Source organism: Rhipicephalus microplus, chromosome 3, assembly GCF_043290135.1.
Source record: "Rhipicephalus microplus isolate Deutch F79 chromosome 3, USDA_Rmic, whole genome shotgun sequence".
Taxonomy (NCBI): domain Eukaryota; kingdom Metazoa; phylum Arthropoda; class Arachnida; order Ixodida; family Ixodidae; genus Rhipicephalus; species Rhipicephalus microplus.
This window is the reverse complement of record NC_134702.1, coordinates 75832040-75904128: the sequence shown is the minus strand read 5'-3', so window position 1 is coordinate 75904128 and position 72089 is coordinate 75832040. Positions and strand designations below refer to the sequence as shown.

The window sequence follows — 72089 nt, the reverse complement described above, 5'->3', positions numbered from 1 at the left end:
CCCACGAAGTTTACGTTTAGTGGTAGTCACAGACCATCCAGAATCTTGAAGATCATTGGGAGTGATATCCTCTCCATCGACAGAGACTTGCATAGACATTCCGTGCGTATAGCGCTGAAACACCCTTCCGAGAATGGCCGGCAGCCGCTCCGCCGTAGCCTCAGTCTAGTGCACTCAGCTGAGCAAATGGGCAACCAGAAGTCTCAAAAAAAGGTCAAAAAGCTCACCCACAGTGAAATACTTGGTATCTATGTAGTCCGTGCAAATTTATGCGTCGACTGCCACCAAAAGACGCTTACAAATGCACAAAAAACTGTCCAAAACATTTTCAAACGCGGAGCCGATGTGTTCACATCCACATGAGACAGCGTCCCCGTACGGCAAGACACTCTCGAAAATACGGAAGATATATCATTCTCGGTCTTCTCGTTAGTTGTAGCACGTTTACCAGCGGCAGCACCAGGCCCTAATGGTATCACTGCAAAGATGCTGAAAATATTCTTGAATGTTGCTCCGAATCCGTTATTTTATACCGTAGATTATTTTATAAAACAATCTTGGATTCCTCCTTTGTGGAAGGTAGCTAAATAGATACCCTTGCTTAACAAGAGATTTACTCTAGACAACATTCGACAGATTTCGTTAAGATTCAATTTTGTAAAATTGATTGAGAGACTAATACATTCTCAGGTAAAAATTTGTTGCTGTTAATAAAATATTATGCCCCTGTCCAATGGATTTTATAGCAGGATTGTCTATCTGGTGTGCTTACGTTTATTTGGAGAGCAGACTCCAGCTAGCACGGCGACACAAACAGTATCAAGCATTAGTTAAACTAGATATCTCTAACGCCTATGATAGCGTCGTAAACCCAATTTTACTAAGTTGAATGAGCGAGATTGACTTGCCTGATTTTTTGATTGCGTGGATGACTGATGTTTTGATGAACAGAGAGTTTTACTGTGTACAGGTGGGATATCAACCGACAAATTAAGACAAACACGAGGTGTTCCCCAAAGAGCGTTTTTGTCCCCGCTACTATTTATTATCTTGCTTAGCTCCATTCCTTGTCATCAAAGAATGAACATGTACATTTATGCAGATGAAATAGCATTCTTTGCATCTACGGATGGAAATAGATCAATTTATACCTATGAGAAGGATACTTATCGACCTTAGAAGCTTGGCTAAACAGCATTCGTTTGACACTTATCGTACATAAGTGTGCAGTTGTAGTGTTCTCCCCGCAAGACAATATAAATATGTCACTCTCGTTCCACCAAGCAGATATTCCCCAAGTGCAAACACTCAAGTACCTTGGAGTCATCTGTGATAGAAAGCTCCACTGGAGGATGCATATTGAACACACAGTGACCAAAGCGTCGTGTGTGTTAGGCCTACTCTGAAGGATTAGTAACAGTCGATAGGGCATGCAGACTGTGGGGTCTCGATATGGCGAGCGAGCACCACCCCATGCTCTTGGAGGGAACGGACACAGAAGACGCGGTCGGTACAAACCAATTAACATACATACATTTATTTAACTAATTTATAACGACGATATCGTCCGCCGAATTGATACATAACTCGGTATATATTACGCTACGACATCGTTACACAATAACACGACAAACACACTAACACACCCAAGGCGGCGTCGCCAACGCTTGACTTACCACGCGGGCCCCCGGCGTCACAGCCCGCTGTGCCACGCACCGAGGACCCACGCTAGAGACAACCGTTCGCGGCAACCGCCATGCGCAGAAGAGGCTCGCTCAACTCTTGCCCGCCACCAAGGCCTGCCTTCCGCCAGGGGTCACCGCCGGTGCTACCACTCTACGAAAAGTGGTACTCAAAGCGAACACAGCGTCATCTATCGCCCGGTGGTTGTCACCCCCGAATAACGGCTTTTGTGCGAGACATGTGCGCCACACAAAGCAAACAACTTTACAAGGGGTGTCATCACCCCCACATCTTCGCAACCTTATTTAAAACCAAATTCGAAAAAACAAAGAGATTAGATACAGAAGCTTTAACAAAAAATGACATCACATGTTTATTCCTTAGGACCTTGCACCACGACATCGCCGCCGGTCGACACTGGTGCACTGTCCAGCTCGACTTCACCTCAGTACCGGTCCCGCAACAGCAACGTTGCCATCGGTGCGATGATCCGTCACTCGTGCCGACACGTCTTCCGATTGCGACCAGCACTCACGAGGACGCTGGACTGCAGGCAGTTGCGCAGGTCCCAGGCATCTCGTTCGCCCCACCTTACGACCACATTCCTTGTCAGCGGCGCTGACGATGCGCAGAACACAGCCAGCCGCGGGCCACACCCCCCTCTGTACATTCCAAACAGTCGACAGAAACAATAAAGCAAGTTCGAGCCTTTCGCCCACGTGGTACGATGGTCAGTACTGCTAGCTAAACATCGGTGGCGGCCAAGACGCTCACTAAAATAAAACAAGTCACTTTCCTTAACTCGCGCATAGCAAGATAGAAAAAAGTGTGGGAAGCAGAACGCAACACTTCAACGCCACAATCCACCTAGTTGTGCCACGTGCGACAGGCGGCTGCGCAAAGCCTTAGGCCTAATGAGTCGCTCAATACCTACCGGCATCCACCCAGCATCCAGCCTAGGTGCAGAAGAGGCAGCCGCGAGGAGACATCCACTCTTTGAGGTGCCCCTATCGCTCGCCGCGCACAGCAGCTTACCGAGCGATCGGCGTCCACCGCCCAGGGTGGTGTCACGACGCCCCGGCGTCGAGCCGCAATACTAGTCAGCAATGATGCCCGGCTTCCGGAGCCCAAAAATATAGCAGGGGCTATTTACAGAAAATCGTAACTACCACGAGGCTTCCGTACTCACTAACTTCAGGCCTGGCCTACAAACCACGTGCTCTAGGCCTTGCTCAGCTCAGGATGCAGACTGCATGGCTCTCGTGCCAATTCAACAACGGTTTTGAAAACTAACACAAACGAGAAAAAAACCACTGGCGAGCAGAAAAAAATAAAAAGTCAACCTGCCGACAAGTTCAAACACGTTACAAAACCAATCGGCTCGCTTCTCAACAAAGCACTCCGCCGACGCTAGCAATGAGAAGTCCCCCCTAGGCCTACTCCACCCCGGCTCTAACAAAAGGTTGTACCGAAACGCAAAAACTGTCGTCCGATACCCTAAGAGCTCCACGTTGGGCAGCCAGTATGGGGTCTCGACAAGGCGAGCGAGGGCGCCAGTGTAGGGTCTCGAATTTGGCGAGCCACACCACACGCAGAAGAGGCTAGCTCAACTCTCGCCCGCCACCAAGGCCTGCCTTCGGCCAGGGGTCACCGCCGGCGCTACTACTCTACCAACATTGGTACTCAAAGCGAACACAACGTCATCTATCACGCGGCGGTTGTCACCACGGAAGTATTGCTTCTTTGCGAGACACGTGCTCCACGCGAAGCAAACAACTTTACAGGAGGTGTCAGCACCCCCCCCAAGACATATGATTTACCGGATGTACATCCACCCCACACAGGAATTTGGGTGTGCCTTATTTTCTGGCGGAGCAGCATGGAACATACGTCCGTTAGTTCTAATTGAGCGCCAAGCACTTCGCTGGTGCCTGGAGTTACCTAAATTTGTAGCAAACTCTGTTCTATATAAGGAATCACGAATTACTTTTTTTTACTTGTTAGAGCCAAATATTAACAATTCAAGTATTCTGAAGAGTCTATGACTCGCCGATAAGACGAGAAGAATATATATTTATCACTGATCCAGCTCTGTCTTTTCATATATCATAGCCTCGCTTTCATACCCTTCAGGTAATCGTTACCAAAAGCTGTTGGACCCATTGCCGATAAGGCTTAATCATATAGTGCCTATGAGTGGCAGGTTCAGTGAACTAGCCATATCTTATGACGATATATTACCTGAAAATGTGAAATTACTACCTAGTAATCTTCTGAAAGGCATTATTAAGAGCACCTAAATCAAATTGATTGTACGGTTGTGATAGCGACTGATGCTTCGTAGTGCGAAGAAAAGGCCAGGGTGAGAATATTTCTACACAACTAGACTGGTCGTTTTCGTTTAGGCTTTCTGATTACACCGAAATATTTTTACCAGGTTCTTAGCCGTTAGATTAGCCACACGTAAAATTTCTTTAACTATAACTTCTGTGGCTGTAGTTACAGATACATTGTCATTGTGTTCGGCACTAACTGCTTCAACAGATTCAGATATTATAATCTTATTGCGATTCTTTTTCCCCATTTATACGAAACCTGTGATTAATTTGGATGCCTGGACACAAAGGAACTGTACTCAATGAAGTAGCGCACTCTCAGGCGAAAGCTTCTCTGACGGTCCATTTATGTCTCTCCTTCCTGTTGCGGCGCTTGTTGCTGAGGCAAGGTTCAGAAGGCATGCATTATTTGTGTAGACTCCAAGTCTCAATTTATCCCCAGACTTTCTGCACCTGCAGGAGCAGGAAATGGTGTTAAGCAAGATGAGCTGAAGTTGTAATTACCAGATGGCGTTGTGGAATTCCAAATGTAAATTTTTACATACACAAAGCGGGTTTGGCTATCTCACCTTCTTGCTTCTATTGCAACGAACTCAAAACTATCGAACACTTCTTGTTGAGCTTCCGACGTTTGCCCTTACACAGAAAGCGTAGCGTCGAGATTAATCATATTGCGGCAATGTGGTCTACCGGTTAAGTCGACCGTTCTGTTAAAATTTGGGGCCTTCACGCTGGGACATTCGAACAGGAATATCTTCAAAGCTGTTGAAAAGTTTATATGAAACTCCAATAGATTGGGTAGGTGTATCAACTACTAACAATTATTTATTCAGCCTTACTTTCCAGCATGCGGGTAACGTGCCTTCGTACTTTAGAGAGCCTTCAGACACGAGCACTGAAAATATGCCTTGGTCTGCCACGGTGCACGTGAACCTCTGACACTATAGAGGAGTCCCGCACCTAACCTATACAGGTTTACACGTCCTGTGAGCCTCTTGGAGTGCACCTTCGTCTGGTGACCCGACATGCACAACACTCGTTGTATTCGCCACAAGTGGACCGACCAGGCTGTACCTATTCACGACGCCTCGATACGCATAGACACATGATCCTTTCTGGTTTTGCACCTGCTGTAATCCCTGCAGTGCCTCCATGGATATTGACTAAACCACTGGTGTGTCTTCACATACGTGGAATTTCGTATAAGTCGCGTGCTTCTTATATTGCCCTCAAGCAACTCACCTTGGTACATTTGGATGACCGATGCAGTGACTCTGTGCACATTTACACCGATGGATCATCCGCTTCAGCTGCAGCCTTCGTGATCCCTCAACTCGGTATTTCCCGACAGTACAAGTTAGATCACAGGTCATCTTAGACAGCTGCAGAACTTGTTGCTATACAGGAAGCCATAAAATTTGTGAACGACCAAGCACCGCGTAAATGGACGATTCTGTCTGATGCAAAATCAGCGCTTCAAGCTATCCATTCTTGCTCAACAAGAGGCCAAGTTTGCGAGTTAGCGTTAGGAATCGTCCAAGCATTTGACCTAACACACAGGAGTGGTCACTTGATTACACTCCAATCAATTCCTGGACACTGCGGCCTGGTTGGCAACGAAACAGCGGATAGTGAAGCAAGAGCGGTGATATACAACGCTCCTATGTGCGTCAAAGTACCGTATTCGCGAAGTGACGTCAACACATTGTTGAGATCGCTCATGCGCGAATGCGCTGCCACTTACTAGTCGCTACCAGATCACCGGAACAAGCGTCTGTGGGAAACAGACCCCAGTATGACTTTTCGTCTTCCAGATAAAATCAGCCGAAGACATCCTAATTTACTGCACCGGATTCGCCTGGGTGTCGCCTCCACTGGCTACTACACCCACCTAATCGGCCGTGCGGACAGCCCGAGTTGTCAGCGCTGCCAAGAGCGCGAAACTTTCGCTCACACATTTTGTGACTGTGCATAATACGTGGCGCAAAAAATGCTAACTGGAACGTTGGCAAGCATCGGGCGAACGCCATTAAGTGAAAACCACATATGGTCAGCAATGAACGACCAAACAGCGTCAAAAACTGCTACAAGGGCTGTTTTAGACTTTATAAAAAGCACCGGACTAGATACTACTCTGTAGGGTACTATGCTAAGTGGCTACTGTACATACGCACCATCTCTTCTTGGCCCCGTCATCACCCTTAATTCATCTTTCCTTCCCCCTTCCCTTATCCCCTGTGTTGAGTAGCAGGCTAGAGCGAAGTAGCTCAGGGCGACCTCTCTGCCTTCTAATAAATTCTCTCTCTCTCTCTTCCTAGTCAAAAGATCTTCAGTCTCTGGCAGATTACACAAAATAATACAACCTAAATTACAATTTCTCATAATCAACGTTACGTTTCAAAATCATCCGAAACTATTTTAGCTCTTACTAAATATTAATCATAGATCCAGTATGCATGATCCGCCCGACTCATGGCCGATCCCCAAGAGTGGCTAGGCGCCAATGATTCATAGATCAACATCATCATCATCATGATCACCACCACCACCACCATCATCATCATCATCATCATCATCCTTACGTAATGGATTGGGGCACTGGACCACCCACTCGTTACGCTATTCACACTATGCGTTGACTGGTTGTTCTTTCACTGTTTTAAATCGATTTAAAAATCCTATCAACGTGATTGCTTTCTCGACATTAAGCCTGCCTATGGCAAGTTCGCCTACAAGTCCCAATAGCTTACGCAGATGACATTGCCTTCTTCTGCGTAGTTAAACCGTGTGTTCAGGAAGCAGTAAACACTACTACGCTTTTTTGTGAAATTTCGGGAGCTAATAAGAAATTTCCTAAAACCAGAGGATTTCGGCTGGGCACGTGGGCACTAACTCCTTCCGTGGTTGCGAATATTTGTTTAAATGGAGCTCAATTTCATCATCTTGGTGTGCCCCTTTTCCACCATCATAATAGTGGCGCTCATTGGACGTCCACCATGACCAACATTCGTCGAAAGGTGTTAACTTGGCAATGGCCGAATATGTCCATTTTTTTTCGAGAGCTAATGCAAGCAACATTTTTTTTGCATGAAAGCTTGCCTATATTCTACAAGTATTGCATTGCTCTCGCGTACATATCCAGGCGTTTCACCGGTTATTTACCTGCTTCATTTGGAATTCTTTATGGGAAGCCATGCGAAAAGACATTTTTTTTTTTGCTTGAGGAGAGACTTAGTCTTGTGCATTTGCTTGTACGACAACTGGAGATGCGATTTAAAGACGACAGTTTTTCTCGGGCATCTTCGACCCAAAAGTTTTGGTCTGTCTGTCTGTCTGTCTGTCTGTCTGTCTGTCTGCCTGTCTGTCTGTCTGTCCGTCTGTCTGTCTGTCTGTCTGTCTGTCTGTCTGTCTGTCTGTCTGTCTGTCTGTCTGTCTGTCTGTCTGTCTGTCTGTCTGGCTGGCTGTCCATTTGTCTGTTTGTCCACCTCTAACGGTATCGGGCATTTTAAACAGCACCAGTGCATATCCCAAACGGCCGACCCCATCCAAAGCGTCCACCAATGTTGCTCAAGATTCAGCGTTCATACTTGTGCGGTTGTCAATTGAAAAGCAATTAGCGCTCATATCTGAAGCACCACAACAACACGTATATATTATGTATGGTGTCTTTTACTAGAAAAGGCATACATAAGTTATTCTAAGGACCGTAGCGTTTATTACGCGGTGCTGACCATGCAACGCTTGCACGAAAAGGGAAGTGTCTCCAACGCTTTGCCAAGACGTCTACAACTTATCACCTCTAAGACGGGCACGCACGCCCGTCTGAGGGCCACGCGCTTTCTTTTCAAAAAAAAAAAACTGCTAGATAGCGCTCATGTCTCTCGTGTGACGTGCCTTGATGTACTTGTTCGCTTCCGCTGCACGCTCGAGGCACTCTAACGCAGCCCCTCTCGAATACCTTTCACCAATTTTCTTGCGCAGAACATCAAACAAATGTTTTGTTCACTCTCCCCACACGAAAAGCTATCGTCTTTCGACGACATTTGCAGACTACATGCAAATACGGAGCCAATTTTTTTTACCTTAATTATGTGTGCCACTCGTTTCTTTCAGCTGTTATCAGGAATCGACTTGGTTACCACCTCCCTGTTCTTTTTGTCACGACAAGAGTGGCTGAAAACACAGTTGCGGGGTTTCTTGAAAGAGTTTGTAGAGGCCATGCAGTTTTTGACTGCCAGGTTCACTTCAGAATATTTAAACAGTGTAGAGAGACCAACACTAACTGCTGCACTTGTCAGTACCATTCTCCTGAACCTTTGCAAACAGCAATATTTATCTCAAACTTGTCACAATTTTTTGCACCGTGTGCATAAAATTAGTATATCACCAGCAGCGAAAACATTTTCCTTTAAGTTACACCTCCACATTTCCTGTAAAGATGTGGCTTCATTAAAAAGGGATATACGTGCTATGGTCTTTCAACTGCATACTATACGGTAACTGCAACAGAGTTGCAGTTACATGTTGCAAAACAACTGTATACCATACGGTAACTGCAACAGAGTTGTTCCGGTGAAAACTGCAAAGCCGGCCAAGACGTACGATCCTACCCACCGCAAGATAAAGGCGTGCGAGCGAGCGATTACCCCCTCCTCTCCACGAGGCTAATTATGCGTGGGATATCAAAGCGCGCGCCGCTGCATCAAGACGATGTGGCGACACACACTCATTGCAGCATTTTTCTGGTAACACTGAAACAATGAGTCCCCCCCCCCCCCGAGATGCCCGTCATCGGCGTTAAGTGGCAGAAATAAATAACTTTCAGTTTAACGTTGACCGACATGCCCCTTCGTGGCTCAGTGGTTAACGCCTCGCACTCACGTTTCAGAGGCACTATACTTTATTCTGCGTGCCAGAATATTTTTCTCTATTACTTTCTTCTTGCGTTTTCATATATATAGATACGTACACATATACGATGAGTGACGGCGACGCTCACGTCGACGCCGGTGGCAGAATCCAGCCGAGAGTGTTGATATAATCGCGATCGCAATAAAAGTTAACGATATTCTCTCAAAGCTAACCCTCATTGAATGCTACGCAGCAGCGTTGCGCGTGGCGATTCAGCAGAGGGCACGCGGTGCTTTCGAGATGCTGCCGATGACGTTCCCGACAATGACGACATCGAGGATTCGCCGGTGTTGGCCTCCCGCTGTCGGCGCTACCACTCGGCATTTTCGGCTCGGGTCTCATCAGGGTTGCCGACATGTTGAAGACGCGTGCACTCGTCTTTCTTAACTAGCGTCTCGTCGGTGTTACCCACGCACCATTGCCATTCTCGAACACGATCGGCGTGCTTGACTCGCACCTCGTCAGCGTCGTTGGTCTCCCACTGCCAAAGCCTGTGTTCGGCTTCTCTTGCTCGCGCCTCGTCAGCGTTGCAAGTGGGATGTCGCCATTTGCGAAAACAATCGGTACTGCTAACCCTCGCTACGCGGATGACGGCTGGGTTAGTTCAAATCGCTTCAGCGCATGTTTCGCTGGGCGAATGAGCTTCGCCTTTTGGCGTCATCTCCATCACAGAGAAATGAGCCCTAAAAAGTATTCACTTGATGTGTTCTCGAACGTTGCGAGTGCTGGAGAAAATGAAGAGAGAGAGAGAGGGAGCTGACACGCGGCAGGTTAGAGAGAGAGAGAGCTGACACGCGGCAGGTTAGGGAGAGAGAGAGTGACGTCACCACGCACTGCGAGGGAAGGCACGACCTACTTGGCATGACCCCAACACCTGTGGGGAGGGGAGCACGGAGTGGCGCGTTGGCGCGGAAACACGTCGGATAGCGTTACACAGTCTAGTCAAAGAGCGGCTTTGCATCTAATAGAGAGAATTAAAAAAAGGAAAAAATGTCATGGGCTCTTTTCTAGCTTTCGCAATTTTCCAGGGCAATCTGTTTCGACGGAAGTTGACAGGACGCATGCTGATTTCAAAAGAAGCGTCATTTCCTGAATCGCGTCTTTGGCCCTGACATGACACCACTTCAGAACCGTAAAAAACCACCATATATTGTGACCTGAGGTACAACAAAGGACCAGTGTTGGTAATATTAACAATGTGTTGTGAAACCCATTTTACCGTACGAACCCCACGTTCAAAGATAGTACAAAATGCCACCGTAAAGTCGTCCTGTTATAAAAATCGCAATGACAAAATCGTGCCTTCACAGCCTGGATTATAGTTTGTATAAGCACACATGCAGAATAATGGCAGTGGGCTTTGCGGTTCATGTCCTAACTTTCTTGGCTCAGTCTTAACTAAACATATCAGTTATGAAGCCACCACCAATGATGACAGCTGCTCACTCAGCACACGTAAAGAATTATTTTAGGTAATGCCTGCATTCAGTGAATTGCGTATCGCATAAAGAAAGTCGAGAAAGAGATCCGATGTCAGAGAGGTATTTCTAGAACCAGAGAAATCAGCCAGCGTGCTCGATAGGTGAAGCCGGATGTCAAACAAAAACGAAGCTGTGAGAAACAACACAAAAAAAAGGTTTGCTGCACTGAAGGTATTTACCCTTTACCCTTTCCTGCAGCATAGAAACAGGGCGCTGTGCTAAATGACAGGTCAAATGATCACGACTTACAATGCATGAAAAGTATTCACAGGACACTTTGCTATCCCCAGTAGAGAGTGCAGATGCCAACAAATCTTGTATAACTTCCGCATTGTGAGAAAAAAATATCTAACAACTGACGCGATTTGTGTAGAAGCAGATAAAATCGCGCGCCTGGGTAACTTGAGCTTAAGTATGACGCCACTTCACCCATGTAAAGAAAGATTTTCTCGTATGATGGATAGAAAAAGCGTACCTCCCTTTTCATTCTTCCACTTCACCTCAGGAAAATCTTTGTCGCTGCGTGGTATGGCTTTGTAGAATATCTTGTTGTGTAGTATTGTTTATTTTTTCAAATTTCTGCACTCGATCGTTCTTTCCTAACGCACAATTTTCTAATAATTCTGCTTGAAAGCAGATAAAATATATTGTTGGAATTTACCGCTTAGTGCGTGTGTAATTTTTGTGTCCTGCTGATTTGGTACGCTATCCGGCTCGTACACTGGTACTGCTCGGCTGCACTAGCAACCAGGACGATGAAAAGTGTTTGCCCCATCTCCCAACGCAATTTGCGCTTTCATTGTGCAAAAACTAACTAGCTTCATCTTTCGACTGCTGGTCGCACCGGCCACGCAACGATCCTATTTGCTTCCTCTGCCGTGCGATTCTCCGAATCAGTGTTGCTGAGTTGTCACTCCGGAATTGGAATAATTCCGAAATCAATCCACATTTTTGCGACCCCGGAATCGGATGGGATTGAAATGGGGACTATACTAGGAGGAATGGATCGGAAACGTTGTTAAGCACATTTCGCCCGTAATGGAATGGGAATGAAATGAAGAATTCTTCCGAAAATGGAGTGGAATAATCAAGTGGAGCCGTGCAAGTGTCTGAGACAGGCTGGCCGACGTTTCTATAGAAAGACCTATCTTTCTAAAAGGCGTTGTCTCATCCTTCGCATGTCTTAGTAGTGACGTCATCTCCTGGTAGTAGCACGTGTTCTGCTGATAGTCGCCGTCTTAAAAGAAAAGAAACGATAAAGCGGAGAAGTCTACCAATGTTTTATAGTTTGTTTTTGTAAATGAATACCCGAATAAATAGGTGTAGCATAAAACAGGAGGGGAGGAAGTGCACGCCACAAGAACAAACCCGTGTTCCTCAAATCATTTTCAGTTTTTGTCCTCACTTTCACCACTTCGTTTACATGCCAAGCATCTTTATTATGGGATCTCTTTCATTGAATGCTTCTCACCAGGTGCGCAGTCAGAAATTTTTTCAAGGGGGGGGGGGGGGGCGGATGACCTCCTTGGATTCGGGGAGGGTACTTCTTGATAGGGTAATTTTCTGCTCTCTTTGCCAAGGCAAAAAAAAAAAAAATTCGGGATGGGCAGAATGAGCCTGGTGCGCCCCTCCCTTCCTCTAGCTTTAGTTAACAGCTTCATGAACTTGTCATTAACATTAGTACTATTGCACATAAAGTACAATGAAAAGTCAGTTACAGGGTGGTTTACACAATGTGCCCATCTGCTTGCCGCGGTAGTCTTTTAGATATGGTGCTCGACTGTTGACAAGCTGGTCGCGGAATAAAAAAAAATTGAGGGACCCTTAAGCTTCGCCTTTAAGAGTTGAACGCGATAGTGAAATCCAACCCCTAGTGTGCCCTACAACCACTAAGTGCATTCATAATAATATAATTTGTTAAACACACACACACCTACACACACACACATACACACACACGAGCACGCACGCTAGCGTGACGTATCTATAGGAAGCCAAAGCAACGCATGGTGGTGCTGTGACTTCGCACAAGCAGCGCCATCTTTGGTAGATAAGTAGGAATCGGGGATGTATATGGCGTGTTCTTCCTTCGCTCCAATGCACTGCCGCTCGCTTACGCGGTCGGGCAGAGAGCGCGCGCTGCGTTTTAGTCAGCTGACAATGTACCCAGCTGCAGTGCGGCTTCACAAAGATCTCTAGGCGGGACAAGTACTTCTGAGAATTGAATCAATTGATTGATTGATATGTAGGGTTTAACGTCCCAAAGTCACCATATGATTATAAGGTACGCCATAGTGGAGGGCTCCGGAAATTTCGACCACCTGGGGTTTTATACCGCGCACCCAAATCTGAGCACATGGGCCTACAACAATTCCGCCTCCATCGTAAATGCAGCCGCCGCAGCCGGGATTTGATCCCGCGACCTGCGGGTCAGCAGCCTAGTGCCTTGGCCACTATACCACCGCGGTGGGGCGAGAAGCAAATCGAACCAAAGGAGTAAAGCTTGTTAGTCAAGCTTATGATGTGGAGCAGACGACAGAAGGCGAGGACGCCCGAGCCACTGTGAAATGCATTTCTCGGATCCTCTGTGATAATACCATGTACGACGTATGCCCCGAGGTAAGTCTCAATCTGCCGACATGAAGCTGCCTGCTACATTGATGTGCTGTGTTGACGTTTATGGAAAGCATATAATTGTTGTTTTGATGCGGTATTTAGTAGGAGAAGCCGTGTCATGTGCAAAAGTTTGTGGCGTGCTTCAGAAAAAACAACTAAAGTTATAGGATCTTGGCATCAAAATGACCGAGAAGTTTTAAAGTCATGTCATCCGTTCACGCATGACCCGCTGACGGAGCAAGCTAAGTTTAACCTCAGCGAGTCTGGTTGAAGTGCTCGCCTTTTTTTTCGGCTTTCGTGTCATGCTTGCTCTATCTTTCGCGAACACTGCTTTGTTCGCTGGCTATGGCTAGGTGGGAAACTGATACAGGTTTACACGTGGAGAGCTTCCTTGGTGTTTTATGCATTGTTGTGGCAGCTCACAACACAATACTTTGAACCTAGGCGACGCTTCCGTGGAGCCGCTTTTTCTATCGCAAAAAGGCAACTTTGCACAGCGGGCGTCTCGTTTTAGTGCGCCAAGCTTATGGCACGGCGCCCACGTTTGCCGCACCGACTGCAGAACACGTTGCGCATGTGCTGCACGCGCTCCCGTTTCGGCGAAACACACTCACTCTCCTCCGACCTCTCTCATGACCCTCGTCAAGTATTCCGGAGCTCGCCGCAAGGGCTAGGCGTGGCGTTGTCAGCGCTCCGCAAACTTGAGGTTTGGTTCCCTATAGTGATGCGGTGACTGTGCACCGTGGCCACTTCCCTCTGCTAGAACGGTACTTTGCTGTAGCCGAGACACGTTTTGCACAATATACCACAGATGGTACGCACGCACGCACACACACACACACACACGCACACACACACACACACACACACACACACACACACACACACACACACACACACACACACACACACACACACACACACACACATATATATATACACACTCACAGACATGCACTCGCACGAAGGGTACATACAGGTTATTGATCTGAAGCAAGAGTCGCATGGCGTCCAAAATACACGTCGCGTGCTCGCCATCTCGAAGGACATAAAAAGTCTCACCATGCCTCTCAGATGGCAGCACATTATTTAGCGTTTGCTGTTTGCTTGATCAACGCCTCCGGAAAGACATGGTATGTTTTCAGCTAGATGGGCATAGTTGTTCATTTTTAAAGCTGTTTGAAAGTTTCTGTCTGCGTTTAGCGCAGATGGCTGCACTATCCCGGCTTTTTCGACATAGTTTGGTGGCTTCCCAAATGCGCCTATAATCGCTGAATGGGCTCGTTTTCGTCGTGACACCTGTCGAACGAAATGTGTTATGGAGACTCCTTCCACTACATGGCATTCATGTAGTGAAGTGAAACGAACTTTCTTTGGTCCTGGAGAACTCGTCAGACACTCCCGTAAGAGCGGTCAACCACAGTTGCTGGCCACGTCTACGTCGGGACTGGATGACCGTGGCCCTCCGCCCGATCGCAGGCCTCCTGGACTGCCGAGTATTAGACTGAGAGTTCGGGACTTTTAAAAGCCCTCTCCCAGTCTTCTTCTGTGCTGAACTTTGTGCCATGTAACGCCAGGCATTGCCAGAGCATGTGAGCGAGTGTGCAGTTATGTGCCCCACAACTAGCGCATCCTGGAGTTATGCCACCTGAAAAGTGGCTGAATGTGCTGGGAGATAATAATGAACCTTCCTGTAGCATCCGAAAAACCGAAGACTGCGCCCGAGTGAGTTTAGAATTCGGAGGTGGGTACCTCCGCCTATACAATTGATAATGGGACGTCACTTTGTTAAATGTGCCAAGTGGATCTTTAAAGTTTTTTGGGAACCCACCTCCGTACCCGCCCGGGCCGTTGCGGCACGTGATTTCTCGCGCACGGTTATGGGCAAGTTAATTGGCGTTGGGAAAAGTCGAATGCACCTCTGAGCCCATATGGGCCGCAAACCACGTGATTGTGTGTGTGTACACCCCTAGAATTCGAAATAGCGGCAGCCTTCCTAGAGATTACCCCTGAGGCAAAGGCCCGGGCGGCAGCCCTGGAGTAAGTAAATATCTCTGGAGGCGAAGGGTCCATCATCGCCAAGGCTATCACTACTTGCTCTGCTACGGAGGCAGACGCTTTCCTCACGGAAGCTGAGTTGAGTACGCGACCACGATCATGAACGAACACAGCTGCAAACGATCGGAGCGGCGATACTGCGCCGTATCGACGAAAGCTACACTGCCCGTGGACCTAGCCACACAATCAAGGAGAAACTTCGCCCGTACCTTTCCCCGGCCAACATCGTACTATGGATGAACGTTACACGGAAAGGGTGCCACCTCGTACGTGCCCTTCATTGTTTGTGATAAAATATTTTGTTCCTCCCCTGCCAGATGATGATATCCCAGCGACTGTAGGAGACGCTGCCCAGCTTTGGTGGAGGAGAGTCGCACGACCTGAGCTAGTGTTTATGCCTCGATCACCTCCGTGAAGGTGTTTTGCATGCCAAGACTCGTGAGCCGGTCCGTGCTGGTGCTCATTGAGAGGCCTAGTACCGTTTTGATGCTTTTACGCATTAAAGTGTCGAGTTTATCCTCCTCCCGTTAAGAGGAATTTTGCGCGGATGCCACATAATTATTGTGGCTCATGAGGAATGCATGGAAGAGCCGAAGAAGATTGCTCTTCCTCAGCCCTCCCCTGCAGCCTAAAGCCCTCAATATTATTCTGACCATGTTCTCCATTTTATAGGTGATGCGAGCCAAAACCTGCAAATTTCCGCCATTCATGTAGTGTTTTTTCCCCGATGCAGCACAAGTAGCATCGTGGCTTTGCGGTAGGACAACTGCTTGCCACGCGAACGGCTGTCACACAAGTCCCGTTAATTAGGGAGGCGATTGCCGGGCTAATTCCAAGGGCCGAAGTATTGGCCCTCCGAACCGCACCACGAAAGCGTGGACAATTTAGAAGTGGTCCTTTTTGGCGCGCCAGCGGACGCCGGCTGTGGCCCAAAGAACAAGTCAGAGCCGTGAGTTGATAAACAAAACAAATATTATATTCTCCAAATTGGCAGATCGAAAACAAAACACAAGAATGCACACTCCACAATAGTTGAGTACAATATGTCACCAATCAATAAACACACTACACAGTACAATTAGCCACACTCAAACAACGGACACAGACAACAGTACACACTACAATGCAGTCGCATGCATTGGACAACCAAGATCCTTAAAGACTAAAGAGATAGAAAACCTATTCAGTCCAAAGTCCTTGGAACCAAAGTCTGAATGATACTCTTCCGAGAATCACTCACTCAATATCCAGCGTTGTTGCCGTTCCGCTGTCCCGAAGTTTCTCTTCCAGGAAACCTCGCGTCTTCAATTGGCCACTCTCCAAGCTTCAAACTTCTTCGCCGGAAACACGTCGGCTTCACACACGCAGCTGTTGCCACGCGTCTTCGCTCGATAGCGGTAAACACACGCTCTTGCCTGTAGCTCGAGCCTTCACCCCTCAGGTGGAAATCCTCTTCATCTCCGGCTTCGTTCCTACGGACCAAAACCTTCGCCGACTACACGGCGGAATCCCTACGCGCTCTGGCGCTCACTTCTGTCTTCTCCTGCTCTCTCGTCTCGGCCGCTCGATTAAATACCTTCCGCGGGAGATTCTAGAAGGTTCTCGTCAATTCGTCGGCGCGATATGCAGCGAAGGCTGGGGAGAGGCGAGACGGTTCGACTGCCCTCCGCGTCGGATGACTCAACTCGGCGTGGCCACGCCTCCTTCGTTCTAGAAATATCGCGGGCTTGCTGGGCCGCCGATGTGGGGTGAGGAGGTTCGTCGGCGAAGCCACGCTTCCGAGGGGAGAGCGCGCGCCCGGGGAGCCTTGGATGTTCGTTTTCTTTTTTTTTCTTTTGAACTCGCGGCGTTTCTCCCGCCCGTTATCGCAAGAATTTGGCGGCGCGCCTATTTTTAGCGCTCGTTCTGTGACACTGCCCCCCACTTTAAGAATATTATCTCATAATATTCAAAACCACACAAACGAGCGCGAACCGTCACCACACACTCTGAAAGACTGTAACACAAACCGTCGCTCACGACACTTCACATTCGCAATAGATTGCTCAATACAATCTTACATTGTAGTTCAATTCCACAACACATAAAATATAGCCACAGGTACATGACTACAACACTTCATCACTCATTCCAAACAATACAAACGTACAAAGTTCTCTCATTACAACAATTATACAACACTATACATCACACCACAGCACAGACACTTCGACACTTGTGACACAGGATAACACAACATTAACACAACGTATGGCACTCAGCACTGCCGAACACATTCTTATTCGACTTTAGCTCTTATCCTGTGTATTTCGAGCTGCGCTTGCGTCCTTTCTTGCGGTGCTCGCTCGATTTCTTCTTGTTTTTTCTTGTTCTTTTTCGGCGAGCCTTTTCCAACGACGACATCTGAGGCGGCGTCTCAGCCATCGTTGTCACTTCCGACACCGTTAACGGGTCATAACATTCAACGGGTCCTATCTGTTTATTTACCAGCTCGTTCATGTCATGGCCTTGGGCTTGGCTGGCCAACTCCGTAACCATTACACTGTCGGTCGGTTGGGGTCGTGCCGACGTACGTCCAGCTGCCCAGCACGTGAACTTATTCGACACGATCTTCTTCTCCTTCGCTGTCTCTTGCACCGCGGCTTCGCCTCGGGCTCTAGTGAGATCCGTCACGGGATGCTCCTCCACAGTATCTCGCGGTCGCTGGGTTGGCGAGGGCTCTATCTTAGGGTCTTCTCCCAAACCTTCCGGATCATTCGGTCCTCGCGCCCCGGCGATGTTTCCGATGACAAGGTCGTACAGGGGGGTCGTCATGCATAGAGCAGTAACCTTCCCGCTGAAGTACGGGGTTTCAACCTCAATTTCTGCTTCGGGAAGCATCCGAACTGTACGGTCAATTAAGCAAACCGGTTTCGTTTTGCCTGTTAACTCACTTTCCCGTACCAAATCTCTCCGCACGATAACAGTGGAGCTACCGGTATCTCTTAACACCGTAATCTTTTTGTCCGCAACTTTTCCAGGCAGCGTTGGCATTCCTTTCGTAACACCGGTTGGCTGTTTTGACATTACAGCACCCACAATAGGAATTTTCTCCCCATTTTTCAACTCTACGAATCCATCGGTGACGGCATTATTATCAGATTTCGGTGCCACTTGCACACAGGATACCTGGTGAGTTTGACTTACTCCGTTCCGACAAGCGTCTTTGTGCCCAGTCTGACCACACTTGAAACATTTTACTGCCGTAGGGCTCGTAAAGATCGTTCGACAGTTTTTCGCGCGATGACCCACTCGGTTGCACAGAAAACATCGCGGAATGCTCTCTGGTGCACGCTTCTTTTCTTCGGGAGCCAATTTCTTCGAATCATCGGGACACTCCTTCTTTACCTTGGCCAAATTAGTTCCACCTTGCGCTTCCAAGAATTGATCAGCCAATTCAAGCATTCCTTCAAGTGACTCAGCCTTCCTCTCTTTTAAGTACAGCGACAGGCTCGGGTGGCAACTAGTAAGAAATTGTTCTCTAATTAGGAGCTCTCTAAGCTCATCGTACTCCTGCGCTGTCCCTGAAAGTTCAATCCACCTGTCGAAATAATGGCTAAGTCGGGCGGCATACTGCGTAGCCGTCTCACCATCAGCTGGCTTTCCTGTCCGAAATCTGTCCCGGAATCCTTCTACAGTAAATCTAAATCGCTTCAGCAAAGCAGCTTTCACCTTTGCATAGTTGGCTGCATCGGTCGGCGTCAGCCTACCGTACACACTGAGCGCTTCACCACTCAAGCAAGTACTCAAAGCAGTTGCCCATTGATGTTCCGGCCAATTCTGGCTCCTCGCAATCGTCTCAAATCGGTGAAGGTACGCGTCAAGGTCGTCCTTTCTTTCATCAAACGCTACGAGCAGCTTGCTTGGGTTCAAGCGGAAGCCGTGGTCCTCCCGTTCGCTGCTTTCAACTCTAGCTTGGACGGGAGTTTCACTTCGCTGTTGCAAACGGAGCCGCTCGAGTTCCATCTCGTGCTGTCGCTGCCGTTCCCTTTCCTCTCTTTCTTCTTTCGCCCTCTCAGCTGCCAGTCTTTCTTTCTCCAGCTCCAACTTCAATTGCAGCTCTCTTTCTTCTTTCAGCTGTCGCTCCCTTGCCTCTCTTTCTTCTCTCGCCCTTTCAGCTGCCAACTTTTCCCTCTCCAATTCCAACTTCAATTGTTGCTCTCTTTCTTCCTTCGCCCTTTCAGCTGCCAACCTCTCTCGTTCCAACTCAGCTGCTTTTTATTCCTTGGCTCTCTCAGCTGCCAACCTTTCTCGTTCCAACTCAGCTGCTTTTTCTTCCTTGGCTCTCTCTTTTTCTTCTTTTTCCTTCTGGGTGACCCACTTCCGTAGTTCGGCGCCAGAAAGACCCATCTTCTCACCAACAGCGACTAACTTTTCGAGATCCATTGTGTCTCGCAACTCGCAAATAAAACCTTGCCGCGTGCAAAAAGTATCTGCCTAAATCAGTCTATCGGAACACTCCCCTGCACTCGTTAACGAGAACACTGAACAACACCCAAAATCAGTCCGATAGCAGTATCAACAACTCGGGGCTCTTTCTCACTACTTTGGACACACTGTGCACCAAAATGTCCTGAGTCGCGGACGCCAGATTAATTGTCACACAAGTCCCGTTAATTAGGGAGGCGATCGCCGGGCTAATTCCAAGGGCCGAAGTATTGGCCCTCCGAACCGCACCACGAAAGCGTGGACAATTTAGAAGTGGTCCTTTTTGGCGCGCGAGTGGACGCCGGCTGTGGCCCAAAGAACAAGTCAGAGCCGTGAGTTGATAAACAAAACAAATATTATATTCTCCAAATTGGCAGATCGAAAACAATACACAAGAATGCACACTCCACAATAGTTGAGTACAATATGTCACCAATCAATAAACACACTACACAGTACAATTAGCCACACTCAAACAACGGACACAGACAACAGTACACACTACAATGCAGTCGCATGCATTGAACAACCAAGATCCTTAAAGACTAAAGAGATAGAAAACCTATTCAGTCCAAAGTCCTTGGAACCAAAGTCTGAATGATACTCTTCCGAGAATCACTCACTCAATATCCAGCGTTGTTGCCGTTCCGCTGTCCCGAAGTTTCTCTTCCAGGAAACCTCGCATCTTCAATTGGCCACTCTCCAAGCTTCAAACTTCTTCGCCGGAAACACGTCGGCTTCACACACGCAGCTGTTGCCACGCGTCTTCGCTCGATAGCGGTAAACACACGCTCTTGCCTGTAGCTCGAGCCTTCACACCTCAGGTGGAAATCCTCTTCATCTCCGGCTTCGTCCCTACGGACCAAAACCTTCGCCGACTACACGGCGGAATCCATACGCGCTCTGGCGCTCACTTCTGTCTTCTCCTGCTCTCTCGTCTCGGCCGCTCGATTAAATACCTTCCGCGGGAGATTCCAGAAGGTTCTCGTCATTTCGTCGGCGCGATACGCAGCGAAGGCTGGGGAGAGGCGAGACGGTTCGACTGCCCTCCGCGTCGGATGACTCAACTCGGCGTGGCCACGCCTCCTTCGTTCTAGAAATATCGCGGGCTTGCTGGGCTGCCGATGTGGGGTGAGGAGGTTCGTCGGCGAAGCCACGCTTCCGAGGGGAGAGCGCGCGCCCGGGGAGCCTTGGATGTTCGTTTTCTTTTTTTTTTCTTTTGAACTCGCGGCGTTTCTCCCGCCCGTTATCGCAAGAATTTGGCGGCGCGCCTATTTTTAGCGCTCGTTCTGTGACAACGGCCCCGGTTTGATCCTCGATGGAACTGAAACTTTTAGCCTTTATTTTGTTTGCTTCTGTCTAGTTTTTTTGCTCACGGACAATTTTCGCTCACAACCAACGGTGCCGACGCTGACGGCGGAATTCCTGCGACACGAGCTCTCTAACGCTGTCGCGTTAATACCGGCCAGGGGGGTCACATTTTCAATAGCGGTGAGAATGATCGAGGTCCACGTGCTTAGATTTATGGTGCACGTTAAAGAGCCCGGAGTGATAAAAATTTCCGGAGCCCTCCACCACAGCGTCTTTCAGAACGACATGATGATTTTGGGTCGAAAAATCTCAGATAATGTCTTATTAGAAAAGTGCGTAGTATGTATCTTTAAACAACCAGAAGTTTTCGCTTAATTCGTACGCAAGAGGAAATACGTGTGGATCTCATCGTGTATCTTTCCTGATCAATGTATTTGTTCCAGTGACGTTTTATACCAGGTGCGCTTCTACAGGAGTGACCGCGTTTAGTAAGGAGGGCTGATACGAACGACTGATATGCATGCAGTAAAATGACAAAGAACGTTGCATTGTCTTTGTTCGTCTTTTACATTATCGACGAACTAAAAGCCTTCACCACAAGTCTATAGTTGGATAGTTTAGTCAGATTTCACTGTGTGTATTTTATAAAGCGCACAATTAGTAGATATTTATACGCCAAGGAATATTGGTGATACCTTCTACCTAATGTGCCAACATAGCGTCATTTAAAGGCAGTTAGCGACTATTTTGTTTCCTGGCCAGAACAATGCATGGTTGAAAAAAAACGTATTCCCAACGAAATAAAATGTCATCTATTGTTCAGTTGCAACTGCTATGCAAGCTCTCTCTAGACTGCCAGTTTCACTGTAGCACCTTCTTTATTGTCCGAGCAGAAGGTGATCGCATTCCGCATGCTGAATATAATCCTCGTTGCGGTCATCGCTTTACTAACGTAAGTGCTGTAGACGAGATTGTTAGCATTATAAGGACATGGAGAAAGTAATGCTACCCTTATTTTTTGTTTTACAGTGTACATTTGTCGTGCACATGAATGTTTCTTTGAAATTCATGCAATGTCTATCTCTGCGAGTATTTCTTCATGGTATGGGGTGCACTTGACACGAATTAGCTACCTTCTGAATACAGCGTCTTGGCGTTCGTTACAAGTAGCTGATCGACGGGCCGCTATTAGAAAACGCAGAAATGCAACCAGAGTACCGAAATATTGCCGAAATAAGAATGCAGGTCAGCGTTTTCTGAATGAACTCGATGATCAAGTCGGCGTTCCTTCTGGCTTCCGTATTGTCATTACCAGCCACACTGAAACAGCTGCAGGCATCGATGGTGTCAAAAAAAGCGACCAGTGTTAGCTGCTAGGTTGTGACATTTCCGTCACAAGACGCATCGCTTCATTGCATGAAGGAAAAAGAAGCGTTATTTTAGAGAACTTCAGGCAAGAATACAGACAGTTGCACAGCGAAACAATGATTGCATTCATCGAAGAAATCTTTTCTTTCGGCAATGCACTTTCTTTTTCAGATTCTGACGAAGTCAGAACGACTACCCTAATACCTCAGCGATCATTGAGCGCGAATTCATGTCTTCCCGTTCACCAACAACAGTAGCTCCGGGTCTTTCCACAGCATTACCACAAATTTTTTTAGTCGCGATCGCGTCTCCGACAATTAGTTCGTGCGAAGTACCGTAACATTGCCGAAGAAAGTCCTGGACCCCTACGTTAGAGTCCCTACCGGGCTTCAATGCGAGAGGTAGACGCTATAAAGCAACAAGTCGACGAAATGCTGCAGCGTGACGTAATACAGTCTAGGTGAGGAAGAAGGATGGCACTCGGCGTTTTTCTATTGGCTAGTATCCCTTGAAAAAGATAATGAAGAATGGCGTATATCCTCTACCACGAATACATGAGGCCATGGATCGACTGTGGCACGCTAAATGCTTTCTTTGATGGGCATCACGACGACAAGAGTCTCAGGAGAGACCTCAATAAAAGAGCAACCACGTGGTTAAGATACGAGAAAGCACGAGCACATCGCGTCCAGTAAGTGTACCGCAACCAGAAAACTCCTGTGTGTCGATAGCTCATCTTGTCATGCCAACGTTGTTCATGGCTTTGAAAGCCATACTAGCGCCATACCACAGGCTAACAACCTTCCTGAGGTCAAAGTCATTTTGTCGATGAAACAGGTAGTGTTACAATTAGCCACAACAGTCCCTTCGCAGGCAAGGCATGAATAATTGTTACCAAAATGTCACGATATCCCAATCGAATGCGAATAGTATTCGCCCTAAGTGTGCACACTTAAGAAAATTGGTGGCTCAGAGCTTCTTTCCAGTGTTATATATTGCAGAGGCCGGGGCGGACACTACTTTTCAGTTATTGAACTATATTGTGTATATGTCCTCTAGAATTACAGGACTGACCAGAGCGATGATATATGTGAGAAAAGATGTGCCATCACTACAGTTGAATGCTACATCATCGGATTATCCAGAATATGTAGCATGTGAGATTAGATTTCGTCGAGTAAATATAACAGTAGTCAGCGTTTATCTCCAGGCTTCCACAAATATCTCAATTTCTGCATTGACAGCACTTTTCCAGACGTACACGAAAGCTGTGATATATTGCGGAGATTTCAATGGCCACAATGTCATGTGGGGAAGTGCCTACTGCGATCGTCGTGGAAAGTACACACAAAAAGCAATTCAGGATAGTTCATTGTGCTTGTTAAATGACGGTTCAGTGACATTCTTACGGAGTTTTATTTGCTCGAGTTGCCTAGATCTCAAGTTCTGCTGACATGATATTGCACCTTGGGCTTCATGGCGAACAGTCATTGACACAAGGAGTAGTGATCATTCACCTATCCTAATCTAGCAACCACGAGATTGAAGTAAGTAGAAGAATAAGAATGTGGTGGAGCATATTTGGTAAGCACTCTCAAATTATGTCAGGTAGATTGCCACTATCCCTCAAGAGGAAGGTATATAAGAGCTCTATCTTGCCGGTACTTAGCTACGAAGCAGAAACGTGGAGAATTACAAAGATAGTTCAGCTTAAATTGAGGACGACGCAGTGAGCAATGGAAAGAAAAATGATAGGTGTAACCTTAAGAGAAAAGAAGAGAGCAGAGTGGATTAAAGAACAAACGGGGGTTAAGGATATCATAGTTGAAATCAAGAAGAAGAAATGAACATGGGCCGGGCATGTAGCGCGTAGACAGGATAACCGCTGGTCATTAAGGGTTACTAACTGAATTCCCGGAGAAGGCAAGCGGGTTAGGGGGAGACAGAAGGTTAGCTGGGCAGATGAGATTAAGAAGTTAGTGGGTATAAATTGGCAGGAGCAAGCACAGGACCGAGCTAACTGGCGGAACATGGGAAAGGCCTTTGTCCTGCAGTGGACGTAGTCAGGCTGATGATGATGATACATCATCCAAAACTAAGCTTTTCTAAATATAGGCCCTCAGCAAAGATAACTAACTGGCAAGCATTTCGTTAGCGTATATCACACCACGCTGATACTATTACTGACAATGACAGCTTAGTATCACTCATAGAAAATAAATTAAATCAGTGATCCTAGTTCGTTAAAACTCCTGAAGGTTACGCTGGTGTAGACGCTGAATACGAAAGACTTGGGGCATTCGCCGCAGCGCTGAAAGACAATAGAGACGCATGGGTCTACTTGAAGATTACCGAGACTGTCAAAAAACGCATGACCACATGAGACGACAACCGGATAGACTAGGCACAAAGCGCTGGCGGGAATTCTGCACTTCGCTAATGCCACTTACATCCGAGTCAAAATTATGGAATGTTCTACGCTCTTTAAGTGAGGCAGTAACACATGAACAATTATTTAGAGCCTTAGCTTTAGTGAAGAATGTACCGGAAACAACCGTTGCGGATGAATTTCACACGCCTGAATATATTAAGCCTGTTGGGGATATCAAAGCATTGATTACTTTTTCTCTCAATACATATCACGAAGACCTAGATCATCCGTTTTCATTACAAGAATTAAATAACGCACTTGCAGCGTGCCGACAGAGGACAGCAGCTGGTTCTGATAGGATAACATATGCAGCTATAAAAAAACCGGGGTCTTGTGGCCACATATACTTTGTCGAAGATATTTAATGATGCATGGACAACAGAGTGCCTTCCACCCTCCTGAAAAGTTGCAAGAGTGGTCCCAATTCTCAAAAGCAGAAAAACGCCTCTATCCATACATTATTTCCGCCCAGTCAGTCTGACTAGTTGCCTTTCTAAACTTATGAAAATGATGATAGACGCTAGGCTTCAGTGAGGGATGGAATGTGCGAACGTGCTTCCAGAAAATATGGCAGGCTTTCGTAAACGCCGCTGCACTATGGATGTCATTCTAGACATTGTAACTTATATAGATCATGAGACAAGCTGTGGAAGAAGTGTCGTTGCAGTATTTCTAGATATAAAGTGAGCATTTGACACAAACAGCCACGCTCATATACTACACGGTTTAATTCAGTTGAGAATAGCTGGCAGAACACTAAGATGGATTACAGAATTCTTAAGAGACAGGAGAATATTCATTGACACAGCTGACGGTAAAAGTAAAGAGCATGCAGTTAGCCAAGGAGTTTCACGGTGTGGCGTACTAAGCCCATTTTTATTTATTGCATTATGTCGAAAATACCTCATATCTTTCCTACAAGTTTGAAATATTCTATATATGCAGGCGATCTGTGCATTTGGGCATCAGACACGAACATTCAAGCAGTTCAGCAAAAACTTTCAGATGGGCTGACAATAATCAATGACTTTTTAAGAGCAGAGGCATGCTTCTTTCTCTTGAGAAAATATCTGTACTTCCATTCACAAGGAAATGTCCTAAGAAATTAAAACTTCAGATAGACTCTCAGCGCTTACAACTTGTGCGACAGCACAAATTTTTAGGGGTTATTTTAGACAAACGTCTGTCTTGGCCTTCACAGATAAAATCAATGAAGGACAAAGTCAACTCCCTTATCAATATATTACGTCGACTGACCGGAGGGAGATGGATTAGTTCACGTTCTTTATTATTGCGTGTACATTCAGCAATCATTCGACAAAGAATACCTACTCGGCCCCGATTTTACATGGGATATCACGGAACTTAGAGGAGAGGATTCAAAGATTTTTGGCCAGAAGTGTTCGTATGTGTCTTGGTGTACCGCCAGCGTCTGCCAGTGCTTTGATAATTGCGGAGTCTCGTCACCCGACTTTCCATGCTATGAGATTTACGGAAACTTTCCGGCATTATCTTTGGTTGGCTATTCAACACGCTGATCATCCCCTCTACCGAGCTATTCAGGAGAGATCAACTGAAAGAATACATAAAACTATATAGAATGCAAGAGTTTACTGCCTACGCACAAATGATTGCCTCAATGTGCATCACACCCACCATGGCGACTCTCTATCCCTGATATTACATCTTCAATTCTGAGATTGAAGTCTAAAAATAATATGTTCATAATTGTAATAAAGCAATTAACTTTAACACACATTAATACTAAATATGAAGACAATATTCCCGTGTACATCGACGGATTATGCCGTAATCAAAGCTCTATGTAGGCATTATTTGTACCTGCATACCAAGCGAGAAAAGCTTTTGAACTCAGCCATTTCACAACATTCACAATGGCAGAACTCTATGCAATACTCTGTGCTTTGCGCTTCAAATGTTTATAGCCAGGTCCACTTCGATGGGTAGTTATCAGTGACTCACTGTCCTCATTAGCTTCTTTGAAAGGAATCAGCTTGGGCAACAAAGCTTGTGAGCTCGCTTATGAAATACAGAGGACGGACGCTATAGCAAAAGATTTAAACCACACCATAATGTTCCAGTGGGTGCCCAGCCACTGTGGAATCACAGGAAACGACATAGCTGATCACATGGCAGATGCAGTACATCAAGAAAATACTGTATCACTGCTACCTCTATCAATGAGTGGTGCATGGTGTCTGATAAATAAGCTGAGCTGTCGACTGTCTATGGAAACCTGGTTCAAAAATAATTCGCAAAACTCTCTGTTGTATAACAGTCATCCCGGTATAGAATTTAATATTCCTCTAAAGGTTAGCCGATCGGTAGAAACAGTCATTCATAGGCTTCGACTTGGTACAGCCTGCACAAAGGCCTTCCTGTATAGAGTAAGGAAAGTTGACAGTCCTACCTGCTGATGTGGAGAAGCTCAAGAAGACGTGGAGCACATTCTTCTGCATTGTAACAATCATGACGTATCTCGAAAGAACCTTTTTCAAAAACTTAATTTTTTGGATAAGCGCCCTCGATCAATTGCGAAAATCTTCAGTCCATAGCAAAAAGGAAAGCTGCAAGCCACGGCAGCGCGTGCAGTCGTTCACTTTCTGGAGGAATCAGAAACAGCTCAAAAGTACTTCACTGTTAACCGGTATGTTTCAAAACAGTATTGTTGCATTTCACTACGATATTTGTGGGAAAACTTTTTTGAAAGCAGTTGAGTAATTAAGCGACAAAGTCACCTTAGACATTTTATTGAACTCTCATGTTTTGTGTGAACACTTAAATTGGTGTGATTACTTTTGTTTTTACAAACTTATTGTGGTGCGGACACATTTATATGTAGTGTGGACACATTTCTGTGTGGTGTGGACACTCAGTGTTGAGAAACGTGAACTCATTGCGTAAGTGTTGTGCTATATACATGTGTAGTGCCAGGCTTGTGCTTGCTACAAAATGTGCGATGTCGACTTTTGTGCAAGAGAAGAGGAGTAGCCCGCACCACGCATTGGCAGAAAACTCTCCCTATATAAATTTAATTAAACAAGAACTAGCTATGGGCCATATCTGGTCCACGAGACAGACTACAAAAACATCAACTTCATAACGCCGCACGGCCTATTCGGCTTCAAAATCATGCTATTGGACTCGGCGTGCTACGCGCTTGCAAAAATCTAGCGTGTTAGGGGCAGAGTGCTGGTCGGAGTAAACTATACACTTGTCTATATGGATGTCGTCGTCTTCATTGCTCTCAAGATTGATGAACACCTACGAGGCCTTGAAACAGTAATGCACGCAAACAGGTAATCAGGCGTGACAATTGAACAACAAAAAAATAGGCAGATATCACGTACTTTGGGAGTCGATGATATGCGAAGCAGGATCGCGGAAGGTTTAAATGTCACTTCGAAATCAGCAAAACGTTACGAGGTGGATGTAAATTATGCCGTACGTCACTTCCATGTCGTGGCTATTATGTTTGAATGTGTCATTCACCTTTGTCGTATATTCACGCCCTGAGATACCAAATTTGGTATATGTGGAGCTAACAAAACGGTCGCGAGCGTGCTATAAGTGTAGCTTGCAGTTATGTTTTGCATTAGACGCACGCCATGATTAACAAGTTTGGACTTGTCATATACGTTCATCGTCGATTCAAGTCCCGTGATACCAAATTTGTTATATATTGAGCCTACGAAACGGCCGTGAGCGTTCTATGAGCGTAGCTTGTGGTGATGTTTTGCATGACACGCATATCTTGATTATCATAGTTGGACGTGTCATTTACCTTTATCATCCATTAATGTCACGTAATACTAATTTCGGTATATGTGAAGCTTGCGAAACGGCCGTGAGCGAATAATGAACATGGCAAGTTGTGATGTTTTTACATAACACGCATCTCATGATTATCATGCTTGCACCAGTCACATACCTTCGTCATTCACTGACGTCCTATTATACGAAATTTGGTGTAAGTGATGCTAGCGAAACGGCTGAGAGCGCATCATGAGCGTGGCAGGTTGTCAGGTTGCTTCATGAAACGCATCTCAAGACTATCATGTTTGCGCCTGTCACATACTTTCATCATTCATTCACGTCCCGTATTACAAAATTTGGTGTACGTAATGGTAATGAAACGGCCATGAGTTCATCATGAGCGTGGCGTCTTGTCATGTTGTTACATGTGATGCATCTCACGATTATCATGTTTGCAGCAGTCACACACCTTCATTCGTTCACGTCCCGTAATACGAAATTTTGCATATGTGATGCTAGCAAAACGACCGTGAGCGCATCATGAGTGTGGCATGTAGTCATGTTGTTACATGACACGCATGTAATGATTTCCATGTTAGGGTCTGTCGCTTGGGCTCATAACGATTTAGGAATTGATACCAGTATCGAAACAGCCACGAGAGCTAAAAGTCGTAGACAGACAGACAGACAGACAGACAGACAGACAGACAGACAGACAGACAGACAGACAGACAGACAGACAGACAGACAGACAGACAGACAGACAGATAGATAGATAGATAGATAGATAGATAGATAGATAGATAGATAGATAGATAGATAGATAGATGGATGGATAGATAGATAGATAGATAGATAGATAGAGAAAAGTTTTATTTAGTTCAAACACGAGACAACTACAGCACTACTGGTCAATATCATTGCACATACAAAAGTGGATCTAATTACAATTCAACACATACTACGTGACGGAACATGCTTATTTCCTATAACACTCAAGCTTGTACAACAGACACGTTTTCCATGCAACTTAACAATGTCAGCTTGTGCCAAAGAAAAAATAAAAAAAGAAAAAGGAAGGAAAACACACAGCCAAGGAAAATGAACCCACAAACAACTCCCACATGGTAATTTCTTAAACTATTTGACAGTCGGGGAATCTAACAGAGAGCTTCATCTTATCTCCTGTCACTCCCAAAAAAGAGCAAGACCAATGTCTCAAGAATTCTATTTCCCCGTGAGCTGCTAGTTGCGCCTCAAGGAAGCACACAAGTGTCTCTCGAAACTGAGATAACAGCGGCCACTGTAGCCGCAGGCGTTGCCGTCGGACAGCCGCCCTGCAGCGATTACGCCAGAGCACAAACTCGCCAGCGGCGATCACTAATCGAGCAAACCTACCCCGGGGGCAACGGTCTCTCGTGTAATAGTGAGCGACACGCAGGCTGGGCATGGTTCTGTGAATTAGCTGCCAAAATGTTCTTGCCACCACGTAGGCTGAGACCGCGTGCGTCGCGGTCTCCGTGTTTCCGCAGTTGGGGCACCTGGCGGACTGCACCACCCCCCAACGCTGTAATCGTTCCAGCGTGGGCAAAATTCGCCAGCCCCTTTGCCATTGCAGGTCAGCTACCTCTTTTGGTAGCTTACCCGTCGTTAACTCGGGCCATGGGAACGTGGGTGGTGGGCTTCGTAACGTGCCCCTGGTAGAAACCAGCTGTTCACATAGCCGCACAGGGGCAATTTCTCGCGGATCAAGATCCGGGTCCATGGCCGTGAGCTCCCGTGAGAGCGCCACAAGTGCCTTATAATAGGGCGGTGTATGCTCCGCGCTTGGACACAAATTTCCCTGTGCTCGGGGGACCAGCACTCTGTGCTGCGGGCCTAGAAAAAACATGACGAGTGGTCTTGCGGGTGCCCCTACATCATCTAAAATTCCCAGCACTGTTTTAAGTGCGAGCAGCTGCGCCGTCGTACCAATACACGGGAGACCAAAGCCCCGAAGATTCCGAGGAAGCATGAGTGCATCTCGCTGCAGGCGCTCTGTCTTCCCGTCCCAAAAGAAAGAAAATACGGCTCGGTCGAGGGCCTTCAACACTGCTTCCGGGGGAAATTCTATTCTCGAGACATAAAAGACCCGCGCCAAAAAAATACACTTGATCAAATATGCCTTCTCGGCAAAGGAAAACTTAAAGCTCGTAGCTCTTTGTGTCGAGTCAGTCACTTCCCGGCTAAGCTCCTCCCACACATCGGGTGCAACTCCTGTTTTCTCAAAAGTGATACCGAGAATCCGTAGCCTCGTAGCTATTTGGAGGTCGTGTGGTAGACTCGATTGGAGCGAGTTGCCGAGCACCATGGCACTACTTTTATTCATATTTAGCTTCGCGCCTGAGAGCCTAGCATATTCCCCGAAACGCGTGAGTACCTGCAAGATGCTATCTTCGTCTCGAGCAAACACAGTGACGTCATCGGCGTACGCAGATACTGTCACCGTGGCCGTGCCCGGGAGGGGGAGGCCGCGTATTCGAGTGTCAGCCAAGACCGCACGAAGGAAGGGGTCGATACACAGTACGAATAGCATGGGGCTCAGAGAGCACCCCTGCCGAACGCCTCTAGTTAGGTGTATCGTCCCCTTCGCCACGCCGTTAAGCACCAAGACACTTCTCATGTTCGCGTAGATGTTACGGAACAAAGCAACAGCTTTGGGCTGAAGCCCATACTTGCTTAATACACCGAAAAGGTATTCGTGCCTGACGCGGTCGAAAGCATGTTCCTGATCTAAGGAAATGCAAAACCCTCGCGTCTTGGTGTGGGCCATGTACGCCAAGAGGTCCCGAGTGAGCGTGAGGGCGTTAAAAATGTTTCTGCCCATCACCGAGCCCGTTTGTTGATTACAAATCACTTCGGGCCACCACTGCTTCAGTCTACTCACTAGGACGGCCGCGAAAATCTTATAATCCGCGTTTAACACGGTTATTGGTCGCCATGATCCCGGTTGTCTACGATCTTTCCCTTCCTTAGGTAGTAAAATTAGTTTACCCTCCGCTAATGAGTCTGGGAGCATCCCATCTTTTAAAATTCTATTGATCATGGCTACCAAGCCAGCACCAATTTCCGGCCAAAGCTCTTTATAAAATTCGGTCGGCAGACCGTCCGGGCCCGGGGCTGAACCTACCTTCAATGATCGCAAAATGGAGTAAACTTCCGCGGCAGACGCTTTTTTCCTTAGGTTTGCGCTTGCTTCTTCCGGTAATTTAGGCAATTCAGCACATAGGGTTTCAAGTTCGCTGACTACCGTGCTCGCATCTATTTGTGAGTCGCCTTCAGCAAACAAGTTAGAAAAGTACTTCAAAAAGCGCGTGTCTATATCTATGCTTTCTTCCGAAACCGACCCGTCCGGCATACACACTGCCATCGCGTACTCAGGGCCATTCGGCGAGCGCCGTGAAGTCAAGAAACGGCTGAGGTCAGGCGTGTCTTGAAAAATTGAGTCTGGCGGGTGTATGTGTACCTTTTGGGTCGTTTGCAGGAAGATCCGGTTGTATCGGGCTGTCAAAATTCCCAAGTACTCTCTCGTGGTTGGAGTCAAGGGGGCGCCTGCTTTCAGTATTCTTATCTTCCGCAGGGTTTCATTAAGCTCGTACGTGAGTCTCAGTCTCGCGTTCCTACCACATTCCCTAGCCCAACGCTGCCACTGTGCTTTTAAACTATCCCACTCCTGAGAGGGGTCTCTCGCGCCCGAAAGTGTTTCCTTAACCCCCGCCCTTAGAGTCTCCTTCACCGCGTCATCTGCGAGCACCGCTAGATCGAGGCGCCATATGCGCACCCCGTCCAACCGACGATCTGGCAAGGCCATAGACAGAACCACAGGAAAGTGGTCGGAAATTCGACCCGCCTCTACCGGAAATGCGCGCACCGCCACGTCGGCCACCACAGGACTCAAGGCCTTACAGACATAAAATCTATCTAGCCTTGTCTCCGATGAACCCCTTCTCCAGGTCGGGACAAACGTGTTGCCTTTCTTAAGAATCCATGCGTCTTGGAGCCCGAAGTCCTGTGTTAAGCCGACGAGCTCGCGAGCGTTGTTAACATTTCTGCCTTGGCCCGGGCCCCGTACATCTCGCATGCTATCAGTGACACAGTTGAAATCCCCACATAGCACTGTCGCGCACTCGTCCATGAAGTAGGGCGATAACGATCGAAAAAAAGCGTTCGTGTCTCTCCTTCGCGTCGGCGCGTACACACATACAAAGCGCAAACGCAGGCTGCCTATCTTACATTTCAACTGCAACGCTCGACCGACGCTGTCAACAGTGCAAAAGAGCGTGGAAAAAAGGGCGGCGTTCATTATCACCGCGCCGACACCGCAACTGCGCGTGGACGCTAGCGAAAAATAGCACGGTAAATTGAACCGATTACGAAACGCTGTTACATCTGCCGGCGACACAAAATTTACTTCTTGAAGAAACAAAAGGTCAATAAAATTCTCTCTAGCAAAATGGATAACCTCTGTCTGTTTATCGGATTTACAAAACCCCTGTACATTTAGGGTAATTATGTTAACCATGTTGCTAGAGAAATGATTACTAAAGGTAGGAATACCTTCCCGCTGGTGAACGACGGGTCAGTCGACGCCCTTTACGCGTCCGGAGGCTTGGACCCGGAGGGGCCCAGGGTATGCGGCGTTTCCGTCGCCGCATGCTTGCGGGGGTTTCCCACTTCCTCGGAGCTTGACTCCGACGATTGGTATGGCCGTTTCAAATCCGGTTTGTCCAGCTGCATTCCGTAGTCCTCGCCCAAAGGTCCAAAAATGTCGTTCAGTGGGTTCCGAAGGTTAGGGTCTCGGCTCTGCTTAAGCACTCGGGACACCGGGCTCAGCGGTTGTTGGTCCTGCGGCGTGCTCGGAGGGTCGCCCGATGGTTTCCGATGCTGAAGTTCACTCGCGGGCGTGCGATGTCCTCGCCCGACGGCCACCTGACCGCTGGAGTGCTTGACGCCCCCAGACTTGCCCTGCGAGGGTTCGGTGTTTGGGGGTGCGTCCTCAATGGAGCTTGACGACTGCCTTGTGTCGCCCGATTTCGTTGAGGTGAGCTGACTTGCTCCCGACAGTGACTCCGTCTCCCACACGGATGCGGAGTCGCTTGTCACCTGCGGGCTTGGGGACGAATCTTCAACCACTGCACTCCAGTCTTTAATGGGCTCTTCCTCCTGAGGGTTGTGCGCCCTCCCACCTTGTACTTCTTCGGCATTGCCCCGGGGGCCAGTGACTTCCGCACGAGGTTCGTGTTCTGGTTCGGGGACTCTCGGACTTGGGGGAGGTTTCTCCCCCGCGGCCGCCGCATACGACCTTGGCTGAAGGCAGTCTGCGGTCGCGTGTTCCCCGCCGCACCGGCGGCATGAGGCGGAACATCCTGTCGTGTCGTGGCCGAATGCTTCGCACCTCGCACATCTCGGGGTGTGGCAGTCCTTCCCCACGTGGCCTTCTTGGGAGCATCGGGAGCAGACTTTCGTCACGCCCCGATAGTCGCACATTACACGGTGCCCTTGCACGGTCAGGAAATTCGGCAGTGGTTTGATCATCTCCAGCCGTACAACTCGGAGACTGTTGCCCACGTGCTGGCGCCCTTTGAACGTTTGTTCATAGATGTCGATTACTTTGCCGTACTGGGTGAATGCTGCAGCCAAAGAGGCATCCCCAAGAAAGAGGGGGCACCTGAAGACTGTTACTGCGACTACTTGAGGTCCGACTTGGGTGACTGGTACTGAGACTCCGTTGAGGACGAAACTTCCCCGCGACGACAGCTTCGCTGCGGCCGTCGCAGTGGCTACTGAAATGCAGAACTTCGTTCCGCCTTGGTGCTGAAGGGACTTGAGACCTCTTGGCCCGGTTACTTCTTCAATAGCGTCGATGATTTCATCTGCGGTAGAATCTGTCGAAGCGTTGAAGCAAAAGCAGTGCGCTTTAGGAGGGGGCGCCCGGAAAGCCATCCTCACGTTGCAGGCAACCGGCCGAGCCGATCGCGAGCCCCGGGGGATGACTAAGCTTGAAAAACTTGCCGCCTGTTGACTGAAAAAGGTCCTAGCCAAAAGGCCGAGAAGCGGTCAAAGCCTCCAAAGTTCGCCACGAAAGGGCTAACATTTAAAAAGAGCCGATTCGCATACGAAGAGTTCAAATTAGGGTGCCTGATTAACCCCTCCGGAGTCCTCCACGACCTGCATAAAATTAGCATCATCACTACATTTCCGCCAGGCATCGACAAAAACGCCATGCGTATATTTCGTGGCATGTGTTTTTATTACAAGCGGCTTGTACAAAACGTTTCTCGCATTTCAGAGACAATTATTACACTAAGATTGATTGATACGTGGGGTTTAGTGTACCAAAAGCACCATATGATTATGAGAGACGCCGTATTGGAGGGTTCCGAAAATTTCGACCAACTGGGGTTCTCTAACGTGCACCCAAATCTGAACACACAGGCCTACAGCATTTTCCCCTCCATCGAAAATGCAGCTGCCGCAGCCGCGATTTGATCCCGCGTACTGAGGGTTAGCAGCCGAGCACTTTAGCCACTAGACCACCATGATGGGGCACATTGACCAAGAGTGACGTCGACATTAGGCGGGAAATTCCGTAGGAAGCAACATTCCGAACGCTACAAGAACGCTCGCAGTCACTACCGATTCTCGCATACTTCGACGACAATGAAGATACAGACATATATATGGACAAACGCTGTGTCAAATACAAGGTACGGGAGAAATGAACAGATGGTTGAGAAGGGCTCATCGCTTACGCTATTCGCTCACTGTCAAAGGGCAAAGAAAATATTCAAGGGCACATAAGGAGTGCCTTGCCATTATTTTGGCTGCACCTTGGTTGTGATCTTGTCTACACGGCAGTTCTTTCAAGGCCATGAACAAAAAAACATGTTTTGCGTTGGGTGGCAAGCTCGAAGGACTTTTATGGCACCTCGCATGGTGGAATCCTGACTTGAATTTCACAAAGTCGTTTACAATACCGACCAAAAGCACTGTGCCGCCAACTGCTTACCCCGCGCACTGGTTGATCTGCAGCCGTATGATGATCTAACTTTAAGGTCGGCATGAGAGGCTGGAGCCTCTGTTGCCCAATTGACCAATAACACTGCTTTTAACACTGCTGTTGAATGCGATGTTTCCTCTTAGCAGCATTTTCCTTCATTCACTCTGACTTTTTATTATTTTGTATACTCTTAACCACTCCCTCCTGCAACGCCTTCGGGCTTGGAAGGTATTGAAATAACGTAAAAAAATAAACCTATAGACCCCCATTCTACTAGACTGTGCAAACGAAATTTCCAACCCAGTATTTGATATTGCGTGCCTGTGGACAAGTTTGAAACACCCCACAAGTCTTTTTGTTTCGCCCCAGCACATACTGTTTCGAGTTTTTCGATCGAGAGCACAGAAAGGACGCAATACTCGGTACCAATTTATTAAGGCACTGCAAAATGTGCGAATAAGGAGCGTTAGGCCGTTGGCTAGTACGCTCCTCTTATTATTAAGGCACTGCAAAATGTGCGAATAAGGAGCGTTAGGCAGTTGGCTGGTACGCTTCTCTAGAATCCATTGGACCAACTAACCCTTTGCCTGAGAGCTCAACCTTCCGTGAATTGTATCAAGCGTGCTCCCCCTAAGCGGCCTCTTTTATACCGAGTTTTTTTTTTAACACTCACCTTTCAACTGCCCATTGTGTTTTTTCAGAGCAGAAGACAGCCACAGAATATCATTTCAATTCATCTCAAGCATGAGTCAGGGAATGGGAAAAGTGAAACTCGGTTTAATCGATGCGGATAGTACGCCCAGCACGTATGACACTCGTTATACCCAATGCTGAGATAAAGCGAACAAATAGTAGCACTCCTTCGTACTGCCGAAGTTTAAAGTGAGCTGGTATCCTCCTTAAAAAGCTTCAGCACACTCTCGCTACAACGAAGATACATATTCTTATCAAGCGTGAGGTCATCTGCACGGCACCTTTGGTTACTTACACTTGGTCACCAACTTCCCTGTAGGTATTTCGTTTCGCTCTTAACGAATTGTTCATTGCAAAGAAACGTTCGTGTTCACCTTTGCTTTTATCTACTCATTTTTGGAGTTTTCCTGATTACTGCTAATGCCGTACAGGAAGGTGTTCACTTTATTGAACTTTAATTTTACTGCAGTTCACCCAATTTCTAAATAGCAGAAACTATGAGTGTTCAGACCACCTTTCGTTAACTGGATATTGCCTTAGCCTAGCCTATATTTGTTCACGTGATAACTGTACTCGGTCTACGCCATTTCTTTGCAAATACCAGAAATGCATAGCACAGATTTATGACGGTAAAGCACATTGCGTGTACATACAAATATACTGTCTCCAGCTCAATGAAACTGCTAATGTGACTGACATATAGCTTTCCTCAAACAAGTTATTAAATTTACACGAACACCTTCTTTTTCATTATAAAAAAATATCTACAGTGGACTTGTTTGTCAAGGAATGTGCAGAACTTCCCCCCACTGCTTTGGTCAGGTGAGTTTTTATGCAAGCAACATCGCAATAAACTAATAGCATCATATTATTGAGGCGTCTGAACTATACGGAATTGACGATTTTCATTGAATAATGCGGTATTTCATTCCACTCGGAAATGACTCTTATTATTATATATTGATTTGTCATAAAATTTATATAAATATAGGGTTAATAGAATTGTTCACACTTGCCCCAAGGTTTCCTATATTCCATGCAAAAGTTTACAAATAAACTACACGCACCAGGGTACCGCCTGTACTGTGGATTTCCTGACGATGTGTCAGAATTAAAAAGCAATGTATGGTGCTGCATTAAGAGCTGGCAAGTTGTTAATATAGACTGAAATAATACTGAAAAAAACGAAAAATGGAGAAAGAGTTTCGTACTAAGAAGAAATGTTGAAAATAAAGAAACTGTAAGACATTCTCGGTTATCCTATAGTGAAGCAGTTGTAATGAATATCAGGCCGACCTGTTGTACTTGCCTCTTCCACTTATGAAAGAATGCACTGAAAAAAGTTGGCCACGTATCTGCATGTATTCTGCAAATGTCGTCGAAAGACGATAGTCTTGCGTGTGGAGAGAGTGAACAAAACATTTCTCTGATGTTCTGCTCAAGAAACTCGGTGAATGGTATTCTGGAGGCGCTGCGTTAGACTGTCTCGAGCATGCAGCGGAGGCGAACGGGCGCATGAAGTCGCGTCACACGTGAGACATGAGCGCCATCTGCAGTTTTCTTGGAAAATTAAATGCGTGGCTCCGAGACTGGCCTGCGCGCCCATCTCTGAGGTAATAAGAAGTAGAAGGCAAGGCGACGGGTAGGTGGCACCACCATCTCGTCTTAGGAAAGCGTTCCAAACACTTGCCGTTTCGTGCAAGCGCTGCATGGTCAGCGCAGAGTGATAAGCCCTGCAGTCCTTAAAATTACTTTTCTATGCATTTTATAGTAAAAAATGCACATGCAAAATATATACGTGTTATTATGGTGCCCTAGCCATGTGCCATAATTGCTTCTTAATTGACAATTGCACAAGTATAAACGCTAAACCTTGAGCAACATTGGTGGTCGCTGCGGATAGAGTCGGCCGGTTCAAATACCTGATGCCATTAGGAGAGGAAAAACAGACAAAAGTACAGACAGACAGACAGACAGACAAACAGACAGACAGACAGACAGACAGACGGACCAAAATTTTCTCGTCGAAGGTCCCCAAAAAAGACTATCGTCTTTAATAAACATATGAGAGCCAATGTTACAAATAGGCACTGCCGTCTTCATTGGGAGATATTGTCGTTGGCTGTAGGAGTGGCCACATACAGCATTTTTGCAGGACCAAATATTCAAGAAAAGCGCAAATAAAATAAATTTAAAAATTTTGGGTCTGAGAAGAATTCAAACCCGGGTCGTGTGCTTGGCAAGCGGATGTTCTAACACACAACCACGTCTCTTTTTCTTTCTCTATTGCCTGTGTACCTACAGCATTCATACACAAATATACAACAAACAAAAGACAAACGCGATCAAAAGAGATGAGGTAAAAGCACCAAAGTTCATAACCTTCTTAAAATTCCTTCATTTGTAGAAGGCTTTGTACTTGATAAGGCTATTCGGGCACGTCTTGTTGAAATATTTGTGATTCCGCGAATGAAATGGTACATTGAAAAAAGTATTGCCTAAATGAACGTGCATTAACATCGGCACGACGCAGCGCAATTGTAGATTGCCATATATTGTGCAGGCCCAGTAACATAGCTTGGTCGAAAGGCATTTCAATTTCTTTCTTAATTTGTAACTGGGAGAAATTTGATGTCATAGACATCAAGAGGCAGATCTCTTTTCTAAGTCCTCGCACAACATCATAAAAAAGAACACATCCCAGCAGCCAAGAAAAACCTGTTTAATTGTTTCCGGCTTCTTGAAGAGAAAGGACTCATCACCCCAAGGATCAAATAAGCCTTTTTCTTGCATCCATGTTTGCATAGGCAATGTTCCAGTGTACAATTTAAAGAAAAAGGTTTTTGCTCCTGGTGTTACCTCCATTTTTCTACATGGCTTAAGATATTCTGGCCTGGGCTAACACGCTATTTTTCTGTAAAAAGGAACAGAGAAAACTGTTTCAACTATAGTTTTGTATGACTTTTTACGCGAGACTGTATTGAGATTCTTCAATAAAAAACGTGTGTTTAGAAGACATGAATCAACTACTTATATGTACAACTTCTAATGCTTGCTTTCATGTGGCCAGATGCCAACACAAATTCTGGCAACAGTCTCCAAAGGCTGAGCGGTATAACAGTACGTATGAAGAGGTCTCAATATATTTGTAAAAACATGAACCAAATAATTATCTTACGAAGATACAAATAACACAGACTATGCCCACTAAAGCGAACCTGTCTTGAAAGGTTACTTTTGCTTGTTCGCTACCAAGAAGAACCCCTTAAGAAAAGAGCGAAGACTCGGTGAAGCTTCTGTACAATACAAAGCAAACAATGCAATATTTGAAAGACGTACTAGAGCTTACTGATCAAAATTATGTTACAAAGTAGCTCTGGCAAAAACTAATAAACGGAAACCCTTCAGTTGACGAGCTTTTTCTCGAAGCTCAGCGGCCTGACGCCGCCAGTACGGTTCGCTGGCACAATAAAATTCCAATGGAACGCTTAGGTTTCACTGATGTAGTATAGTCCATGGAATACTGGCTACGGAGTTTGGAGACACAGGTCATTCGCCGGGCCAGTAACTCATGCACTTGCTCCAGTTTACCAAACTACCACATGCATTACAATAAAGGTTCAAAATTTATATGGTTTCAGCGATACTATCATAATCTTTACGAAACACAGGTATATCATATTCGTATGCCAGTACACTCACTTCAGCTTCTTGTATTTTGTACATTTTTATGTTACTGCTTTTCGAGAGTTTTCGGCAACATTCCTCTATTTAAATTGAAAATAAAAAAGAAGACAAAAGACAGCCTTTCTCACAGAACGTTTGACACTAATTCGCTTCCCAAAAGCTTTGTTACAGATGAGCTAAGTTTTACATCCAGCCTACGCCATTTGAACTGCATTTGGAATCATGCAGTCAACATGGTCATAGTCTAACGAAATGAAAAGAACTTCATGGGGTAGTCGGTGAAATGCTTTTCATATATCTGCCTGGATCATCGCGATGTGATAATTTTGGCATCACAGAACTCCAGTATAATTCGTGCTTGTGAATATAGTGAATATAGTGCACCCTTTATTTTCACATGTCTAGCAGTCACCTACAATGTTATTATTAACTGTCTGTTGTCTCCTTGCTAAAACTTTTATCGAAATCTTGTAGTCGATATCTGATAGACTAATTATTCAGAACGACTTCACTTCGCGTTACTCCATTGCGTCTTCAATTTTTGGAATTAGCATTAGTTACTTGAAAAGAAGGCGGCAGAACCTATATGTCTAAAGCTTCGCGAAAAGCCACCGCTAGAATTAGTGTTATTTCGTGTTTGATTTCCGTGTTTGATTTTCGTGTTTGATTTGGGAGTTGAAATGATCTTGCCCACCTTCCAGTCTCGTGGCACCACTGCAGATGACAGTGATTGCTGAAAGATATGAGAGAGTATAACAGCAGAAAAATATTTAGTGTTTATCAGAACTTTAGAATTTATGCAGTCAATTCAAGCTGATAACGTCACTTTTAATGACTCGATCACTTTAATGATACCGTCAGGTTTGAAGATGACGGTAGGCATAACAGGGAAATCATAAGTGCAAGCACGAAGAATTATATCTTCGGGTTCATCGGTAAAGAGAGAACAAAATGTAGAATTTTGTGTTTCTGTGACATAGGACTCAGAGATTGTAACATTTTGTGGATCGCATAACGAGATAGATTTCACATGAGTTGGACTAATGGCCTTCCAGAACTGTTTGGGGTTAGTGCGTATCTTGTCTCGGAGGGTAGACGAGAAGAACGTTCGCTTAGCATTTGAAATAATGTATTCGTAAAGCTTTTCAGTTGTGCGATATTTTCCCCATGCTTGCTTGAAATTCGATGATTTAGCCAAGCGGAAATATGTCTTCTTTTTGTTGTTTAGGCTTTTTATAGCGTTGTTGTACCATGGAGAAGTAGGACGTTCTGTAATCGTGACGGTAGGAATATAGGTGTTTATTAATTGTTCATGATCTCTTTGAAAAGCTCCTAGTTTTCGTGAACAGACCATTTCCGAAAATCTATGAGGAACCAATCGTAAAATAAGGAAAGTTCGTTATTCATACTTTCATATTCGGCTTTGTCGTATAGTGTTATTCTTTTCTTAATTGGAGGGGGGGGGTTCAGCAAGCTGTATTGCAAAATGGCATGAATGAATGAGGGATCGCTTAGGCTGGTTAGATTAGAAACCGACGAGATTTTACCAGGTTCGGACGTTAGGAGTAAATCTAGCAGGCTTGTTGAATTATGGGTTGTTCGTGTAGGGAATGTTATCATTTGGGATAAATTGAACAATAGGCAATTCTCTACAAAGTCACTTTCAATATTATTTTTTGAAGTCGGTAATGTTAATTTGGGTCAAGTTATTCAAGAGAAATTGAAGTCTCCAAGTAGTAGGAGAGGGGAACCGTCCGATTTTGAAGTTGGCGGTTGGAGAGCATCATAAAAGTTTTCAAAAAATGAGGGATCGGATTCAGGGGGGTGGTAGCAAACGCCAATTGTAAAGGTTGGAGCGGCAGCTTTGCAGCAGATGAAGATAATTTCGAGGCAAAAAGGAATGTCTACTGCGCAGCCTTGCAAACTATGGTGATCAGCGATTAAGACCCCCCCCCCCCCCCGTTTGTTTTGGTGATCGCAGCGGAAAATATCAGAATCAGCAAAAATAGGAAGCAACTCTGAGTCGAAGATAGATGAATTCAGCCATGTTTCGGTTAGTACTACTAATTTACACTCGGTAGCCTGGATGAGACTGTGCAGGGAATCGCGTTTAGGCAATAGGCTCCTAATGTTAGTATAAATAACTGAAAGAAAGTTTTCCGATTGAACATGGGCTTTAGTGGGTAGCTATCGTGCCCGTGAGAGTACCGTTTGTGTAGTTGGGTCAAAAATGCAAGTCATCTCATCAATGGTTAATTTGCGGTATGCGAGCTTATAAGGTCGGGACTGGGCTTCTACCAGTCCCTCCACACATACATACACAGCACATCATAAAGCCTCTCCCTAGAAACACCGACGTTGCATATCAATCGGCCCACCGCAAGGCCTGTGCAAAAGCTCTTCACAAATACTACTGTTCCGAGTAAGATGCTGTTTGGGTGAACGCAGCTTGCACGGGCGATGACGCGGCAGTTGCAGTCGCTGATCTCACACTTCTGCCCATCGCAACTCTCCACCTAGCTCCCGCATCCAGCCCGAAATCCTCGGAAGAAGCGGTGATCGCACTTGCCCTCACTTGCACTGATGCCCAATACGTCCTTTCCGACTCAAAAATCGCAATTCTAAGTTTTGCGCGAGGTCAAGTACATGAGACCGCTTTCTGCATACATAGCTCGCCCGCCAAACATGCGGCCCGCCTTGTGGAGCTGATCTGTGTGTCTGCTTACGCTGAAAATCTCGCCAACGAAGCCACCAATGACCACGCCCGAGGTCTCATCAACCGGGTGGTGGTGGACTCCGACTCCGGCTCTTACAGGGAGCGCATGCATTCCTTCAGCGAGATGACTGAAGCATACCGCGCGGAACGCCAGCTATACACTCCACCCCACCAATCCCTGGACAATTTTCACCAGATATTAAGGCGTCGCCTCTAGACCCGCACACTTTTCTCTCCCTAATTTCTTTCCCGCACCTATCCAGGAGCATACTCCCCATCCTGTGTTCAATGCACTCATCCCCACATTGTCCTTACCCACATACTCCTTGAATGCCCGGCAAGCCCTCCCCCGTGGGGCCCACATCCACTGACCATATAGGAGCAATGGGAGACCCTGCTGCGGTCAACTGATCCGGCCAAGCAGAGGACTGCCAATGACCAGGCCACCCTCGTCACGCAACTACATGAACTCATGAATGCATAGCGCAGTGGGGGCCATGCGGGGACCCAGGGCCATACGTGCCCGAATCCCTTGGTCAAATGAAGTTTTTACCACCACCACCACCACTACCATTGAAAATTAGGTAGATCACACGTAGCATGGTTATCGATATGACAGAAATCATGTGCGGGGAAGGTTACTGGTGTAATTTTTATGTTTCATGAACCGCAGCATGCATTTTAAAAAAGCAGCATGGGTATTACCAACACCACAAGCGGTAGGCTAATCTTTAGCGCTTGTGGTTGCGAAGATGATAGCACTGGCTCATACGTGTGCCTACATTTCGTACGTCCTTTGTGTTCAACCAGCGTGTCAAGCGTCGTGCTGTGAACGGGATTCGTTCGCGCTCCTCGTGTTTGTGTTCTTTTCGTACGTTCTAGTTTTTGAGTAGTGCGCGGCACAGTTATATCTGCTTGCCGATTTTCGAGTTAGATCTCAATTCGTGTTTGTGTCATTTATTGCTTCGTTCGTATGACGGAACTGTGTGTGAGTGTTTTTGATTTGAATTGTTTCATTTCAAGAAGCTTTAATCTCTGAATGCCATCATAGTGTGTGACTGAACTGTGAGTGACTATACCTTATTTCGAAAGGCTTGCCTTACAGCTTATTGCCAATCAGGTAGAAATACAAAAGAAGCTTAGGTTATTAATTTACGCGTAATAGATACGCCGATGAACACGCAAACCCACAGTAATATCTGCATTTTCTTCAATGTGCAGGAGTGTCGGCTTACCGTAAGTGAACGAAGCAAGGGTGCTTGTCCTAAACACTGCAGATGTGTCGTCAGAGCGTACAGCGGTGAGAGAAATGGAACCTGCGTGTACGAATAATGTAAACAAATGAATAAAATGAAGTGAAAAATAAACTGTTGTCAATTCTGTATTCACGTATTGTAGCTGGAGCCTGTCAAACCCATCCAAGGTTTTGTTACTTCCGAAAAAAAGATCATGCATTAAATAAACGATTGCTAATTGTTCAACAACACTACGTTAAAGTGAAACCTAACACGAAATACAACAACCATGCAACATGAAAACACTTCAAAACAAGTGAAGTTTCCTTGTTCAGTTCCACATACTTTAGAGAAGAGTGTAGAACTGAAGGAAAAGGCGAATTGAATATTGTGCCCCAGCTAGAATTTAACATGCATCGGAAGCAGCACCCATTGATCTTGGAAGGTTTCTTCGAGCAAAGCGAATGTGAAATATATCAAGAGCCATTGGTAGCCATCGATTCAGAACGAAGGTGTTGATCAATGAAAAACATTAACTTGGGTTTAATATTAGCGCTTCTTTGTTTCTGTTACTGTTTCAGTGCGTTCCTCGTAGAACTTAGCTGTGGTCGAGAGGGACAGAGAACACAACTTTATTGTCGTCTGACTTAAGGGAATAGGTGATCCGCCAGGTTGAACCAGGTAGCCGCCCCCTCTGCCCTTTGTACGGCCTGGAACTGAATGGCCAGGCTGGTGGAGACTGCCTCCCACCCCTCTGGCGAGAGAGTGGCTAGGAGATCGAGAGAAGGGGGATCTGCCCTGCAGGCCCAGATAATGTGAGTAAGTGTGGCTGTTGAGCCCCAATGCGAGCAATGCGGATCAATCGTGTCAGGGTATCATCATCATCATCATCATCATCATCATCATAATCATCAGCCTGACTACGTCCACTGCAGGACAAAGGCCTCTCCCATTTTCCGCAAGTTAACCCGGTCCTGTGCTTGCTGCTGCCAATTTATACCCGCAAACTTCTTTTTCTCATCTGCCCACCTAACCTTCTGTCTCCCCCTAACCCGCTTGCCTTCTCTGGGAATCCAGTTAGTTACCCTTAAAGATCAGCGGTTATCCTGTCTACGCGCTACATGCCCGGCCCATGTCCATTTCCTCTTCTTGATTTCAGCTATGATATCCTTGACCCCCAATTGTTCCCTAATCCGCTCTGCTCTCTTCTTGTCTCTTAAGGCTACACCTACCATTTTTCTTTCCATTGCTCGCTGCGTCGTCCTCAATTTAAGCTGAACCCTCTTTGTAAGTCTCTAGGTTTCTGCTCAATAGCTAAGTACCGCCAAGATACAGCTGTTATATACCTTCCTCTACAGAGATAGTGGCAATCTGCCTGCCATAATTTGAGAGTGCTTGCCAAATGTGCTCCACTCCATTCTTATTCTTCTAGTTACTTCAATTTTGTCGTTTGGCTAAGTGGTTATTACCTGCCCTAAGTAGGCATAGCCTTTTACAACTTGAAGTGCACTATTACCTATCTCGAAGCGCTGCTCTTTTCCGAGGTTGTTGTACATTACTTTCGTTTTCTGCAGAATAATTAAGACCCACTTTTCTGCTCTCCTTGTCTAACTCCGTAATCATGAGTTGCAATTCGTTCCCGGAGTTACTCAGCAATGCAAGTCATCAGTGAAGGGCAGGTTACTAAGGTACTCTCCATTAACTCTTAACCCTAACTGTTTCAATTGTAGGCTTCTGAAAACCTCCTGTAAGCACGTGGTAAATAGCATTGGGGAGATTGTGTCCCCCTGCTTTACACCCTTCTTGATTGGTATTCTGTTGCTTTCTTTATGAAGCACTATAATAGCAGTTGATCCCCTGTAGATTTCGTCCAGGATGTTTATATATACTTTATTGACGCCCCGATTCCTCAGTGCCTGCATGACGGCTGATATTTCTACTGAATCAAACGCCTTCTCGTAATCTATGAAGGCTATGTATAGTGGTTGGTTATATTCTTAGCATTTCTCTATTACCTGATTGATAGTATGAATGTGGTCGGTTGTTGAGTAGCCTGTTCAAAATCCTGCTTGTTCCTTTGGTTGGTTGAATTCTAATGTTTTCTTTACTACGTTAGCAATTACCTTTATAAATAGCTTGTATACTACAGAGAGCAAGCTGATCGGCCTGTAATTTTTCAAGTCGTTGTCATCTCCTTTCTTATGTATTAAGATGGTGTTAGCGTTCTTCCAGGACTCTGGTACTGTTCCCGTCAGGAGACACCTCGTAAACAGGGTGGCTAGTTTTTCTAACACAATCTGTCCTCCATCTTTCAGCAAATCTGATGTTGCCTGATCCTCACCAGCAGTTTTGCCTCTTTGCATGCTCTCGAAAGCCTTTCTGACTTCTTCTATCATTACTGGTGGGGTGCCATCTGGGTTACTGCTGGTTCTTATAGTATTAAAGTCGTGGTTGTCCGGGCTACTGTACAGATCTCTGTAAAACTCCTCCGCTATTTTAACTATCCTATCCATATTGGTAGTTATTTTGCCTTCTCTGTCTCTTAGTGCATACATCCGACTTTTGCCTATACCAAGTTTCCTCTTCACTGCTTTGACTCTTCCTCCGTTTTTCAGAGCGTGTTCAATTCTCTCCATGTTATACCTTCTTACATCGCATACTTTACGTCTATTAATCAGCTTCGAAAGCTCTGCCAGTTCTATTTTGTCTGTTGTACTTGACACTTTCATGCTTTGACGCTTCTTAATTAGGTTCTTCGTTTCCTGGGAAAGCTTGCCAGTGTCCTGTCTAACTACCCTGCCTCCAACTTCCACTGCACACTCCTTAATGATACTCGTCAGATTATCATTTATTGTATCTACGATAAGGTTGGTTTCCTCACTAAGAGCCGAGTACCTGTTCTTCAGCGATACTCTGAATTTCTGTACTTTCTCTCTCAGTGCTAGCTGATTGATTGGCTTCTTGCGTATCAGTTTCTGTCGTTCCTTCTTCAAGTCTAGGCTAATTTGAGACCGTACCATTCTATGGTCACTGCGTTGTACCTTGCGAACCACTTCAACGTCCTGCACGATGCCTGGGTGTGCGCTCATTATAAAGTCTATTTCGTTCTGATTTTCGCCATCAGGGCTCCTGCGTGTCCACTTGCGCTTTTCTTGTTTTCGGTAGAAGGTATTCAAAATCCGTAAATTATTTCATTCTGCGAATTCTACTAGTAGCTCTCGTCTGGCGTTCCTAGTACCAATGCCATAATCTCCTACTGCCTGGCCTCCAGCCTGCTTCTATCCTACCTTTGCATCAAAGTCTCCCATTAGTATAGTACACCGTGTTTTTACCTTACTAATTGCCGATTCCACGTCTTCGTAGAAGCTTTCAACTGAAACGTCATCATGGCTGGATGTAGGCGCGTAAGCCTGTACCATCTTCATATTGTATTTTTTATTCAGTTTAATTACGATACCTACCACTCTTTTATTATAGCTATAGTATTCCTCTACGTTGCCAGCTATGTTTCTGTGAATGAGGAACCCCGCTCCCAGTTCTCTTCTGTCCGCCAAGCCCCATTAGCAAAGAATGTGCCCATTCTGTAGCACCGTATAGGCCTCATCTGTACTCCTAACCTCACTTAACCCTATTATATCTCATTTAACACACTTTAGCTCCTCGAATAGTACAGCCAAACTTCCCTCACCAAATAAGGTTCTAGCGTTAAACGTTGCCAAGTTCAGATTTGCAATGGCGGCCTGTCCAGACCCAGACAGTCTTAGCACCCTCTGCTGCTTTGCAGGCCTGACCGCCGCCATGGTCAGTTGCTTCGCAGCTGCTGGGGACAGATTGTCGTGAGTTATTTGACGTATGCATGTGGGAGGTAGGGGCCAGATACTGCACCAGGGTGGCCAATTCTTCTCTGGTGAGGGAGTGCGTTCAGGGTGGTGGTTACCGGTGAGGCCGCATCCCTGTCCTCTTAATGCAGTTCCATCACCATGCGGATTTTTTTTTATACAGTTGGGAACTGCGCGGCACCGGGATTTGAACCACGGACCTTTTGCATGCGAGGCGGATGCTCTAATCACTACGCCATCACGCATTGTCGGGGTATATACGCGCACAAATATATGGGCAGGGGAATTATTGGGTTTTCAAGTGGCGCCAGATAACCTCCTGGCGCTTAGTTTTTGTAGCATTATCTTTTTCACAAAAATTCGAGAAGAATACGTTTACGGGTGAATATACATGTCCTAATATGTAGCAAGTATGTGGAGCGAAAAGAAACAAATGCAAGAGAATACATGTTGATGACAGAGACTGCCGCTATCTTTAAGCTACTGAAATTTAAGGCACTTTATCCCTAGGGGTGCAAAGCGTGAAAACGTGCGTAGCTGGGCATTCTTCATTAATTTTCCTGGTTGTTTTCTTTCTTTTCCCCCTTTTTAATGATCTCTTTTGAAGACTATTCTCTTTCTTCTCTTCATTTAAATTGATTTCTTTTCATGCTTCATTCTTTTTTCCTTTTTGTAATTTTCGCCTTCTTCCTGTTTCAATTTTTATAAATGGTTTGTTTTATCGCGTGCGCCCACAGCATCCAGTAGCAACATCAAGGCGCTCGAAGATCACGAAGAAAAAGACTTCTTTTCACTGCTAGAACGTGCTCAATATTCTACATTTGGTTACTCTTCATGTGCTTCATGTGTGATAATATGAAGGCTTTGTCTTCGTAATATCATCGTCAAGACAATCGAAAAATAATAGCAAGAAGACTCCTCTTTTGCACGAGCATGGCACCATACTCACAATGATATACTTACAATGCATACTTACAATGCATACTTACAAAGTTATAACAGCGGCAGGTGGTTTCGAAGAGTGCATCGTAAGAAGTATGGTTGCCTTCTTTTGTTGAGTACGTGCGGTATTGTGGAAAGAAATAGGAATCGCCTTACACGCAAGAATCTATGGCGAGGAAGATTAAAAAGATGGGTCGAAATGGCATTACATGCCGTCTATTGCAACTTTCTTGCTGTGCCAGATGTTGCCTAGCGATGTTTTTAATACTTCTCCGCAGCAGATGTGCTCATTTTTGCTATACAAATAGTGTAATATTCACAGTACACTATTCAGGTGAGCGGCGAAATTTCGTCACAATGCTCCCTTCTTAGCAGGCCAATATATGAGGCAGACTTTACGCCCTCCCCTCCCCCTCCCCCTTACGTGACTAGAAGCGGCAGGGACCACTTCTGCCTCCCCCCGTGCGCGCGCCATTGGGGATTACAAAATAAACCTTTGAAAGTATCGCATGCGTGTTCATGTATGTTCCATCACTGTGTGATCGTCTCCAGTGCGCTTTCACTTTTCATAAAAAATTGCTTGTCCAGTATTTCAGCTCGCTCAAACCTTTTCTCTAAGCGCATACTCCAGTATAATACATTGAATACATTTATCGGTAAACAATCAGGTCAAAAGCGCTGGGTCATACTCAAGGCTATATGTCAAAATATTGTTGACTGTAGAACTATCCTAATTTATTAGGCCCATAACTTACTCTGAGTTCAAAAAAAAAGAGCAATCACTCTATCGCCTTCACTATACCCCTTCATACATTTGTCATTTCTTCCTCGATAGTTTATTTTCTTATAAAACACGTGTAGGCTACATGTTGTTATCTCCTCTTGTGCAGCCCAAAAGACGCAAAATAGAGATAAATCAGTCGATTTAGCACACCAGCAATGCAATACAACGCAGAACGGTTGCGCGACTGTGCGCGAAAGAAAGTTGGAGAGCTCATCACGCGTGTACTTCATGTAAGGAATAACTGAGGTTTCATTTTTGTATGATCTCACGCGCGTGAATAGTCTAAGGAAATCATAATTTGTGCATAAGATATAAAAAAATACTGGACAATTCACTCCATACTTTGAAACCACACAGGTTGTTTAGTGGCACACTAAATGTATTACACTTCACTTACACATGCAGTCTGTCCTTCAATAAAAAAAAAAAGCTCCGGCCACTTTCAGCTCCATCAACGTTTACATCTAACCATTTGAAGCAACATAGCCATTCTTGCCTCCTTCCTTGAGTTGTTGTTTTTACGGCAGCAATGCACAATCAAAAGAAGGCAATGAATATATACATGCTGCAACAAACATGCACTAGAAGTTCAAGCGGTGAGCTGCTGCGGCTCTTGGAATAGTAAATAAACATTTTTTTGTGGCCTATCGGTTGATATTGAGAAGTACGTGCTGCGCAACATCGCACATTTACAATGAAGATATAGGTAAACACAAGGACCATCTCTCACTTTATTGCCCTGCCACTCTTTGTCCCTCTTGTTTGCTAGTGCATCTATGCTAAACGAAACGGAGTACACCGCTTACTGTACGTAAGCGCTATACTGTTCCTAGCTGCGGCTACCCCTACTGCACACAGAAACCCTCACAGAGCGAAAAGGGGGTAGGCACGTGTTGCTCGATAAGCAAACCTCGAAAGCACTGTTGAGAATGCATGTCCCCTCGTGGCATAGCAAACAGACTGCGGATCATTAGTCCGCGGCGAATGTAGCGTGTCATTTTGGTGTTAAGCTCTATGCGTAGTTAACAGGCATAAAATAAAAAAAAAGAAATCGTCAAGTAAAACTAATTTCAAGCGTTTTGTGATTTCAGGTAATATGCGTGGGGAAGCATACCGGTATTTTTAGTCTGAGCGTAATGTCACAATCATCACCTAAACTTGCATATGTACGGGCTAGCTAAAACCAAAGTATGAAATTTTTCATTGCATTTTTTTTTTCATTTACATTCTGATTTGGTGTGCAGTACTGACGGCTTGAAAAGGTGCACTTTGAGGACATGGCTGCCGGTTTATGTTGCACTATTCGATGGTGCATGAGTAAGCAAGGGGTTCCTGTTTAGATCGAGGGGGAGAACATCTTCTTCCGATCGCGAAACAGTCGGCCTTGAGTTTACCATGTGCGCACTGCGATCATCGTGCTACTGGGCTAGCACGCATTCGCACGCCGACAGAATTGGTTCAGCACTGCAATCTGCTGGTAATGCGGTGCGAGCAGACGACGCTCTCCTTTTGCACTTTTTGGTCATGTTGCGTGCATGCTCTGTAAGTAAGAAACACGATTCGGCTGAGAGGTTGCGCCCCACGTGCGCTCGCAGACATGATAAACGTAAACATCTGCAGAAAAGCGTAGCGAGTTTATTTCATGGTTTCTGTCACACACAAAAAAAGCAGTCACAGACCAGTCTTTGTGCAACAATAAAACAATCAAAGGCTTATGAAATTTTGTTGTTTTGCCCGAGCAGTCACTAATGCCGCCATACAACGTGCATTTTTATACAGGCTGTCAGCCATGGAAGAATCGTTCAGCTTCTCCCATTCTTCCTTAATGGCAGCCCGAAGGTTGTGTGAAGGGCACTAATTCCAATACATTGGTAATTTGTCGCAAGATGACAGGCCTGTGACTTTTTTTTGTCATGACAGAAAGCCCGGAATATATATATATATATATATATATATATATATATATATAGAAGAATAACTTCGGTTGCCGCAAGGTTATAAATGTGAAAGTAGATGCGCTTTCACATAACAACTGTTTATTGTGCCGACGTTTCGACAGGAACCCTGTCTTTTTCAAGGCATAATACTATTTACACATGTTCCGTGTAACATGTGTAAATAGTATTATGCCTTGAAAAAGACAGGGTTCCCGTCGAAACGTCGGCACAATAAACAGTTGTTATGTGAAAGCGCATCTACTTTCATGTTTATATATATATATATATATATATATATATATATATATATATATATATATATATATATATATATATATATATATATATATATATTGCCACGCTGTGTTGGTGGCAGAAGACGAGAGCGAAGAAGTGAATGGCAGCTGTGGCTGAGTAAACAGTCCTCCACTTCGAGTTCCTGCCTATCGTTTCCTCTCGCGACAGACTGGTGGACGTCCTGGGTACTGTACTGCAACGTCTTATGCCTGCTGGTCCTGAACCAGAGGCAACCACCGCCAGTGCACCAGGGTCTGCTGATATCTATCGAAGCAGCCGCCGCCTTCAAGGACTACCACCACAGTACGGCCCCTTGGCAAGTTCCGTGAGGACAATGTTTGCCACATCCACAACCCAAACCGAGCATGACCCACTCGCTAGCATACCCTGTGTCATCAACACGCCTCGCACACCCAACCCATTCAATGGTGATGCCGGTGAGGATGTCGAAGACTGGCTTGACCATTTCGACCGGGTCGCTACCATCAACGACTGGGACAATCGCCGTAAGTTGAAGAACGTGTATATCTCCCTCTTAGACGTGGCAAGAGTGTGGTATGAGAACCACGAAACTTCATTCACAAGTTGGCAGGAATTCCATCGGCAGCTTCGCGAGGCGTTCAGTAACCCCGAACGGAAAGAAAGAGCGGAGCAGGCACTTTCTTCGCGATTTCAAATGCCGAACGAGAGCGTCGCCATGTTCAGCGAAGAAAAGTCGCGATTGTTTTGACGGGCGGACCCCCACATGCCAGAAGACAAGAAAGTGCGCCTGCTAATGCGAGGCGTAAAGGAGCAGCTTTTCGCGGGCCTTGTGCGCAACCCTCCTACGACTGTGTCCGATTTGATACGTGAGGCCACAATTATGGAGCGCATGCTTCGGCAGCGGGTGTCGCAGTATGAGCGTCAGACGGCCATGTCCGCTGCGTGCTCGCTTGTACCAGGAGGTGATAACAGGGAGGCCCTCACAGAACTCATACGGCAAGTTGTACGCGAAGAACTTCGGAAATTTCATGCAGCGTCCTCTCCCAGTAGCGCTGCTCTTACGGACGTCGTTCGTAACGAAATCAGGCAGTTCGTTCACTCCTCACCACCATCGCAAGTCGAACCTCCCACGCTTTCCTACGTGGATGCCCTACGCGCCTCTACGCCGTCGACGGCAAATTTTGCTCATCAACCTACTGGGACCCCCAGACGCTTTCCAAGTCCAGCCCATCGCCTGCCTTCTCAGGCCGAGTTTTGTCCTGGCCCGCGGAAGTCCACCGTCTGGCATGCACCCGACAATCGTCCTTTGTGCTACCATTGTGGCAAAGTTGGACACATGTACCGCGACTGTTACTACCGACGAATAGGCCTACGCGGATTCCACCAGATGCACGTTGTCCACGCTATGGTGAGCGCCCACAAGAAATTGCGTATTACTTGGAAGGTAGTCATCACGCTCCTGTCCCGCCGCGACGACAGTCACGGTCACCACCCCGTTCGTCCACATCAACGCACCGCGCCCGACCCGCCTTTGGGTCCCCTGGTGTCAGTGGCGCAAGCCCACGCCGGGAAAACTGAAAGCGGCGACCTCCGGAGGTGAGGCCGCTGTCACGCGAACCAACAAATACCCTCCGCCGCTGCCTTACGACGTGCCGTTAAAGCCTGTTTGTGAAACCGCCAACAGACCATCCGCTGCCATTACCGTTTCCGTCGACTATTATCCGGTGACTGCGCTTGTCGACACGGGAGCTGATTACTCGGTGATGAGTGCTTCATTGGCCACCCGTCTACACAAGGTGCTGACAACGTGGGACGGCCCTAAACTAATCACCGCTGGAGGACACCTCGTATCCCCTATAGGAAGGTGCACCACCAGGCTTGAGATTTGTGCGTCGGCTTTTGTAGCATCATTCCTTGTACAGCCCAATTTTTCTCGGCCGGTCATTTTGGGCATGGATTTTCTGCAAGAGTATGGAGCGATAATTAATCTGCGTGATTTGTTCGTCAGTTTTGCTAACTGTGTTTCTCCAGATTCCGACATCGAGAAGGAACATCGTGGCGTGGCCTTACGCGTAGTCGATGATTGTGTCACGTTGCCACCTCGCAGTAGTATCTTCGTGCTTGTTGAGTGTCCACAGGGGCAGCCGATTACGGGCATCGCCGAAAGTAACCTGACGTTATTGCTTCATAGGGAAGTAGCCATTGCTCGAAGTCTCGTTCAACTGCGAAATGGCCAGACTACGGTTTTATTTACGAACTTCGGTGGCGAACACAGGCATTTTGCGAAACGCACAACCATAGCTTACTTGGAAGCATTGGATGATTTGGATGCCTTCCCTTTGATTACGACGATCTCGACTGAGAACAGCTGCGATACTGACGTGACTAGTCGCCTCAACGTCAATCGCCAGTTGGAAGAACCTAAGAGGGCAAGGCTCCTCCGTCTCCTCTCATTCTTTAGTGACTCTTTTGCCACTACTTCGAAAGGCCGGCAGACTCCTCTAACGAAGCACAGAATCATCACTGAGCCCAACGTGCAACCCGTGCGCCAACATGCTTACCGCGTGTCGCAGAAGGAGCAAGATGCTATCCGTCATCAAGTGAAACAAATGCTCGACGACGACGTAATTCAACCATCGACTAGTCCTTGGGCGTCACCAGTTGTTCTGGTTAAAAAGAAAGATGGTTCATTATGATTCTGCGTCGACTACCGCAAACTGAACAAGATAACGAAAAAAGACGTATATTCTCTTCCTCGTATTGATGACTCCTTGGATCGCCTGCGACACGCCCGTTAATTCACTTCCATGGATCTCTGTAGCGGATATTGGCAGATTGAAGTAGATGAACGGGACCGAGAAAAAACAGCGTTTACTACACCGGACGGTCTCTATGAATTTAAAGTTCTCCCTTTTGGCCTGTGCTCCGCTCCAGCCACGTTCCAACGAATGATGGACACAGTTTTATGTGGCTTGAAGTGGTACTCTTGTTTAGTGTATTTAGACGACGTAGTCGTTTTTTCTGCGACTTTTGAACAGCACATTGAGCGGCTTGGGGAGGTTCTTCTGGCTATTCGCGCTGCCGGCCTCTCTCTGAAACCGGAAAAGTGTTATTTTGGATATGAGGAACTGAAATTCTTTGGCCACAGTGGTGTTCGCCTCGATCCTGACAAGGCTATGGCAGTTGTTTTGTTCCCGATACCGAAAACAAAGCACAATGTACGCCGAGTTCTGGGACTTTGTGCTTATTACCGCCACTTCGTGCCGAACTTTTTGAAAATCCCCGACCCTCTACAACAACTCGTCAAGAATGACGTCGCCTTCGTCTGGGGCCCCAAACAATCCGGCGCTTTCCGCGACCTTCAACAACGCCTACAAACGCCACCGATCTTCGGTCACTTCGACACCTAAGCAGACACAGAAGTCCGCACTGACGCGAGCAACCTTGGCCTCGGAGCTATTCTCGTGCAATATCAAGATGGTGTGGAACGCGTCATCGCCTACGCTAGCCGCACGTTGTCACCTGTGGAGAAGAACTACTCGACGACTGAAAAAGAATGTCTGGCGGTTGTATGGGCCATAACGAAATTCAGGCCCTACTTGTACAGACGCCTCTTCCGAATCGTCAGTGACCACCACTCTCTCTGCTGGCTAGGGAATCTGAAATATCCTTCGGGCCGTCTCACAAGATGGAGCCTTCGGTTACAAGAATTCGATATAACGATGGTTTACAAGTCTGGCCAGAAACACACTGACGCTGACTGTCTTTCCCGCGCACCCATCGAGGTCACTGAAGAAGACAATGATAAAGACTTCAGCTGCCTTGCTATTCTCGCATCAATAAACGTGGCTGAGCAGCAACGCGAGGACTTAGAATTACAACCACTGATCGAATACCTTGAGGGACGTCGCCCACAACCCCCACGTCATTTCGTGCGTGATTTGTCATCTTTCTGTCTACGCCAATGCATCCTCCACAAGTGCAACTTTCATTCAACGAAAACTGTTTACCTCCTCATCGTGCCTGCTGCGCTCCGCGATGATGTTTTGCATGCTAGTCACGACGAGCCATCGTCAGGGCATCTTGGCTTCGCGCGTAATCTGGCGCGGACCAAAGACAAATACTACTGGCGGAAACTTACAAAAACCTTCTGGCAGTACGTCAAGACATGCACAGCCTGTCAGCGCCGCAAAACTCCAACGACGAAACCAGCCGGTCTGCTTCAGCCTTTGCGACCTCTTCCCGCACCTTTTGAAAAGGTCGGGATGAATTTACTCGGCCCATTTCGAAGTTTACGTCTGGTAACCACTGGACTGTGGTTGCCACTGACTACTTGACCAGATACTGCGAAACACAAGCCACCGAGCGAGCAACTGCTTCCGAGGTGGCTGAATTATTTCATCAAGAACATCGTTCTCCGCCACGGTGCTCCCGCTGTCGTCATCACAGATCGTGGTACTGCTTTTACGGCACAGTTGTTCCGACAGATCCTGTTGCTGAGCGGCACGACGCACCGAACAGCAACTGCGTACCACCCGCAGACTAACGGGTTAACCGAACGCCTTAACAAAACGATTGCAGATATGCTTTCGATGTATGTCACCAAGGATCAGAAGAATTGGGATGAAATCCTCCCGTATATAACATTTGCCTACAATACGGCTTAGCAGGAAACCACCGGCTTTGCTTCTGTCCGTCTGGTTTACGGCCGCGACGTCGCCACAATGCTTGACACCATGCTGCAACTAACTCTGCCGGACACGATTACCCCGGACGCAGATGTATTTGTTCAGCGTGCTGAAGACGCCCGGCCGCTGGCGCGCTTTCGCATTTTATCGCGGCAAAAACAAGATGCTCGCCGATACAACACCCACCACAGAGCAGTAATATACGAACCCGGTGACCTAGTCTTGGTTAGGACTCCTACACGTCTACGGGGACGCTCATAAAAATTGTTATGTCGGTACTTCGGACCCTACCGAGTTCTTCATCGCCTCGGCGAAGTGAACTACGAAGTTGCCCCAGCAGACACGTCACACCGTTCTCTCAGACCACGCTCCTCAGATGTGGTTCACGTCTCCAGGATGAAGCCGTACTATTCGAGTTGACTGCAAGTCAAGAATTTTGTGATGTGGCAACAGCCTTCAAGACAATTGTGCATTACTTTCTTGCTCCTTTATTTTTCATCTTGTCCTTTTTCTTTTCAAAGGAAACAGACATTTCTGGCTACCTTTCGTTGTTTTTTGGAGCCGTGGCATTCATGCGATGCTTCTTCTTTATTTTTTGGGGGGGGGGGGGAGAGGGTAAGGCCACGCTGTGTTGGTGGCAGAAGACGAGAGCGAAGAAGTGAATGGCAGCTGTGGCTGAGTAAACAGTCCTCCACATCGAGTTCCTGCCTATCGTTTCCTCTCGCGACAATATATATATATATATATATATATATATATATATATATATATATATATATATATATGTATATATACATATATATGTATGTATATATATATGTATATATATATGTATATATATATATATATATATATATATATATATATATATATATATATATATATATGTCGCATCGAACGCGTTATTCGAAGGTCGTAGGTTCGATTCCTGCTCACGGCTGGTTATTTTTTCATCCACTTTTCTGTCTTCTTATTTACATTCCATTGGTTCTAATAACTTTCCCTGTACATTCCTTGGCATTACTGTCTGTTAGATCTCATTAATATTGTGTTAAAAAATGAAAAAACGAGCCCTTAGGTATACACTTCCTTCCCCTATATATATATATATATATATATATATATATATATATATATATATATATATATATATATATATATATATATATATATATATATTCACTACGCTTTCGTGCAGATGTTCACGTTTATCATGTCTGCGAACGCTCGTAAGGCGTAACTGCTAACTGCTTACCTGAATCATGTTTCTTACTTCCAGAGCCTACGTATCGCATCATCGAAAGGTGCTGAACGAGAGCGTCGTCTGTTCGCGCCGCAATTTAAAGTATTGTGTACACCCGTAAGCCATTCCTGTCGGAGTTTGACAGCGTCCTATAGCCTTTAGCAGCGCCATGCTGGCAGTGGGCTCTTGGTTTATAACAGGCCGACTTGTTGGCGACCGAAAGCAACAGTCTTGCCCCACAGATATTCTCTCCCTCACTATATACCTCAATGACACCTTGGTTCCATGAGCACCCCCGAGCTGCGCTGTTTCCAGAGTTCCGTCGCGCTGGCGTGACTTTCTAAAAGCACGACCGCTAACGGTGTCCACGCGTTCCAAGTGTCCTATTTTAATACGTGAGTACTATACATGCCTTAGTCTATACAGTAATATTCTAACGCTTTCTCACGCGCGAAACCAAACGAGATTCAGGAAATAATTTATTGGTATAAGTGTGCAAACAAGGTACGTACAGTTCCGGAAAATAAATTAAGGCAAGTCAAAATTTCTGGTGCTCACGTTAAGTTATCGCCACGCCCACGTTTCCTTCCGCTTTTCCCTGGTGAAAATAAAACTAAGACAGCAGCGGCGAACTCGGGACATCGCACTGGCACGCAATAATGAACTTTATAGACCATTTTCAGGCACATCACAAATATACCATTGCACTTTCTTGGCATCCCAAATGGTGGTACATGCCTTGTGTAGTGATGCAAACCCACAAAAATTGTGTAATCTTGACGGTGACTACCGCATAACCACACGAGTCTACACAGCGCGCAGTGGAGTACAGAAACCCGACGGAAAACATCGCATGCAAAGCGAATAACAGCGCTGAAAAGTTCACAAAGACAGCAGACAAATAGACAGAGCGCGTCACCAAGTGCGCATGCGTGAAAAGCAATACTGATTGCGCATGTATGACTTTCTTTTTTCTAACCAGTATTTAGATCCCACAATGGCATTTCGGACACCACGAAGGCTCTTCAGTTTTAATGGTGTTGTATGATAATCATTCGTCTTTCTGGAGTTTTGTTTTGAGCTTAGCAATTTTCGGTGTATTCGTAAATACACTAAAAAATCGTTTTTCCAGCTTGAAAAAACCAATTAGGGAGCTTCATTCTCGGCCCATTTCCAGAGACTTTAGGAAGATGGTATGGTTCGTTGGGTATTAGGCGTGCAGAATGAACTGGCAGCCGCCAGTGCACTGCGACTACGAGCATGCATAGCAAATACCTGGCTTCTGACGTCGTCTCGTTGAATGTGAAGGTACATTATTACGTAAGAAGCCACTGTAGCAGACGTATTTTTTTTCGTCGTTTCTAAAATACCGACGACGAAAAGTGCGCAGGTTATGCATACTGTGATCGCCAGCAGTCATTTATGGCATAGCCTTGCGCCTAGAAACGGCCTAGCGGTGTCGTCTTCCAGAAACCTGCATAGGCTTGGCACCACTCATCTTGGCCGGCTAACCTCATTGTGTACCGATAATTCATTGGTGTGTGCCCGCTCAATGCAAATGTATTGAGCAGTGGTTCTTCACGTGCATTAGGTATATTTTGCGTGATTGTGCATCAGTTCTGAGAAGGTGGGTCCGGCCAACAGGCTGAGTGCCAGCCAATTATTTGATAATGAGACCAAGACATCAGATGGGTTCGTACTAACAGAATGGCATCTCTAGCAATCATCATCATCATCGGCCGCCTATTAATTTTGACGCCCTCAGTGTTGATCTTCACGCACGTCGACTCGTCAACAGAGGGACTAGTATGTCCATACAGGGAATTCTTGCACCTTCAACAACTACTACTGAAATATCGCCACAGACACCATTATCTAAGTTCGCCTCAATTCTGTCCGACTTACCAGTGATCACGAAGCCTTCCAACCTTGAGCTACCAGTCCGCCACAATGTCACGCATCATGTATTTATTACTGGACCTCCAGTATTGTGCCGATCCAGACGCCTCGCTGGGGACCACCTTGCCATCGCCGAAAGAGAGTTCGACCACACGTTGCAACTGGGCATCATCTGTCTTTTGTCGGGCAGTTGGTCGTCAGCTCCGCACATGTTACCAAAGCGTGACCCTGGGGATTGGCGCCCATGCAGTGACTACCATGATCTCAACGCGCGCACCGTCCCTGATCGCTATCCCCTCCCTGACATTCACGACTTCTCTGCCAACTTCGCGGGAGCGGTGATATTCAGCAAAATATACTTCGTAAATGCCTACCACCAGACTACGGTTGAGCCAGCGGACATTCCGAAGACTGCAGTTGTGACACCATTCGGGCTTTTTGAGTATGTTCGCATGCCGTTTGGGTTGATAAATTCTGCTCAGACGTTCTAGAGGTTTATCAACTAAGTAACCCATAAATTATCCTTCATATTTGCGTGTGTAGACGACCTCCTGGTAGCAAGTGTTTCTCTCGAACAGCATTGCAACAATTTGCGCCTCCTATTTTCTCAGCTTCAAGAACTCACCCTTCTAATCAACCCCGCGAAGTGTGTCTTTGGTGTCGAAAACATCGAGTAGCTCTGATATCGTGTGACTAGTGAGAGCATCAAACTGTTGGACAAGGAAGTGAAATCCCTACGCGACTTCCCTCACCCAACATCTATCCGAAAACTCCGCGAGTTTCTTGGGCTGCTCAGATTCCACCACCGGCTTCTCCACAACATCGCCCGCATATTCATACCACTCACTGACCTACTCAAGACCACCAAATCTCCGTTATACCCCATGACACGGGCGCCTGGCGCCGAATTGTCCTCCCAAGCCGCCAAAAACGCACTGGAAGACGCCACACTGCTGGTGATTGATTGATTGATATGTGGAGTTTAACGTCCCAAAACCACCATATGATTATGAGAGACGCCGTAGTGGAGGGCTCCGGAAATTTCGACCACCTGGGGTTCTTTAACGTGCACCCAAATCTGAGCACACGGGCCTACAACATTTCCGCCTCTATCGGAAATGCAGCCGCCGCAGCCGGGATTCGAACCCGCGACCTACCACACTGCTGGTGCATCCTCTTCATGTTGCACCATTGTGTCTTATCACCGATGCATCTAGTCTGGTAGTCGGCACCGTGTGGTGATCGGCGCCGACGCAACTCCTGATATCCACTCGGGTTATTCGCGCAATAAGAAAAACCTGAAGAAATAGGCTATAACACGTTCGGTCGTGAACTGTTGGCGGTATACTTAGGCATTCGACATTTCCGACACCTACTGTAGGGCTCAAGGTTTCACCCCCTCACAGACCACAAGCCTTTGAGATTGTATTTTCGCGGTAATTATGACAATTATACCGCACGAGCAATACGACACCTCAACTTTATCTCCGAATTCACCGTTGATGTTCGATACATTCAAGGCCCAGTCAACGCGGCCGCAGTTGCCCTTTCCCGTAACGATGCCACATCAGCGCCCAAACTTGACTACGAAAAAGTCTCTGTGGCGCAACTTACAGATGTCGAACTTCGGGACATCCGCTCATCCAGCACATTACTGGCGCTTACTGACGTATTCTTCCATTTTCTTTGTGCATCATAACTTTCTACGTGTCACGGGGTAGAACTCGACCATTTGTCCCTCTCCAACTTCGCTATGACATATTCAACAAGCTTCACGGCACCAGTCACCCTGGATTTCATGCTACTCGGCGTCTTATTACGACCCGCTTTGTGTGGCTGAGTGTGAACTGTGACGTACGGCGTTGGGCGCGGGATTATCTCCACTGTCAACACTCTAAAACAACCCGATCGCCAAGTCAGTCTCTTAGCCCACCTGATGCTCTGTTTGATCACGTTCAAATCGACATCGTTGGTTCCATCTCACCATCTCGACGTGCTCGCTACATTATCACTTGTGTGGACCGTTATGCCATAACGTCATTTAACATAATAACATAAAATAACGACATTTACCGGGGCTTCAGCGTTCGTCAGTAGCTGGATCTCACGTTTGGGTGCCCCAGCGTTATAACCAGCGATCGTGGCCAACAGTTTGAATGCAATCTCTACCACGAACTGACGGGCCTGCTCGGAGTCCGCCATATTCATACTACCGCATACCACCCATCGGCGAAAGGAAAGAGTGAACGCTTTCATCGTCAAGTTAAAGCCACCTTGATGGCACGCCGAGCTCGTTCATCTTGAACTGAATACCTTCTTCTCGTACAGCTTGGTGTGCACTTGTCTTTCAAGGACGACCTCGGCTACACAGCTGCAGAGTTTGTCTATGGTACGATGCTGCGTATGCTTGGGGAATTTCGCACTTCAGGTACTGTCACAACGCCCGAACGAAACAGTTACGTGGAACATATCCGTTTGCTTTTCTCACGCCTGTGTCCTTGCCCCAGTCGCGAGGCATCGTCGGCTGTTTTTTTCAACAAGGACTTGGCTACAGTGAGCCGCGTTTTCGTCCTGTGTCAAAGTATCCGACACTTCCTTACGCATCCATACTACGGCCAAATCAAGGTGTTCAGCCCGACAAAAAAAAACAGTCACCATCAAGCTCAGTGGACGTAAAGAGGTAGTAGAAATCGACCGAGTGAAACCCGCCTTCCTAGCGACCACGCCAGAAATATGTGCTTTGAACTTTTCGCCGCCGCTGAAACGCAGGCTCTATCCGATCGCCTGTCCACTATAGGACTGTTTTTGGGAACCAGTGAATTACTTCTCTTCTTATCAAAAGGGGGAATCCCTCTAGTGACCATCATCATCATCGCCTGCCTATTAATTTTAGCGCGCCCAGGCGCATGTTCACGCCCCTGTGCTTTGTTTCTTGTCCGGCGTGCTCCACGGTTGAAAGAATATGAAGCTCAGTTCAGCTCCTACCATCGGTCCGGAAACGTTCCTTCTGTTGTCGCTCGCCACCACACGCATGGTTAAAGAAGACCTAACTTTGGTCCCTATAGCGAAATTCGTGGGAGCCTACAGCTCGACTCCGGTTGGAGCATACGGTGACTGCACACTGTTTCATGCACCTGCTGATCCTAACGTTGTGTGTTCCATCACGGCTTCGGTGATGGCATGTCGATGGAGGTGAAATAGTGGATGCTCAGCGGACGAGGTGGCGCGACTGCATACACAGTGAGGAATTCTTGCCTTTCCTGAAGACTACTCTATTGAAAAAAACGTCCACCATAGGAATGGTGGATTCCACTATCCACCTTTTTGGTGGATTATGGTGCTGGAAATGTTGGTGGCACATGGTGTATGGTGGCGTATGGTGGAGCAGATGGTGGATGGCGCGCTCCAGCTCGCAATGCTGCTGGAGCACGAAACAGCGTCAGAACCACCGTGACAAGCTGCCACTAAAGAAATAACCTAAATAATTGTATAAAAACAATGTAGAAAGCACCCATAAAAAAAGAAGCACGACAGCGCGGAATCGAACCTGCCAACTTGGAATTTTTAACAGAGCCCACTAAGTACTGCGCCACACCAAAAGGTGGAAATTCTAGTGTTCAAGAAGTAGTTTACTCACAAAGTCACTTTTTAACTTCTGTTCTGTTTGTCGCTTATTCGACATGGACAGGATCTGCACCTGCTAATGAAATTTGCCCATTTGACCAACAATAACAACTGCTGACTGTAACAGTTGCCACTGCGATAATGGCAACAGTGCTAGGTTTTGTTACAAATTACAACCGCAAGATAAAAAAAAACAACTCATTGGACTGAGGAGCAGGTAAAGTTTATAGGCGGTTACTGCCAAATTAATATCCGTTTCTCGCTCCTTCCAAAGGGCAATATCTGTTCAGGCCCCGCCGCGGTGGTCTAGTGGCTAAGGTACTCGGCTGCTGACCCGCAGGTCGCGGGTTCAAATCCCGGCTGCGGCGGCTGCATTTACGATGGAGGCGGAAATGTCGTAGGCACGTGTGCTCAGATTTGGGTGCACGTTAAAGAACCCCAGGTGATCAAAATTTCCGGAACCCTCCACTACGGTGTGTCTCATAATCATATGGTGGTTTTGGGACGTTAAACCCCACAAATCAATCAATATCTGTTCAGGATTTATGACGCTTCTATGCTCATTCGATACATACGCCCACACAATTGATTGTGATGTTTTTCTCGCAACGTGCAATGCAGTCGTGCCAGCGCACGATTGTTGCTCTGTCGTTAGGAACAACTACATATCTGCTTGGCCAAAACGAATGCAGTGCCCCAGAAACATTATTCTATCATATTGGTTCAATAAGCATACAAATTGGCGAGTTTGTGTTCACGCATAAGAGCCAGTGAAGTGCCAGTGAGTGCGACGGATGGTTGTCGGTGAGGGGAGGCGTACTTTTGGCGGAAGTACTGCAAGCGCGTAGCATCCATGTTTGTCGCTTCTTGCGTGAACACCGTACACAATTAAAATGATTCATTTAGGTTAAATGATGCAGCAGCTGTGCTGCATTGTTATTTTGGCTCATCACACTTGTGTATTCTGAAACCCAGAAGCACCGATAACACTTGTACGAGCTCGGTCCGTATGACTAACCTTTGGTGGAAATCATGGTGGTAGAACAGAAGGGTGAAAATCAAATTCGCTGGGGCTTGTCTCGACGCATGTCGAACGTGAAAGTTTATGCATATTCGCACGCAGTTTGTTAACTTAAAGGTAATGATTGATATGTGGGGTATAACATCCCGAAACCACCATATGATTATGAGGGATGCCGTAAAAGAAGGTAAGCTCTCTAAAAATATTATACTGAATAACATTCAGACAAATAAATTTCCAAGCTGCAGACGGTACAATGTAGAATACGCTATGAATGTAATCAGAAAGTGGTTGGTGTGATGCAGAGATATTGTTCGATTGCGCAGATAACGGACAGTGGAGATACAGCGGATATAGACAGCAGAGATACCGGTCGACGCGCACACGTGCAAATACGTGTACACCCAACGAACATTACGTGCACATTAGCCACCACTAACAGAGAAACGACGCTCAGGTTGGTTAAAGTAAGAAACATAACCTTGAACACAAAGGCCCACGTGGTAGCAGCGTACATAGCTCCTGCTGCGGACGCTCTTTGATGTATGATATCAAAAGCATTCTGGGATTAAACGAAAAGGGGGCTTCTACAAGAAGTGCAAGCGAGGAATCCTGAAGCGGACATCCTGCAAGCAAGACGCACGGGCAAATCAAAGGCCTACGTGGTAGCAGCGTACATAGCCCCTGCTGCGGACGCTGTTTGAGGTATGATATCAAAAGCATTCTGGGGTTAAACGAGAAGGGAGCTTCTACAAGAAGTGCAAGCGAGGAATCCTGAAGCGGACATTCTGCAAGCAAGACGCATGGGCAAATTGAAGCAAGACGCACGGGCAATTGAAAATGTTTATTACATTTTCCCTGGGACCTACTTTATTACAAGCTTTACTAATGTCCTGAGGATGAGTTCAGAACTGATGCTGGCTGCTTCCACGTCGGGACAAAGAAGCCAATCCCTTCTGCCACCACACAGCTCCTCTAGACAGCCCTATCCTCTATAAATCCATCTTCTATGGGAGAGTCTACCTGCACGCGCCATACAGAGCACGACCAGAGGCTTGCGGAAACTGCCGTGCCCCAGGACACAGATACGATGTGTGCCCGCAACAGAAGAAACCGCGATGTGCAAGATGTGGTGAAGATTACGGAGAAAATAAAAATCAGCAGTGGGTGACCACATGTATCCTTTGCAGCAGATAGCATTTTAAAGGAACATGGTAATGTAAGAAAAAGCAGCGAGAGATCACAGTGAAGCTCCCGGTGCACAGGGGCACTACAACGCGACAGAAGCAGCACATAGAGAAATTCCCAAGAAGGCAGTCCTCAGCACTGGCGATGGTCCCCGAAGACCTCACATAGGCAGAACGAGTCACTCGTAATTCAGCCCACCGAAATGAAGAGCTCGTCTGCCTTCGAGGGAAGGTAAGAAGCTTGCGTGAAGTCCTTACCCAACACTCACACCCACCTTCTAGTAAACATTCACCCATAGATAAGTATGTTTTACCTGCTAAAGAATACGCAAGACTCACACCAAATCTGAAAAAGAAAAAAAAGCAAGGTCCTCCATCATCAGCAGTACCACCCTAATCTGAACAATTAAGTAAAAAAGCCAATCTCGAGGAACACTTTGAAGCGAAAGTTGAGGCAAAAACAACAGCGAAAGTATCAAGTTTCCAAAAGCAAATTCATGATGAATTTCAACAATTCTTCTAAAGCTATCTAACAATTGAGGCTCAATAAACAGCTGTTGACTGTCTCATTGATGCGCGCTTGAAACTTTAGACCAAAAACTAGGCACCTTTAGTTCCCAGCTCAAGGCACAATCAGGCGTCATGGTGGTGGAGGCAAGCAAGCATTTGCAGGCTGCGCCGTCACCACTTATTACATATCCCCTTCCTAATTGCAATACTTCTGGGAAGCGAAATGGCAGGCTGATCGCGTAATTCTAACACAGCTCCATTTTAAACCTTTGGCATTGGGACTGTCGAGCATACGCCATAATTTAGTAGCGCTAATTCAGCTAATACACCAGATATGATTCTCCTATAGGACCATAAGAATAGCATATCACTGCCAGGCTACATTGCTTATCGCTCTACAAGTGGTAGTGCTTCGGTCGTGTCCACATTTATCAGGCGAGTCATAAGGCGTATGCAGCGTGATTTCTCCATGCAGTCCACAACGTTGTCCTTGAGGCTATCGCAATCGGCATTCATACCAATTCGTTAGTCATGGCCAATATATATAACCCACCTAGTACGCCAGCAATGACCTGCGCCCAGCTAATAACCCAAATCACCATTGTTGCTAGTAAGACTCCCCTCATACTGGTCGGAGACTTTAACAACGCGCATGTTGATCGGGGGTACAAGAGAACTACTGGTAGAAGTGACGCACTGATGGCACAAGCTCACCAATCACAGCTCATAGTGTACAAAGATTTTGATTTCCCAACCAGGCAAGGTACAACAGGAATGAAGGACACAAGTCTGGATCTCACTATGGGAAGGCGTATCCAAAATCTAGAATAGAATAGAACAACAAATACGTGAGGCAGTGATCGCTATATTATAGAAGTTAAGCTCAGTGGTCCAGATGTACCTTGAGGACGAATGAAACATAAATAATTAAACGAGAGAACTTTCGAAAACAATGGGAGGGAAATCAGCGAACAAGGCCGATGGATGCGCACTCATGAACTGCACAGGTTCTTAAAAAGTAAGCAGCATGCACGAAGGAATACAGCCCGGAACATTATGTTAGAGTTGTGGATTCGAAATTAGACCATCTCATAGAAGCGCATAAAAGTCAAATAGAATGATATGCTCCACAAAAACGCAAGAATAAGCTCAAAAGTAACATATCTAAGCTTTCAACACAGATTCACAAATGCAGTCAACAACGTTGTATACGGAATCGGCAGCAGAAATGCGATGATCTCAGAGGCAATCTTACTACCACTAGTGTATGTACCTCTCTTCAAACTTCTAATTGATCCTAATCAATGTTAAGAGCATAGTAGAAATCTTGTGTCTCGTTTAACACATGCTCATAGTGCCACAAGGCAGCAGTGGGATTGGGGCATCAAATGGTAGAAGGTCTCTGCCTGGCAGAAAAGACTATGAAGTGGACAGAGACTGCTCCCAGCCCGCCAGTGTGTCAGCCATTGTCGTCGCGTGTAAACATCGTAAATATCTGCAAATATACGTTTCCTTGTACCATTATTGATGGAGGTGCTGGGCACGCCTACCTGGCTTTCCCGGCAAACCAACACGGAACTTCGGAGTGGTCGCTACCTTCATTTTCCTGCAATGGCTCAACAGGCGAACCCACAAAAGCAACAGCAGCCGCAACAGCCGCAGCCGCAGCAGCAGCAGCAGCAGCTGCAACACTGGGACAGGGCGTCGCTTTGAAGGCAACTTTCGCCGGTTTTCTACTCTGTACGATCCCCAGCCTGATGCTACTAACGTTCAGGGCCGAAGGTTCAGCCAGTCACCACCACCCCAAGGCCACCGTACTCTCTCGCCGATGATTCCTCGATCCAGCACCCCTGCACGACCTGGGCCCTCAACCTCGGGAAACTAGACCATGCAGCTCCCGCACGTGATGCTGCGTTAACGACCCGGTCAGCAAACCCTCTGTTGACAATTCCTACATGCCGCAATATTTTGAGCCTTTTGGTGGATGACGTAACCGTTACAGCCCTCATAGACACTGGCGCACAAATTTCAGTCATGAGCACTGCTCTCTGTATTAAACAGCGAAAAGTTATCACGCCTCCTTTTAAGTTTGCAGTAATGCTTGGTTATGAAAGCACATCTACCGTTCTCGGCATGTGCACCTGTCGTGTGTGTATGGCTGGCCATCATACCATCGTATTGTTCACCATGCTTGAGCAGTGCCCACATGACGTGATTCTCGGTCTCGACTTTCTCTCTGCGCACTCCGCCCTTATCGACTGCTAGACGGGCCTTCTTCAGCTGGAACTGCGTTTTGACGCTGCTGTTACCCGCGATGCTCAAAGTGGCCTTTGTGCCACCGAGTTCCTGCATCTTTCGTCACAAACCGCGACTTACGTTCAGCTTTTTAGTGATCAACCTGTGCTCGATGGTGAATATGTCATTTAACCCATCACCGACTTTGTGCTAAAGCATTTCATTGCTGTCCCGCACACCGTCGTGAGAGTACGCTACCGCCAGACCTACTTGTCTCTTTTGAACTTTGGTTTCTTCGCGCACGTGCTGACTGCTGGTATTGAACTCGGTGTCGTGTCGTCGTTGCAAGAGTGAGATATCTCTGAACGGTCCGCTGAGCAACCTACTCCACACGTCAACTTGCTCACTGCACCCAACCTTTCAAGCATTGACATTGCCACAAAGATAGCGTCAGATCTTTCACCCTCCAAAACACAAGACCTCCACCGTCTCTTGACATCCCATGCGAACATATTCGATCTTGACAACCGCAATTTAGGCCAGACATCTGTTGTGACCCACTACATCAACAATGGCGATGCCAACCCAATACATCACCGCCTTTACCGTGTCTCCGCTGCCGAACACAGTGCCATCCAGAAACAGGTCGAGAAAATGCTCGACAAAGGCGTCGTCGAACACTCATCTAGTCCGTGGGCATTCCCGGTCATGCTTGTCAAAAAGAAGGAAAACACATGGCGGTTTCACGTCGACTATAGACAACAACAAGGTCACTTATCTATCTATCTCAACAAGGTCACTTAGAAGGACGTCTACCCCTTACCAAGAATAGATGACGCCTTTGACTGCCTTCATGGGGAAAAGTTTTTCTCGTTCATCGGCCTTCAATGTGACTATTGGCAGATCGCTGTTGACCCACGAGACCGAGAAAGAACAGCATTTGTTACCCCCGATGGGTTATATCAATTTAAAGTAATGCCATTCGGACTTTGCAATGCGCCAGCCACCCTAGAGCGTATGATGGATTCCCTTCTGCGCGGCTTCAGATTGTCTACTTGCTTCTGCTACTTAGATGAAATAATTGTTTTTTCACCGACGTTTGTGAGCTACCTTGAGCGACTGTCCAGCATTGTCCAAGTATTCCGCAGCGCTGGTTTTCAGCTGAACTTCTCCAAATGCCGTTTCAGCCGTCGCGAAATAACTGTACTTGGTCACCTCGTTAACGCATCTGGGGTACAGCTCGATCCAGACAAAATTCGCGCTGTGACTCAATTTCCCCTACCCTCTTCTGCTAAGGATGTTCTGAGCTTCCCTGGTTTGTGGTCCTATTTTCGCCGCTTCATCCAGAATTTTGCCGATATTGCGTGGCCTCTCGCCGACATTCTTAAAAAACGTTCCATTTACTTGGAATTCGTCTCAAAGTGCTGCATTTTCGGCGCTCATTGCAGCCCTCACAGCTACGCCAATATCAGCCCACTTCGATCAGACCACACCGACACACGTTCGTACTGACCCGAGTGGCCACGGAATTAGTGCTGTTTTAGCTCAGCGTCAGCATGGACGTGACTGCGTCATCCCCTACGACAGCTGCCTTAAGTCCTCTGCTGAGAAGAACTATTCCATCACCGAAAGTGAGTGTCTTGCTCTTGTTTGGACTGTCGTTAAATTTCGCCCGTACCTGTTCGGCCGCAGTTTCACTGTTGTAACTGAACATCATGCGCTCTGCTGGCTTTCGTCGCTCAAGGATGCCACAGGACGTCTCGTTCATTGGTCTCTCCACCTACAAGAATGCACCTTCGCGGTCGAGTATAAATCTGGTCCCCTCCATCAGGACGCCGACTGCCTGTCATGGTATCCAGTGGATGCGCCAGACGCCACAGAGAGAGCTACTGATGCTTGCGTCTCATAAATATCATGCTTCTTTGATATGACTTCTCAGCAACGCCGCAACCCTGATTTACTTCCCATCTTAGAAAGCCTGAGTTCCGCTACTCCACCCACTACTCTGAACTTGTATTTCCTTCATGAAGGGGTTCTCTACCACCACAACATGCGCCCTAATGGCATTGACCACCTTCTCATCGTGCCTTCCCATTTGCGTGTAGATGTTCCCCAACAGCTTCACGATAAACCTGCCGGTGGTCAGCTGGGAGTCACCCGCACTTATGAGCGCCTCTGGTGCCGTTTTTTTGGTCACTCCTACATCGCTCTGTGCAAAAGTTTGTCGCCAGCTGCGACGTTTGTCAACGTCTAAAACGACCAACAAAGCTTCCAGCTTGCCACCTTCACCCTATTGAGATCCTGCTGAACCATTATACCGCGTAGGGCTCGACCTTCTTGGGCCATTTCCCACTTCTGCATCCGGGAACAAATGGGTTGCCGTGGCGACAGACTACGCGAAACGTTACGTGATCACCCGCGCTCTCCCATTCAGCTGCGCAACCGATGTCGTCGACTTTCTGCTTCACGACATCATTTTGCATCACGGTGCTCCTCGACACCTGGTCTCTGACAAAGGCCGATACTTTTTATCTTATTTCATTAAGGATATTGTACGTTCCTGTTCCACGAGCCACAAGTTCAAAACGGCATATCATTCACAAACGAATGAACTGACAGGGCGCCTGAATCGCACTATCACCGACAAGTTGTCGGTGTAGGTTTCTCAAGACCACAGCGACTGGGGCGCAACGTTACCCTATGTCATCTTCACTTACAACTACTCCAGACATAACGCTGCAAGCTATTCCCCGTTCTACCTTCTTTATGGACGTGAACCCTCTCTGCCTCTTGATACACTCCATCCCGCTGGTTCAAGCTCCCCTGTCACATACGTCCGCGATGGTATAGAACGAGCCGACACAGCACGACAGATTGCCCGAGAACGACTATACTTTCTGAAGCCTCTAAAAAAGATTGGTACGTTCGTCACCACCGTGAAGTTTCGTATGCACCCGGTTCTCTAGTACTTTTGTGGACCCCATGACATCACATCGGCCCCTCAGAAAAGCTCTTATTCCGCTATGATGGACCATACAAAGTCCTACGCAAGGCCCCTAACCTCACCGACGAGATACAGTGAGTCGTCGATGAAGCGCACTCAACGTTACCACTATCTACTGTTGTGCACACAGTAAGAGTGCAGGCTTATGTGTCACCTAACACTCCGCTTTAATGACAAGCGCCGGGTTGGCGCTTTAACGCCCCGGGGTAGTGCCACAAGGCAGTAGTGGGATTGGGGCATAAAGCGGTGGAGGATCTCTGCCTGGAAGAAATGAAAATGACTACGAAGTGGATAGAGACTGGTTCCAGCCCGCTAGTGTTGATTGATTGATATGTGGGGTTTAACGTCCCAAAACCACCATATGATTATGAGAGACGCCGTAGTGGAGGGCTCCGGAAATTTCGACCACCCGGGGTTCTTTAACGTGCGCCCAAATCTGAGCACACAGGCCTACAACATTTCCGCCTCCATCGGAAATGCAGCCGCCGCAGCTGGGATTCGATCGCGCGATCTGCGGGTCAGCAGCCGAGTACCTTAGCCACTAGACCACCGCGACGGGGTCAGCCCACTAGTGTGCCAGCCAATATCGTCCCATGGAAACATCGTACATATCCGCAAATATACGTTTACTCGTAAGGTTTTGTACAACACAGAAGCACTATTACAGAAACTCAAAAGCCTCCGTACCTCGCTGGCCACTCCATATCCTTTGCCGGATTTCACTGGCCCACCCAGCCGTCAGCTGGACAAGGACATAACGATAGAAGTTTTAACAGTCGTTCTTAGGCTCCGCAACACTACTCCAGGTGAAGATCGCATAACAAACACTGCTCTTAGAAACCTAGATGAGAACTCCCTGTGAGAGCGCACTGATATTTTCAATACGAGTTGACAGAGTGGCACATTGCCAGATGAATGAATATACGAAAAGGTTATCCTTATAACCAAGCCTAACAAGCCAATTACCCCAGAGTATATGCGTCCGATTTCTCTTACCTCCAGCCTGGGTAAACTCTTAGAGCAAGTCATTCTCGCTACACTTCACGGTCACATGGGTGATACTTGTCAACCCCCATATTCAATGGTTG

General features: G+C 46.6%; 1 long non-coding RNA gene across 1 annotated transcript; it reads left to right on the top strand.

Annotated features, from left to right (window-relative positions):
• The first annotated feature begins 21693 nt into the window (after positions 1 to 21693).
• On the top strand, positions 21694 to 43941 carry LOC142803238 (uncharacterized). Its single transcript, XR_012894020.1, has 3 exons — positions 21694 to 21815; positions 36942 to 36993; positions 43796 to 43941. It is a non-coding gene; the product is annotated as an uncharacterized LOC142803238 (long non-coding RNA).
• Positions 43942 to 72089: the final 28148 nt, after the last annotated feature.